We start from the raw sequence: 72089 nt of genomic DNA, 5'->3' as shown, positions 1-72089 counted from the left end.
GCTTTTTGCAGATTTTAAAGTTTTTAGACTAATTCTTGCAGGTTTGTTGTTCCATAGAAAGCTTGATATGGATGAGTCTAATGTTTTGAACCATTTTAATGGCGGTTGTGTGGGAATCATTGAGAAGAGATAATATCTGGAATTTTCTGAAGTTTATTACTACCTTTAGTATTGGTTTCTGAAAAATAATCAACAAAGTAGGATTATTTAAAACAAAAACATTCCTTAATACTAATTTGTTGGTGTGTAAATGGCTGTGGGGTAGCAGACTGTACAGTCTCTGCCTCCAACTCCCTCATACCATCACGCGCCCTCTCACAATCTCGCAGAGGTTTGATTCACCTCAGACAAGCTCTGGTGCTTCCAGCAGCAGCAGCAGCAGCAGCTAACAAGTCTTTGTGAGAGAGGAGAGAGGGGTGGGGGCAAAGTGAGGGGGTTGCAGAGCATCAGACAGTGAGAGAGCTGACAATGTGAGCAGAGAACGAGGGTGCAGAGGGGAGAAGACGTGAATCGGGGACGGAGGCTGAGGTGCTGCACAGTGCTGCCAGCCGCTGCTGAGACGAGCATCATGGCAGAACTGACTGCAGCATCACGACACATGGCGGCGAGCAGCTGCTGCTGAACACGGGTAAAGCAGAGACAGTCAGGAGGACCTCCTGGAAACCGAAAACAGGCTGAAGAAACAGGTCAGTGACCATCCCAGAGAACCGTCAAGGCTTGGAGGGCTTTAATTACGTCACAGGACAGAACTGACTTACATTTGTCAACAGGAATACACATGTCTGTCCCCACTATGTGGACATTTATGGGAAGTGGGAAGTTGCGCATACTTGCAGGCATGTGAGCTGCCTTCTGCATGTGGTTGTGTGGGACTGCTTCACCCTATATGGTGCCCTATTAGTGCCTCCCAAGGGAATGTTTATGTGAAAGAGGCATGCAGCACAGGAAGGCACGCTGGATCTGAGGGATGCTTCAGAGGATCCAAGGTTTTCAGTGTTCCCCCTACCCACAGATGAATGGATCGTCACACATAAAAGACCGACAACTGCAGCCTGAATGTAAGAAAGGCAGGAGTTCGAATCAGTCCGGAGGATTGAAAGGTACAGCATGAAAATAGAGGGGAAAGAGTACAGCAAGAAGCTTTTATAAGACAAAGACTGTCAGAGAGGGAAAGCTTGGCCCAGCATCCAGCTCTGCTGCATATGATGTAATCCTCGACCAGCCAGTAGAATAGATTCTTCTACTTTCAAACTGAAATATCATGACGGATCAGAGGACCGGCAGAAACATCTCACTTTGTGCACAAGTCGCTACTTCTCAGTGTTGCGCTATTTACTAATGTCTCGTGTTGAATGGAGGACTCCAAAAGCACAGGGCTGCCTTTAGAACACATTATAATACTTTTTTCTTTTTTAAAGGGCTTGCAAAGGCAAAAGGAGAATGTGAGAGTTTGTCTTCTGCTTTCTTTAACCACTTTACACAGTATATTTAGGCATATTTTAAATTTTGGTCAAGATTTTTGTCCTGTATTTTCTTTTTTCGTCTATTAACCACAGATATGCTCATTTAAGTGTCTCAATGCCACATTAACCATAGTGAAAAAAACTGGATAAAAATATGGAAAAGACAAAACTTATAAAATAAAACAATGGTTTGTTAAGCAAAGTGAAATGAATCAAGTTCAACCAAAAACATACAAATATAACACTGAGAATAAAAATAAACAGGGGGTTATAAACAAACATTAAAAGAAGTCTGCTATTTAACTTGCTAAATTAAACAATGCAAAGTTAAATTGAAATATACATATATATATATATATATATATATATATATATATATATATATATATATATATATATATATATATATATATATATATATATATATTGTCAAAGTTAGCATAAAACTAGCAAATAAATTGAAGTTATTTGAGTTTAACATGTATTTCAAACCTTTTGACGAAATCCACACATTAATTTTGCAATATAATTTTTTTTTAAATATATTATTATATATTAGAGTTTTTTTGCTCAAATAAGTTATTTTAAGATGCAAAAATATTGACACGAGTGTTCCGGAAAAGCAGCACCCTATTTTCACAGTGTCTAAAATTTTATCCACACATCTTTAGATTGGTGTAACTGTATAATGAAAAAACAGCTATCATACAATTTTAATACAGCAAGTAGTCATTTTACATAAACAATTAACCAATAAATGAGTTATTCTCTCCATAATGTTTCTGAAAGCAAGTTAAACCTTTTTCCTGCCAAAAGTGTTTTTGAGATGACGGAGGCAGGTATTTTAAAAAGGAAATAGAAAAGCCCTTCCACTGCCCCTAGTGGAATCATGATGAATTACAGGGCAGAAAACATTTAAATTTGAAAGAAAAATGTCCTTTTCAAGGGGAATTTTAATCATTCTTATGAGATAAAGGTCTCAGGAATGTATCAAATATGACATGAGTGGTTACATAGGGTTGGTATACTTGTGTTGCCCTGCGAACCATACAGGGTGTATTCCACTTTTGCCTTACAGGAATTTTACTCAATTCGTTCCAATATTTATACTGTAAGTCACATAAACCTACTTTCAGATCCTGTTGTGGATGTATTCAAAAATGTCTACATTTTGTGACAAGTCAAAACAGATGCTAACAGATTTGACCCAAGTCAGACACCCGTCAAATATATGTATGCGCTCAACCTCGTTTGAAAGATGAAAACAAAAGCAAGCATGTTCCAGCTTCAGCTACATTAAAGGGACCTACACTGCCACCTAGTATGTGCTGAAGTACCTCAATGAGATAGAAACAGTACACAAGGATTAGTGTCTGGTCCCTTTAAATGCATGTTCCAGGGATTTGAAATGTAAAGAAGTAGTCCTGCAGTTATGCAGAGAAATCCGGTTATAGTTTTTTACTAAACAAAAAATATGAGTATAATAAAGAGATTTCTATTTTACCTCCATTCAGACTTTTAAACAAATTTATATCACAACAGACTTCCTTTAATTCCAACAAATTATGGCAGTTATCAAGCATAACCCGATGTTCTTATTGTTAATTTGAAAAAAACGATTTAACAGCAAACAGTTATGAACTAGTGAACGTCACATTAATGTGCTCATTTCTATAAAATATCATAATAAGTTGTTACTTCGATGAATGAATACACTTGCATTTTTATTTTTCACTTAAAACTGTGCCAATACTATTTACTAATCATCTTCTCATCCAAATGGACATTAGTCATTACTTATGATTAAGTATAAAGTCTGTTAAGTAGACAAAAAAAATGTCACAATATTTTGCTCGCTTTAGGGAAATTATTAGGCTCCATAACCCCCCAGTCTAAAAAGTCAGATATTTTTAAATGTCAAATTCTATTTTTTTAAAATAGAACCTCCATTTTGGGACTCACAGAACTTCTTCAGTAGATTTGACGTTTGCTTTGGTAAAAATGTTTTGCGTCTGATTCATCACTGAGTCTCGCAGAATCACTCACGAAGAACCAGCTTTTATTTGTGCTGCAGAGTCCGTCTGTGAGTCACTCTGTTCAGTTTATTCCAGTCACAGTTCAGTCAGAAGTGACTTCAGAAAACCAAGGGTCTGGTTCGTTGGGGGGGGGGGGGATATCTCACTGCAATTTGGCTGTTTTTTTGTTGTTATTGTGATGCAAAAAGCATGTGTAAACACAGCCCTGTTTTTTATCTTTATTTTTTTAATTGATTAGGTGTTGCCTGTGGAGAAAATCCAAAGATGAGTGGGATCCTGAAGAGGAAGTTTGATGAAGGACCACAGCCGTATCTTTCCCTGCAGGGATCCGAAGATGACGAGGTTTCTTGCAGCGACAGTGGAAATAGCAGCGATAGTCTCAACAATTCAGTCCCTTCTGGGATTCCGGACTGTAAGAACTCAATTTTACACCACTTTCGTTAGGAAAATGCAGTACTCAATGTTAAAAACTTTATATGGGGGGATTCAATCAATCAATAAAGCAATCAAACAATTTATTTATGCAGCACTTCTCAACCTTTCATCAACATTTTGTAGTTTGGTAGTAGCAGCAGAAAATATTTGGTAAATTTATATTAATTTTTTTAACAAGTGTTGCCTAAAATCTATCACTTCTATGATCCCCAGTGGTTAAAACTTTGCATAAACGCTGTGACTAAGAGTTTAATAGGGATTAAAAAGAAAAACTCAACCAAAGCTACAATCACATCTGGTGGTCCTCAGGGAACAAAACTAAGGCCCACAATATTCTGTCAAGGCTAACATAAAACCAGTAGAAAAGACTTCAAAAGAAAAATTGTAACTTTAAAATTAACCAGTCAGAACACCAATACTAATAACATGTTCCTTTGAACCAGAGTTTTAGTTCCAGTGTTGACATTCTTTTGACTACTGTAACTATTCAACCTAATTCCAGCAGATTCGAAAAGTGTAGAAAAGCATCGGAAAACTAAAATTGCAGCAGCTCTTTGCAGTAGTGAAGGGGTTAAACAACCAAAATCAATTGGCAAAAAACCTGCTTTTCTCTGCGTCAGAATCAGCTGATTCACGTTGATCGCGTCACAGAGTGACAGTACATCAAAGGGTTATTTAAGTGTTAGAGTGTTAAAGGGTAATCTAGTGTTTAAGGGTTAGTTCCTGGATAAGCATGGCATCCAGTGACATCCATTTGCTTGGCACTATAACATGGGAAACATGGTGGTGGGAGCATGATGGTGTGGGAAGAGGAGTTAATCAATAAGCTAATAGTGACAAAAAATTTCCTGACATTTTGGGAAATGATATAAAGATATATTACCCGTCCATTTGTGGGTTAGTTTACAGGTCTTTTAGATGAAAAGTGACCTAAGACAAACATCTCATAAAGATGCTGGAGCCCTGGCATCTCTTAACGCGACAAACATGGAAGAACGAGAGATATTTGGCTACAAAAGACTTTCAAACATCATTTTCAGTTCTGTTATTCATCAGTATTGTTCTTAACGCTTTAGCTCCAGTGTTGAAACTCTTTAAAAAAACCACAACCCTTTAACCGTTTACCAAATTGACGTCATTCATGTGGATTCTGCCTCAGCACAGTGGCCTTGCAGCTTTATGTTAGTAATGTGTTGCATATCGGTGCAAAGCTGATTTGAAAAGCTGCTTTTCTTTCCAACAGAATCTACTGATTCAACTTTTAGTGCATAAGTGGTCAAAGAGCGGGTGCTGTCTTGTCTAGGTGTCGCCGGCGACATCTCCGGTGTTTCAGGCTTAATTGGGTTAATATTTTATCAATAAAAATGTAAGTTTAACAACGTAATCTTCTTCACCTCTGTGTTTTGATCTTAGCTAACCTCCAGCGGCAGTCAAAGCGAATCCGGGGGCGCAATGTGCACTTTGAGAGCGTGACGGTTTACTATTTCAGCCGGCGGCAGGGCTTCATCAGTGTGCCCACGCAGGGGGGCAGCACCCTGGGCATGTCCCCGCGTCACAGTGGGGTGAGGCGCTTTACTCTCAGAGAGTTTGCTCTGGAGCAGAATCGGAGCCACCGGGACATGCTGAGGGACCATCTCAAGAAGGAAAAACTCAACGCCATCAAGCTCAAGGTCAGCGGGACAATCAGTTGACTTTGCAACAACAAGGAATACGCAGACAAAATCCGTGTTGTTTTTGTTGTTTCCAGTTGACAAAGAACGGCACGGTGTCTTCGACCGAGGCGGACACTCTCACGCTCGACGACATCTCAGAGGACGATCTGGACGTGGACAACACAGAGGTGGACGACTACTTCTTCCTCCAACCCCTGACCACCAGGAGGCGCCGCGCTCTTCTGCGCGCCTCCGGGGTGCGCCGCATCGACGTAGATGAGAAGCACGAGCTGCAGGCCCTACGGATGTCCAGGGAGGAGTGTGGGTGTCGCTGTCAGGGGATCTGTGACCCGGAGACGTGCGCTTGCAGCCTGGCCGGCATTAAGTGCCAGGTAAATGGAACAGGGGTGAGGTCCATCTATAATACTAAAGTCTTCTTTATGTCTGTTTGTGCAGCTGAAAGAGACTTGATTTCAGTTCAGGGACTGAGTTTCAACCAACCTGCTGCAAGTCATTGATGTCATCACTTCTTGCTGTGCCTTTTGACAGTCCAGATTTAGCCAAACATCCGTCAGACAGAAGCTCTCAAATTTGAGTTTGTGTTTTTAAGAAATAGCCCAGATAACGAAGCCTCCACCTCCATGACGGATAGTCGGTGAATGTGATTTTTTTCTTTTCTTTTTCGAACAAGTGGCATCCCTTTAGCTTCCGGATTGAAGCTGAGTTAAAAACTAAATTAACATGAGACACGTCAGTTCTACAAGTAACCACTAGGGGCTTTTTACACAAAAAAGGTCATTCACTGCAATGGAACAAAATCCAACTTTAAAACAAAAGTAGCAATTGTTGTTGTTTTTGGTTTACACGTCAAACTGCCATGCTCTACCAGTAACTGGAATATTACCTCCCTAATCTTTTTTTTTAGAAAGGTCAAGGTTTGATGATGTTGCACCCTGGCAAGAAGACAATGACAGTAAAACCAATGAATTGGCTTCAAATCAGCTCAATACAATCCCACGAGGTCATGTGATCTCACCTTTTATCAATTTGATTGTCTTAATTGCCAATATCACATTTCACATTTTTCACTTAAATAAAATATTTTTAAGTGCATTATTTTTTTGTTCTATTTATTCTATAATTTATGTTGTAAAGACTTAAACTTTTAAGTATTTTATTACATTACCTTAAATCTGATGTCTGCCATTTGATTCAACTTCAGTTTTAGCTGAATTTTGGGGTACATCTTTCATCGTGTTTGCTCATATTTTCTATATTTTTTTCATCTTTGTAGAGTATTGTAAAAGTATTCAAATGCAAAAATTGAATACATGGAAAGAAATGGATAACATTGAGAAATACGTAAACATGTTTTTTAACTGTGAGTTTTATGGTTCTGAAGAGCCAAAACCTTTAAAACTCTCTAAACAAAACTAAAATCTAGGCCTACTATGACTGTGAATCTATAATTATGCTTTTCTTTCTATTCTAAAAACCTCATGTGGGAGCTGTCTGTGACTCATCAGGTTTTTTAATGACAAAAATGATGAGTTTCATATTTAAAGGTATGTAAATGTTCTCCAGCCGCAGAATCTCCATGCAGGGATTGAGCTAATGATCTTTTTTTAAGGTTTTTTTGGTGGAAAATGTTAGATTTCTATCAGCCAGAGGGGAGTGATTGTGTTCCAGTCATCACCGTTCATTCTGTTAATAGCTAAATCTGCTATTTCAGATATTTTTAGGCTTAACGGTTTGTTTCAGAATTGATTTTCTGATGGAGGTTCTGTTGGTCTCCAGAGTTTTGGTAGTGTGATTACATTATCAACACCCACTGTTGATTCTGCGTTTTTTTCCTCGAGCAGCTCTGCCTGCCGTACTTGTAACTCTGGTTGTCTGGCCCCTCAGGTGGACCGCATGTCCTTCCCCTGCGGCTGCACCAAAGACGGCTGCAGCAACGGCGCCGGCCGCCTGGAGTTCAACCCGGTCCGCGTGCGCACCCACTTCCTGCACACCATCATGAAGCTGGAGCTGGAGAACAGCCGCGAGGAGCAGTATCAGCATCAGCCGGAGCGGCAGCAGCTCGTAACCAACGGCAACGGTTACCACGGCGACCCCGCCTTGGTTCAGCAGCAGCCGAACATGCAGTCCTCGCTGATGATGCCCAATCCCATCGTGCAGCTGCCCAACGCAGGCGACACCAATTTGCAGCTTGAGGAGGAGGAGGAGGAGGAGGAAGAGGAGGAGGAGGATGACTATGATGAAGAGGAGGATGAGGCGTACGACGATGATGGCAGCAGCGTGTGCAGCGTGCTGTCGGACTGTAGCACACACAGTCTGGAAACCTTCAACCCTGATGAGGGAGAAGAGGATGAGGAGGACGAAGAGGATGATGATGATAATGATGATGATGAAGAGGAGGAAGAGGAGGAGGACTGGGATTGTTTGTTAGATAGCACGGGCCCACCCCCTTACCCCGTCCCCCTCCCATCTGTGCTCAGCTACTCCAACAGCACACTGGTGGGCCTCGGCAGCTCCTTCCACGGCGCCCCCCCTCTACAGCAGTACCGCGCGGGCGACGGCCCGCCGTTCCCCGCCGAAAGCACCCCCGTCCTTCCATCCGTAGAGTCTGCATTTGAGTCTGACATCAAAACGGGACTCCTCCACGCAAACCCAGCTTCACGCGAGGCGAACACTGCCCCCGCTGGAAAGACCGGCCAACTGCCCGGCTCCACAGGGTCTGGATTGTTCAGGAGGGTCCAGAACAATCCAGACCCTCCAGACTCACAAACTGAAGCTGGGGAGCAGACCGAGAAAACCAGGGAGGCCCTGCAGCAAGTAGCACCGTCAGAGAACGTCTGATGACTGTGGCAGGGAAATCTGGAGGATGATACATTTTTGATAAGTGCCCTTCCAAAGACAGAAGAAAAAAGGCTCCAAACACCAATCAAAAGATCATTTTCTGAGATGATTAAGACTTTTCAGTTACATCAATAAACAATAAATGTTTTTCTGAGTCAAGCTGCACAAAGAAGGCCGTGAATGTTGTGACGTCTCCCGCATGCTTTCTGATTACAGCCGGCATCTGTGACGAATCCGAGTGCGATTTCGAGGTGCTCGCGTGGTTGCTTTGTGTTCCCGGTGTGCCGCCGCTCCGCTGTTGCTGCTAAACGCTAACCTGTACTGCATGCGCTCAGCTAGCTGAGGATGTCTCATGGCCTGCACAGTCTGTAAAACTATCAAAAAAGGTCATTGATACTAATGACTATCAATACACGTGTTAATTATAATTCCTACAACCAGGGATTGTTGCCTCTTTCTTTCTGTTTTTTTCTTGATTTTAACCAAAGTCTAACACTTGAAGTTTATTTTATTGAGTGTATCGCAAGTATAATATAGACCATATAGCACAGGAAGTATACTGACTAAATACTTCTTCAGATTAAAATGGAACCTTGTAAGTTTATATAGATTGTACATAAAAGTAAACCTAAAGCATACTAGGGGTTTGTATTGGCAAGAGTCTGGCGATACCTATTGCAATGTGCGATGCAATACATCGCGATTAATCTCAACTGTTACACCTCCTCATGTGGAGCCCACTATAAAGCACTACAATCTGCATTTTTATATGGTGCTGCCAACAACGCGGCACAAAGTTTCAGTTCCGTACCCATCCCAAGCAAAAACTAAGTTGGACATGTCTCATATCAACAAAAACTGCGAGGTTGACTGAACATTTTGCATTCAACACAAGCTGATTCTCGCAAGTTCTTGCTGTCATGGTGCTATATATAGCTGCTCATGGAGGCTCATTGTGCTGTGCTGCCAACTAGAGTCAGACACTGAAAGATGCTCATAAATAATTGAATCAATATCGCCTTGACAGCACGTTTCATCGGCAAATGATAAAGTGATTTTTCTCTATGCCCCTAAAGTATACTGCCCCCCTATCAGTATATATGAATAAGCAGTACAGACCAACAGTTTGGACACACCTTACCATTCATTTGAATGGGAAGGTGTGTCCAAACTTTTAGTCTTTACTGTATATTATATAATATATATTGGTTCAGTTTGTTTGATACCTTTCTTTGGAACAACTATAATTAAACAATCCTATGTGAAGCTCATAATACGAACTCTTCTCCGTACTTGTGCTAAACGGGAGGTATTTCAGCTGTGAGCTGCAGGGCTATGCTGTCAACATTCTTATAGGTGTCTAAAGCTATGCTCACACCGCCCTCGGCAGCACGCGTGCAAGTGGACACTTCTAAGGAGAGTCAATGTAAATGCAAGTTTCAAAACTCCCATGTTCACACGTAGCAATGTACATTTTTATGACTGTTTCCAGGCTTTAACACATGGTCATTGAATGCACGTTAAAAGTTAAACCAGGTCAAACTTAGAAAATTTGAAAAAATAGGGGATTTGGTTATGACGTTCGGATGACGTCCTCTTTAATTCAGGGAAGTGCCAAGCATTTTGAAAATTGATCATGAAGGAGAAATTATTAATTATAATTTGCGCCCGGCTGGAATTATTAAACAACATGGAGGTGTGAAAGAAAAAGCCTGGAGCAAGATTCGTGAGATTTGCACCGCTTCACCCGTCACCAAGCTTCTTCCAACTGTAGGTGGCAGACATGCACTAGTTAACAGTAGAAAAAGAAGAAGAAGAAGAAGAAGAAGAGGCCCCTCCATTCCTTCCAGTGAGACCACCATGGGCTAAATTAGCTTTCAAGATTGTGCAATGTCCAATGTGAAGATTGCATACAGGTGCATTTCTAAAACCTGTCTCAATCCTTTCTTAATCCAATCTCAATGAGTTAATAGATTTGTCCAATTGTTTTTTCATCAAAACAAAAACAAAACCCTGTGGTTAGGGGGGGTCGTAAAGAATACTACCAACGTATTCCCTGCGTGTCGTAAAAGGCGACTAAAAGGGACGGAGCGAGAGGACTGGGAATCCTCTCCCCTGTAACTACATTCCTAATTACGGACAGGGTAGAGTTGGGAAGGGGAGATTACCTCCCCAAACCCTTAAGATTGGGTCGTTGAATGTGCGGGGGTGTAGTACAGACGGAAGCAAAAGAGATCTGATTGGAAGGATGTTTGAAAGGAGGGGAATGAGCGTGTTAGCACTGAGTGAGACAAAGATGAAAGGGAAGGGTGAGTGTGTGTTTGGAAGTGTGAGTGGGAGAATGTCTGGTGTAGAGAGCGGGAGAGCAAGAGAAGGTGTGGCTTTGCTGGTGAGCTGTGAGGTGAGACGATGTGTGGTTGAATGGAAGGAGGTTTCACCAAGACTGATATGGGTGAAAGCGAAATTTCGGAAGGAGCTGTGGGTGTTCGTGAGTGCATATGGTCCTGGCAGTGAGAGGAATGAAGAGGAGAGAGTGACCTTCTGGAACGACTTGGATGAGTGCTTGCAAGGATTTGGAGCAAATGTGAATGTAGTGCTGATGGGAGATCTGAATGCTAGAGTGGGTGATGAGAAAATTGAGGGTGTTGTTGGCGGGCATGGTGTTCCTGGAAAGAATGATAATGGTGAGAGACTGATAGGAATGTGCACTGAAAGAGAGATGGTGATTGGGAATACATGGTTCAGAAAGAAAGAGATCCATAAGTATACGTGGGTGAGGCAGAGTGGTGGAAGAGTGATTGACAAAGCACTGATGGATTATGTGGTGGTTTCAAAGGTTGCATGTAGTAGATTGCTAGATGTAAATGTGAGGAGGGGAGAGTGTGGAGGTATGTCTGATCACTATTTGGTGGAAGGAAGGTTGCGTGTGGGTATGCCATGGGTGAGATCGAGAAAGAGTGGGGAGGCAAGAAAAGTTCTGAGAGTGAGTGTTTTGAAGAACAGAGAGAAAATGTGTGAGTATCAGAAGGAATTAGGTGGCAAGTGGAATATGGTGAAGGAGCAAATGGTTGTTGGAGTGGAGGAAGAATGGCAACAGTTCAAAAGTGCAGTGGTTGGAAGTGCAGAGGAAGTGTGTGGTGTGAGACGTGTTGGGGGTGGTCTAAGAAAGGGAAGTGAATGGTGGTGCGAGGATGTAAGGTTGGCTGTAGCTGAGAAGAGATGTGCGTACGAAGTATGGCTGCAGTGAAAGGACAGGGAGTCATATGAGTGTTATAAGGAGAAGAAAAGGGATGCTAAGAGAGCTGTGCGTGAGACAAGAGTGGCTGCGGACGAAAGGTGGGGCAGACAGTTGACTGATAATTTTCGAGAGAACAAGAAAATGTTTTGGAAGGAGGTGAAGAGGGTGCGAAAGGGAGTGTCGGGGAGGGAGGAGAAAGTGAAAACAGAGGATGGAAGGATGTTGAATGAGGGGAATGCAGTAAGGAAAAGATGGGCAGAGTATTTCGAGAGGCTGCTGAATGTGGAGGAAGATCGGGATGCTGTGATTGGGATGGATGGAAGGGAAAGTAGACTGAATGTATTGGGAGAGTTGAATGAAACGTTGATTACAGGAGAGGAAGTTGAGCAAGCTGTGGGAAAGTTGAAAGTAGGAAAGGCTGCAGGTGTGGATGGGTGTGCTGGGGAATGCCTGAAGTGTGGTGGAGCGATCGTGATTGAGTGGTTAGTGAGATTGTTGAATGTGTGTTTTGCAAATGGGCAGGTGCCGCTTGATTGGATGAGTGCGTGTGTGGTTCCCCTGTACAAGGGTAAGGGTGATAAGTATGAATGTGGTAGTTTTAGGGGTATTAGTCTGTTGAGTGTTGTAGGCAAAGTATATGGGAGAGTGCTGATAAATAGGGTAGTGGAGGGAACTGAGTGTATGATTGGTGAAGAGCAGTGTGGTTTCAGGAGAGGTAGAGGGTGTGTGGATCAGGTGTTTGTTGTGAGACAGGTGTGTGAAAAGTTTTTGGCTAAGGGGAGGGAGGTGTTTTGGGCATTCATGGATTTAGAGAAGGCGTATGATAGGATTGATAGAGAGGCGTTGTGGGTGGTGTTGAGTGTGTATGGTATTGATGGTAGATTGTTGGAAGGTGTGAAGAGTTTCTATAGACACAGTAGAGCGTGTGTGAGAGTGGGAAATAGCATGAGTGAGTGGTTTCCTGTGAGGGTTGGTCTGCGTCAGGGATGCGTGATGTCTCCGTGGTTGTTTAACGTGTATATGGATGGTGTGGTAAAAGAGGTGAATGAAAGGGTGTCGGGTACGGGTGTGAGCATGATAAATACTGACGGCAGCGAATGGAGTGTGAATCAGCTGCTGTTTGCAGATGATACTGCACTAGTGGCTGACTCAGAAGAGAACTTGGGACGTCTGGTTGAGGAGTTTGGAAGGGTGTGCGACAGAAGGAAGTTGAGAGTGAATGTGGAAAAGAGTAAGGTGATGAGGTGTACGAGGTTAAAGGGTGAACGCAGATTGAATGTGGCATTAAATGGGGAGTTGTTGGAAGAGGTAGAGTGTTTTCAGTATTTAGGGTCGTGTGTCTGTGTGGATGGTGGAATGGGGGGAGAGGTAGAGTTTAGAATGAATGAAGTACGAAAGATATGGGGGGGAATGAAGAGAGTGTTTGAATGTAGATCACTGGGAAAGGATGCAAAAAGGAGATTGTATGAGGGTGTGGTGGTGCCTGCAGCGTTATATGGGGCTGAAACATGGAGTCTGAAAGTGGCGGAAAAGAGGAAGCTGAATGTAGTTGAGATGAGATGTTTGAGGAGTATGTGTGGTGTGACGCGTATGGATCGTATGAGAAATGAAGTTATCCGAGAGAGAACTGGTGTGACGCGAGAGTTGGCTGAAAGAGCAGAGCAAAAGGCACTGGGATGGTTTGGACATGTTGAAAGAATGGAAAGGGAGCGATTGGTGAAAAAGGTATATGAATCTGATGTGAGTGGAGTGAGAATGAGAGGAAGACCGCGAATGGGATGGACAGAGGGTGTAAAAAGAGCGCTGAATGCAAGAGGGATGACTGTGGTGCAGGGGAGAGAGGCTGCTCAGGACAGGGATGGGTGGAGAGAGTTTGTGTATGGATGAATGGATGGGTGTGGTAGAGGTCTGGTCTTGGGATGAAGCGGCAAGGGGAAACCAGCCTTGGCTGAGGCCCTGCAGTGGAGGTGCCCACACTGGGCTGTGCAGCTGACCCTGGTGCAGTGTGGTGTGGCTTAGACCAGATCTCAGACCAGTCGCACGCACATACGCACACACGCACTCACGCACTGAAGGAGGAGGGTTTGGGGAAGAGACAGAGGGAGCTAAAATTGTGTGCCTTGTCTAGGCTACCCCACCTTGGTGGGACACAGCCTTGGTAAATAATAATAATAATAATAAAAAACAAAACATTGGGATTTTGAGTAAAAATATTTTTGCTTTTATTTCCACAATTGAGTTTTTTTGTGAGCTGTTGGAACCCAGAAATTAAGAGCAAACCTAGCATTGCTATCTTAAGCCTTAGTCACAACTGGCCTTAGGGGTGGATCGTGGCTGTCTGTCAGGCATGCTGGGAGCGACAGATTATGGAGAACAGAAACAGGAAATTGGACAGTCAAAGCGTAGTTTGTGTTGATGTCATACAGGCATTTATGTATCCTGTGCGCTATGACCCCTCTATGACCCTCTATTGGCCCGAAAACCTGCGGCACCTTTTCAGGTCAACCCACTGTATTGGTGCATGTGACCAAAGCCTACTTTGGCTAACAGGAAAAAAAATAGATCCAAATGATTTCCTTTAACCCTTGTGCTATCCGAGGCACTTAAACATTGGGAGTGGGGTCATCTAGACCAGTGTTTTTCAACCAGTGTGCCGCGGCACACTAGTGTGCCGTGGGAGATGGTCAAGTGTGCCGTGGGAAATTGTCCTCATTAACTGATCTAAAAACATTTCCCATCTCCCGGATTTCAGCTCTGTGTTCATCCAAACAGGCCCTGATAAAACACTGAGGAGTTAGGAATATAAAAGATCGTAAAATACTTTTTCTTTGCGTTTATTTTATTTTATTAAAGACATTTTGATAAGAATGACGTTACCACGCTTCAGCTGCAGCTCCGGCTGTATTTAGGAAAAGTCCCGCCCCTTTACCTGTCTCCACCAATCATTCTTGAAGGCTTAATCACATGTCATCAGTCTGCCCAATCAGAAGTGGTTAAAGTCTTCACTTCCTTGTCTCGATTTAGCTCGTAAAGTCGCTCAGTTCTAACAAAAATACCAGCTAAAGCTCGTCTTTAGCGGTGTAGCTTTCCACAGAATCCGGTATCAGACCGTGGAACAAGTGAACAAAACCATGAAGCTCCGAAAAGCGATCTCCGCCGGCCGTTTTTAGGCACTACATCTCCCATGATGCATTGGGTTGTGAGAGTGACAGCGTAAAAGGAGTTCTGTTGTTAAACGTCTTGAAACAACGAACACACTTCAAACTTTTTTTTAAATCTTCTAACTTAACTTTTATTGCATCTTTTAGAAAAACAGCTGCAGCTTCCAGCTTTTTCTGCAATAATTATCACAAAAATGCATGTGAGATTGTGGAGGGGCTGTAGATCAATACAGACTATGAGTTTCTCCTTTTTTTTCATTTTTGGATGCTGGTGTGCCGCGGGATTTTTTTTAAGCTTAAAGTGTGCCGCGGCTCAGAAAAGGTTGAAAAACACTGATCTAGACCCCATTAGACAGTGCGCTGAACCTTTTTTCTTCAATTATTTGTGATCTTCACTGATGTCCATGGATTACATGAAATCCTCTCCACCTTTATCCACCTGTGTCATGGTAGGGAGAACATGTCAATGGTTATCTTGACCCCATAGGATAGCACAAGGGTTATGGAATGACTAAACAGTGTAGTTGCAAAAGAGCCAAAATCCATTGTACTTCAAAGACATTAATGTTAAAATACCTTAAATAAGATTTTAACCATATATAATCCTGATTTATGGGTTAAAAAATAAACAAAAAAAAAACTCTTTATAGTTAGATAATCGAACTTGAGTTGGGACTTTTACATGACCTAGCTACCACTTTAAGTTCACGATTAAAACAAAATGCAAACAACTGAAAGCACACAAGTCATTACTTCCTGTTTGAGAAGTTAATCGACACAATGATACCAGTAAAAACTAAGTTAATAGCAACTTATACCAGGACCTTGAACATTTTTTCATTTATAGTTTTGTTTCATATTTAATATTTTAGTGTGTTTTATTAAGCCAAATATTCAAGTTTTGTTTTATAGTCATCCTTTGATGAGCTTGAATGTTAAATTCTCTATCTGCTGTAGATAAAATAATCTTTTTAATGCTATTCCCTCTGTTTGATCAGGTGACATTATTATATTGTACACAGTTTTTAGGTTTTTGTTCTGTTTGTATCAGTTTTTTCCCCTCAGTTTTGTATTAAAAAACTAAAAATGTTGATGAGAGCAACTTTAACAGATCAAACATCATTTTGCTATTATCACTTCATAAATAAAGATTTTAATTCAATTTTGAAATAATATGCATAAACTTGAAAAAAGTTCCCAAAAAGTTAAATTTTTCCACCAGCATGGCAAATCATTTCCCCCAAATCATGGATTCTGACAGGCTCTATAAGCCTTTTTTTATGTTATTTTTTTATCTGTAGATATTTTTTAGAGCCTTTTTCCACTTTTAGAAAAATTTGCTTTGAAATATCTATTGGTTGATAGATATGTAAGTATGTTTTTATCTTTAAAAACACGGCATTTTTAGTCAATCCTCTGGTCCTGATGGGATGCTGTTGCAGCGTGCAGCCTCTAGAGGGCAGCAGCGGGCTGAGCAGGGGCAGATGGTTCAGGAGGAGACCCTCCAGTCTGTACTGCTCATGTTTGCATCCATGGTGAGTGACATAAACGCGCCACCAGAGAGAAAGGAGTGAACTCCAGCATCCAACACGTCCAGTACAGTCTGTTCTGCTAATCAGGAACACAAGGCCATCCCTTCATCCCCTCCCCATCCCTTATATAATCTACAGAACAAGGTGTGGTGGGGGAAGGAGGAGGAGGAGGGGGGGTTGTTTATTTTTTTTATTTTTTTACTTTTCTGCCTGCAAGGCATTGTGGGTAGGCAAACTGAGGAACACTGCTGATCAATCACAGGCGGTGGAGCTGTGATGTGGAGGTTGCTAGGCAACAGGAAGAGAGAAGCAAAGTGTTTGGATGGGGGGGGGGTTTCAGAGTGTGGGTTGTCTCAGCTTTTCACCTTTTTCTGTCTGTCTGTCGTCTTTTTTGCGTTTACGCATCTGTGGCAGTCGTGGGGGGTAGCTTATGGAGATGTGGGAAATATGTCACATGATAGATGCAGGAGATCAAGTTTCAAGATCAAATGTGTCAGCGGATGTTGTGCCCAACATCTGTAATAGATAATGTTGCAGAAAAAAAGCATTTTAAGGAACAGAATCTTGGATTTAAATGGCAATTCTACCACTACTTTCACTTGTTTTTAGTTTTGATGCGAATTAAGTGGCAAATAAAAATGCTAAAAAAAATACTTACCCTCTTTAAATTTCACTCAAATTTCACAAATAATATACGCTAAAAATGATTTAATCTTTGTTTCCATCAAAGTAAAGGCTAAACAAACTGACTAATCAAACCTTTTTTCTCCCCAAAATTCTGCAGCTCTGAAAAGTCATATTTTTAAAATGAGTTTAATTGATCTAAAAAAAATATTTCTATGGAAATCAGGCTGTTAAATGAGCAGCCCCTGCAGGTGGGGCCCCCCTTGGTTTTGGCAGCTTAGGTCTGAACGGCTGATGTTGGGCCACTGTATAAATGAGAACCGCACAGAGTGACCCCTACCACCTTCCAAACAGGAAGTGGCTCCAAATCCCCCAAATCCCAAAGACGTCAGAAAAATCATTCTTGCTTATTTTTTTAAAACTTGTTCTTGATGATATTTAATGATAAGTGCTGCTCACTTTTGCATTAACAAGATCATTTGTGTGCAGGAATACTATATGCTTGACATATGTTTGTTTGTATGCATTTATGTCCATGTAAGCTGGTCTGTAAAGTATACTTGTAGACATGTGTATGTGTGTGTAATATCTGGATGAAAGCGCCTGATCGTAGGTTCAATTCCCGACCTATCGGCTTTTGCGTTGAAGTGTCTTAGCACAAGACATTGAAACCCACATAGCTTCTCGTGGTTATACGTTTACACTGCCTTCAGCAACACACGTTCATGCTGCCACTTCTAATGAAAAGTCTATGTAAATGCACATTTCAGGCTTCCATGTTTAAAACTCTCACATTCACAAATACCTACACAAGTTTTCAAGCTCTATGTACAAAATGCGTGCCCAATGTACACACATTTAAAGATAAACTAGGCTGAACTTTGACCAATCAGGGACTTGGATTTGATAGTGACGTATGGAAGGCTTCCCTTTCAATCCACTGAAGTGCCAACCATTTAAAAATAGATCACAGGGGGGAAAATGAATAATTGCAGTTTGTGCCCGGCCGGAATTCTGTGACACCAAGTCGGAATACAGCTGTGAGAAAAAAAAAAAGGCTGGAGAAAAATGAGTGAGATTTGGCTCCAAGGCCCTTCCAACCAATCCAACTGTAGGTGGTGGTCATGCGCTTTTAACCAGTAGAAAAAGAAGCCCCTTCCTGCTTGTTTAGTGTGAACACCACATGTTAAACACCAAGAGCGCGCTTTTAGGACATAGAACTCAAATGACTTGCTTCCTTCTTTTTGTAATTTCCCCCTCTCTTATTCTTGAATCCTCTTTCAACCCTTTTTTGTACCCTATTCCCCCCATCTCAAATATCCCTTTATCCCTCTGTTTTCTCTTCAGTCCGAACTCGAAAGAAATGTCTGCAAATATATGATGTTCAGCCTCCAAAACCAAAGGGGTTTGTACAAATCGCATGTCTAAAGATTTATAACCCCCTTTTGTGACATTAACATCTGTCCAACACAAGAGGCCTTCAGCTCCTATCTGTTTGCTCAGCTGAGGGGAAAAAAAGAAAACTAAAAAACAAAGCAACTAAAAGGTTTTATAGCAGGCAATCTTTAAAAAAATAGGTTAATTGGGGCCAATTACATTAAGTTTATAGTCTTCTAGTTTGATGTTTTCATATATTTTACAAGCTACCTTTTCAGTCATTAATGGAATAAGCAAAAGCTACCATTTGAATTTTTGTGTCTTCTCTTAAGACTCCCTAAAAATCCTAAAATGTTGATTCTATTTCCCCCACAACTGTTTTTTTTTCAATTCATTTTCCACCCAGTGCCTTCGTTAGCTTTCATGTATTCTCAGATTTAAAAAAAGGACTATATATATATATATATATATATATATATGTGTGTGTGTGTGTGTGTGTGTGTGTGTGTGTGTGTGTAATGTTGTCGATGTACATCACTCACTCACCTGCGAATAAATTCAGCCTGCATGCAAAATATGCTTCCAAAAAGAACTTTTATTTTGGAAATTCTAGATTTTTGTGGGTTTTTTGTTTTCTTTCCTGCCACATCTTTGGTTATAACAAAAAAGAGAAGAAAAAAAAAAGTCACTTGTCACATTTTGCAAACCGATACATAGTGAGGCGTAACATGAGCTTGAATCACATTGATGATCCGGTTCCAACTGTAAAGCAGTCACATGTTATACCAGTAGTTACAAAAATAAGAGAAATCTCTTGCACCTTCGAGTAACAAAAAACCAAAGAAAAAAGGAAAAATAGAAAATAAAGAAACATTCACAAAAAAATATGTCCTTTATTCTTTTGGCTTGAAAATCAAATGACCAAATGAGCAGACAGTAGTCACGTCTTGCATGCAGTTCACTGAAACACTACAAGCGCAATGAGATGGCTACTGGTTGTTTCATGGTTTGTATCTACAAAAATGGGGACCGTACTTGTGTTTCCTGTGTTACAATGCAGAAAAAAGAAAGAAAAAAACACTCGTATCTACAGTAAAAATGTTATTTATTATCGGTTTAACTACAAGCAACCCGCTGAGCCCAGTTGCACTGAAACACTCGCTCACATGAGGATGGAAGGATGACATTCTCGCAGTTTTTTGTTCTAGCAAAGGGGGAAAAAGTGGTATCTTCTATTCAATTCAATAGAAAATTCAAGATTTTTCTTTTAGGAAATGATCATTAAAAAAAAACTACACATCTAAAAATGACTTAAAAGCAACCTCAGATGAACTTTAGTCTGACTGGACTATCAATTCAAGTTTGGTAGTTATGTTATAAGGCCAAGCAACATGCAGTTTATCATGCTGCAGTGAGAAAATCATTCAAAAGTGGAAAAACATTCAACACAGCTGACAATCTTAAGAGTGAAAGACACAAAAAAGATCACATTTCGATGTCTACGGGCCTCAGTTAAGATGCTAATGACAGAAAGACAAGACCTCACTAGGTCATTAAAAACAAAAAAGGTCCTTCCATTTTATAGGAATGAAAATACGTAAAATTAATTCAAAAATCAACTCGGAAAAGTCCATTCTAAAATGTTCTACCATGTTTTAACTATGGAAGATAATTTAATATGTTAGTTAGGTTTTTTTTTTTAAGTACATACATTTTTATTTGATTTTCTTTCAGTTATTTAAATAAAAATAAATAAATGAGAAAAAAAAAGATTTTAGATTAGGAAGACGTCCTACCCTACGATTTTTGTGCTTTCTGCATTATTTTCAACAGATGCCCTTATTTTGGGTGTTTAAACAGATGTCAGAAGTTACTTCCTGGGTCAAAGTTCAACTGCTGTCAAGACTCTTTCTCAGCACCTAATTGGTAAGATTATTTTAGCTTTGTAAAAGTGAAAAAACAATGCAGTTGTGTGACTTTTTGATGATTATTTTTTTGTAAAAACATAAAAAAATGTACTTATAAATAAAAGAGTTTTGGGGACGTTTTTAAAATTATGCAAAGCTACTTCCTGTTAGCTTCATGATAGCCTGGACACCTGTGGAAAAATTAGCAGTGAGAAAACTGTCCTTTCTGTCATGCCATTGGCTTGTAATACCAGTGAAATTGAAAAAAAAATTACATATATTAATAGAAATTTTGAATCATATCATTAAATTAAAATAAAGAAAATATTATTATGGACACAGTAAACTTTTTCTCACATTGTTAAGTCATTGCCTCTATGAGTTTTTTCTAAGGTAATATAATATTAAGCTTTTTCTAAAATATTTTCGCTACTTAAAAGAGTAAAACATAAATGTTTGACCAGAACAATCATTCTTACACTTAATCTGTCCTAAGTTACAGCAATTTTTTTAGCACATTTCATTGTGTTTACCCAACTTATTGATAAATTATCATATTTAAATGGAAAAAAATGATCTAAATTTCAAAATGAAGCTTAAAAAACTCTGCTGTATTAAATAGATAAATGTGAGTGTTGTTTATTTTATTTCGTTGCATTCAATTATGTTCTATGTATCGGTTCTTATGCCAATGATGCAAAACTGTACATAACATAAAATAAAAACATAAAGGACTATTTGTTTCTTTCTTTTTTTTTTATATAGCAAAAGGTATTTGTCTTGCATGAGGAAAGACAAATTTGCCTAACTGATTCAGCATATGGACAGAATAACCTGTCAAGCATGGCAGTGGAAGAGCCATGACATGGGCTTGTTACAGAGTGACGCAAACTAGTGTTGACTCTAAACTTACTATGTAACAAACTATACCATAGAAGACAATTAATGGTTAAAAACATTAAAAAAATGAAACATCAGAGCTTAGCTAAAAAAATAAAAAAAATAAAAAATAAACGCAAAAGTTCTTCCCAAGACCTAAAAAAGGGAATGGCTTTAAGTAACTGCTCTACAGGCCACTGAATCCCATACTTCTGCCATCTAGTTTTTCTTTATTTCAACTGAGTAACATTTCATGGTTTGTTCATCTGAGGTTGAACTTATCAAAACATTTTCCTGAACCCCCTATCATTGAAAGAGAATGCACTTTTCTCCCCCTTCCTTTTCCAAATGACTGCAAAGATAAAGAGCCAAACACACTCCCTCAAAAACACACACACGCTGACATGGACGACTGCCACATGTGGTTTTGACACAGCAGTGGGGATAAAAAGTGCTCTTACATCAAATGTAAGTGTGATGCATACTGTGGGCCCAAATAACTATATTATTCACAAACCAAACCACTACATTAAACCACTCGCGTCTCAATTTTAACAACATGAATGGCATACAAACATCTGTGATATTATAACTTTTTATATGTGATATATTATTTTCCAGCTTCAAAGCAGTTAGAAAGACTGACGTGTTTCTTACAAGAGCCGTGGGAGATGTGGAGGGGAGGTGGGACGAACGTCGTGTACGCCGCAATACAGCGGCCGATGACAGCAGAACCCATAGAGATATTTGCTGCTTGACTTTCCGACCAAGAGTTGGATGACAAAATCAAAATCCCTCTAAAAGAGTCTGAGGAAAATGTTGATGTAAACCTTGTTGTCCAGTAGCTTTTAAATAAACTATTTGTTTTTAACAAGATGGCCACAAGCACACCAATGTCTGACTGAAATACCTCTAAATCCAGCTTCCTGTAGTCAAGCTAACACCCGGATGATGTTGGGGTCTCAACAGGATATGACCCAACTGGACCCAAGGCACTCTTGAACGAACTCCAAACTTTTTGCAGTGTTAGAACCCATAAGTGTGAGACGATGTAGAGATTCGCAATAATAAAATGCCCTTTTTAGAAGTAAACTGTTGGAACTGGACATTAAAAAATGAGATGATTAGATTTTCCTTAACAATAATATAATCTAGTGGTTGTACACAAATGTAAACTGTACCAAAAGGTGTCTGGTTTCTTACTTTAATATAATTCAAAACCTTATGCCAATATGGGGTCAACTATCTTAAATCATATTGCTAAATTTACAGACTTCACAAAAAACGTTTTGGTACATGATCCAAATAGGATCATGAAGTTTTTTTCTTCTTATTTTTTTTCGGGTTTTACTTACTTTAATATTAGGTTGTGTAGTGCAATGTACCTTTTTCTAAACTGATGAAAAACAGTCAAAGCAATTGGTCGACTTGTAAAAATATTTTTTTTTTTGTCGATTTGAACATTCAAAATTCAAGGACCTTTCCACTAATATTGTAGTTTTGTTGTTGCAAAAACACTTTCTGGCCTGTCCTTTGCATTACTCTAAAAAATAATTGTGTGGGGCAATATCTCAGCAACGAAGCACATCTAAGCTATAGCAGCTACTACAAGAACTACAGGCTTTCATAAAAGAAAATGGTTTTTTTACAAGACCTCTGAAGATGGCCCTGGTAAACATTACTGAAATTAATTTCCTTTAGGACTAGACAATTTCTTTTTTCTGGTAAACTGTGCAGCAGCTTATGAAGGTCATAAGGATTGCAAAAGATGAATTTTCATCTCTAATAACAGCAGTCTGCCACTGAAAGACACAAGATAACACTGGATACACTAGATAAATAGTGGCATGACGTGCTTGGTGATAAGAAGCTGTCAATGTTTGCAGACTTACTTAGCGAATATTAGCATTAGCTGCAGAAGTCATCAAAGAGCTAGTTAGCTTGTACAGATTTATGTCCAAACATCATAGCTACATTTTTTAGTTACCTAAAAATAGGCTGCTGATGTTTGGATTTTTAATGTCAACTTTCTATAAACTGGAGAGTATTGTGTTTTTCCATTATCTTTAAAAGAGACACTCTTATCAGACCAGCGCTCTTTAGGTTAGCATGGACTCTAATGGAAACAAGAGTGGTTTCAACCTTGTCATCAAAATCTTGGCAAAAAGCATCTAGGAAACATTTTCCGTGATGTCGTTTCAGAACGATTTGAATTGGTCTCATTTCTCTTGCTTGCTTACATTCAGCTTTTTCTTTATTTTTAAGACAGGTGTTTTACTGAAACAGACGCATAGCAGTCCAGATAGAAGCACAATGCACTGATGAGATATCAGTGGGTGCAGATTATCTGTCGGATGCACTTATGCGGAAATGTTTCAGGATACTGCAAGAACCAGCGGGGTTCTAACACCGACCTGGCACGGTACAAGCATCTGGTGGTTTGCAGTTTCCAGCATCGATTCTGTCTGCCCTTGATGGTTGAACAACCGTGAAACAGTAAAAGCAGTAGACAAACCGTCAAATTATAAAGAATAAAATTATATTTCTCATAAAAAAGAAGGCCCGCCCCCAAAAAGGAAAAATAAAAAGATAACTTCTTTTTGTGATACAGCCATTGTTAAATTCAAGACACTGGATTTAGAGTAGCAGCAGCACTAGCTACAAACAACTTAACAGTACACTCAAGTGTGTCAGATAGTTAACAACGACCAAAAAGAAAATCACAAGCGTTTTGGAGAGAGGCTGCTCTATGTTCCACATGTTCTCTGGCAGTGTCTGCTGGATAACTTTCCTCCTTACTCCCCTTGGGAAGATTCCCACGTTTTTGTACGTCCCCATAACGGCAGCCCTGTTTCAGGCCTCCCAGGCAGAGCATTCTTCATCTCTCAACAGTCAACAGGCAAGCACATTTCTCCTATACCCACTCTAGAAGCTGTAAACAAATTTCCCTCATAGCTCGGATGTGTTTTCTTTGTCTTTTTTTAAGAAGTCTATTACTTTTTGTCTGTCAAGTCTTTTCCTTTGTTTTCTTTTTCTCTATTTTCTTTTTCATATTTGTCCTTGTCAGACTTGGTCACGCTGTTGTAGGAGGGCGGGGAAGCCGTAGAAGGCGTCATGTCTGTTTTATCAGATGTGGAGGTCTCGTTAAACTTGCTTATGACCATCACGTCTTTGTCTGGATCTCGCATGCTGTTCTTCAGCTTCTCCTTGTACATGGCAGAGGCCTTTTTCATGGCCTGGCGGATCAGGTAGTGGCGGAAGGCTCTCTGGATGATTATGGCCGACATTTCCTCTTGCTTGCGACGCAGCGTGGTGGTGATGGGTTCGTAAGACACCTTCGATGGGTTGGAAGCCATGAAGCGATCTTCCATCTGCCCTCGTAACACGTCCATCTCACCCCCTTCACCCAAAACTCTCTTGGTGAAAGCAAAAAGGATGTCGAGGCAGTGGATCCGTTCACCACTTACCATTGGCAGATCCATTGAAACCAGCTGAATCATGTTAGGCTTGGGTATCCGCAGTGGTGGGTCTAGAGCATCTGCAAAGTCAGAGAGCTTACAGTACTCCACAAACTGTGTGGCGTCTGGATCAAAGCGTTCCCACACCTCATAAAACATTTCGAAATCATCCTCACTTAGAGGCTCTGCGCTCTCCTCTGTGGCCACACTGAAGTTCTCCAGGATAACAGCAATGTACATGTTGACCACTATGAGAAAGCAAATGATGATGTAGCTGACAAAAAAAAATATGCCGACTGATGGGTTCCCACAGTTGCCTTTGTAGTTGTTGCCTGGGTGCTCCAGTTGGCTGTCACAGTCAGGTTCCCTTTTGTTCAGTATTGGAGCAAGAAGGCCATCCCAACCAGCAGAGGTGGTGATCTGAAACAAGCAGATCATACTGTTCCCGAAGGTCTCAAAATTGAACATGTCGTCGATTCCTGATTCTTTTTTCACGTATGCAAAGTTGGACATCCCAAAGATGGCATAGATGAACATGACCAGGAAAAGAAGAAGGCCTATGTTAAACAGGGCAGGAAGGGACATCATCAAGGCAAAGAGAAGCGTCCGAATGCCCTTGGCGCCTTTAATCAAGCGGAGGATCCGACCAATCCGTGCTAGTCGGATCACTCGAAACAGGGTTGGGGACACAAAGTACTTCTCGATGACTTCGGATAAAAACATACCTGAAAAATACCAAAGAAGTCACATTTAGTCATGTGATCAACTTAGCAAACCGTTTCAAGACTTAGAGGAATTTAGAAGACCCCCTTACCTACAATCGAAAGAATCACCACCACAAAATCAAAGATGTTCCAGCCAATGGTAAAGTAATAGTGCCGCAGAGAGATTATTTTGAGAACACATTCCCCAGTAAAGAGCACAATGAAAACCAGGTTGATCCAGTAGAGGATCTTGTCCATCTCCTTCGTCTGGTCATCTGTCTCAACCATCATAGTCACCATATTAAGGCAAATAAGTATCATAATCACAATGTCAAAGGCCTGTTTTGTGATGCAGTCAAACACACAGCCTTGGAATGCGTTCTGAAAGCAGGACAGAGAACAGAAACATTTAGGTTGCTCTACGCCTCAGTTGCTTATCAGTTAGACCCAGGGCAGGGTGCAGACTTACTGCTGGACGAGGAATAGGTTTTTGTGGTTTCTTGGAACCCAGCTTCTTCATAGCGTTGTAATATTTCTTCTGTTCTTCTGTCATAAAGATGTCCTGACCTCCCAAGTGAAGGAAATACAAAAAACTGGTTACAACCAATTTCATGAATTTTCATTATCTCAAAAGAAAGAATATATAGATAGATATAAGTCAAAATAAGCTGAATAACTAAATTGCATAAGATGGTTATTTGTTTGTCAAGAAAAGAATAAACATTTCTTGTCTCCTGAAAAACTGATACCATTAGGCAGTTGATGCAGCTTATTTTCTATAAATGGTTTAGTTTTTAGCCCTATTTTGCGGAGATCAACTTTGTGAACATCAAGGAGTGGTATAACAGGTGAAGAGGTTGCTTTGATCAATAATGATTCTGTTGCACATGTGTTGTGACAAATTGTTTAAGCTTTATTTACATGGGGAGGCCATGGAGTAGTGTTAGAGCAGTCGACCTCTGATCGGATGATTGCAAAATTGGTTACCGGACTGCCCTCCTATGCGTCAAAGTGTCCTTGGGCAAGACAGTGAGCCCACATTACCTCTGGTGGTTGTAGGTTGGCCCCAGTGATATGCAGCGGAGCCACCAACTGTACTATTTTTTTACTGGGATTTGTTGTTGTTGAATCTTAAATGTAAATGTGTCTTGCACCTCTCGGCCACCGTAATATCCTTAAAAAATAACAAATCAATCCTTTAAACTTTTTATTTTTTTACACAAACACCTGGTTTATAATCTTACTGCTACACATTAATACAAGTATTTGTGCATTTCCTGTATTTGTCTTTTATTTTGAAACCACCATGGTCACTTTGCTGTCTTTAATGGCCCTCACAGATTCGTACGGGAGGCACCAGTCACAGCCTCAGAGCTGTTCAGTGAGCATGTAATGTGTATCTGGAAGAAGTACTGGTGTCAACACTGAACTACCATCTGTGTGCTGCTCTGGCTGCAGGACAGCACCACAGTCATTGATACAGTTTCTAAGACAACTCAGACCAGTTGACGGAGAAACTGTATCAGTCAACTGTAATAGTGGAGGAGGGAAACAGATTTGACACCCCCTCCACTTCGTTCTTTATGTCACCCTCCCCCATCTTCTGGGCGTTCCCAGTTGTTTGCTCTTAGCGGAGTGGAGGGAGTGTTCCCAGACGACATCTGCTGCAACGCTGGTGCATGTGTGAGGCAGGCGGGGTGTTCTCTGTGACTCATGCTCCAGTAGCAATCCTGGGCAGCAACAGGCCCTCACCAAGCAGCAGCTGATCATTACTCTGTTGAGCATCTCTTTTAATCCTGGGGCTCTGGCTGAGAGGGGCACATTTTAGCTTGGTTCTGCGTTTATTTGGCTCGGCATGACAAAATCCTTGCTAAATCAGGAGATGAGCAAAGCTAACAGCAGTACAGCGTTCCGACGTGTATTTGCGTTTCACTATTTTCGTTTCACGTATTTGCATGTTACTCTCCTCCAATTCATCAAAAAAATGTAGTTCAAAATCCTTGTATAGGACTATTGTGCCCAAAGAAGTTGTTGTGGGGCTTAGTTAAACAGGGATGAATAGCACGCCGGCCCGTCAGTTTTAGGACAGTGAATTGGATTGCTGCTATGAATTGTATCAGCAACCACAAATAATAATGAGTCGAATCCTCGTTAAAATTAACCCTTGCACCCCTACTGTTCAGTTTCCACCTAGCATGTCTCTTTAAGGCAGTGTTTTTCAACCTTTTTTGAGCCACGGCACACTTTAACCTTGACAAAAATCCCGCGGCACACCAGTATCCCAAAAAAAAATAAAAAAGCAGAAACTCATAGTCTGTTTTGATCTACAGCCCCCCCCCCCCCCCCCCCGGCAATCTGACTTGCATTTTTGTGATAATTGTGGCAGAAAAAGCAGGAAGTTGCAGATGTTTTTCTAAAAGATGTAATAAAAGTTAAGTTACATACAAGCTGTATGTTTGTTGTGTTTTCAAGACGCTGTCCCTTTAAGCCAATGCATCATGGGAGATGTAGTGTGAAAACTGCGAGAAAACGGCAGAAAGACTCGCGTCTCTGAGCTTCATGGTTTTGTTCACTTGTTCCACGGTCTGATACCGGATTCTGTGGAAAGCTACACCGCTAAAGACGAGCTTTAGCTGGTGTTTTTGTCGGAACTGACTTAGTTATGAGCTAATTTGGAACAAGGAAGTGGAGACTTTAACCACTTCTGATTGGTCAGACTGATGACATGTGATTAAGCCTTCAAGAATGATTAGTGGAGTCGTGGAGACAGTAAAAGCTGCGGGACTTTTCCTACACAGTTATAGCTGCAGCTATTTCGCGTTACCGTCATTCTTATCAAAATGTCTTTAATAGAATCAAATAAACACAAAGAAAAAAGTATTTTATGATCGTTTATATTCCTAACTACTCAGTGTTTTATCAGGACCTGTTTGGATGAACAAAGAGCTGATTTCCTGGAGATGGGAAATGCTTTTAGATCAGTTAATGAGGGCAATTTTCCACGGCACACTTGACCATCTCCCACGGCACACTAGTGTGCCGCGGCACACTGGTTGAAAAACACTGCTTTAAGGTCAAACTATAGGTAAGCTCCTTTGACATTGTTTCACAAATCAAGTTTCCCAGTTGTCTAAAAAATTACCCACTCTAATAATCTATTTAAACACTATAACAAAGTGACTGTCTTGCCATTCTATTTTAGCAGTTTCTATTCCAGGGGTGCCAAAATCCAGGCCTAGAGGGCCGGCCTCCTTCTAGTTTTCTAGAAACCCTACCTAATCTGCTGTTGATTACCTGGATCAGGTGTGTTTAGTCAATAAGGAGCTTCAATGGCAGGTTGGGTGGAAAACATTTAGGACACTGGCCCTTGAGGCCTTGATTTGGACAACCCTGTTCTAGAGTAATCTGAGATTCTACCGAGCACGCATATTTTAGTGTTAGGAGACAGCCGAACATTAAAGATGGAAGGTTGCGACGATGAGTGTTAAAGTTTTTGATGCAGCTTAAACACTTTTGAGGCATGAAGGTCTCATGTTACCAAGACTCTGCCCAAGAATACCAAAATATACCATCTGTTTCCCTTTCCCACTGGTCTGAGAAAATGTGTCAGTGACTGTGGTGTTGCAAAATAAGGCACATGAATTTGAAACAATTCAACATTAACTTCCATGAAGTTATGCGTTAAACAATAATCTTGTTTTACATACATTTTTTAACAGATGTCAGATGCTTTCATCAACATTGGGGTGGGATCATGAAAAATCCTTTGAGGTAAAAAGAAGTACCTCAAAGTTAACAATATATGAGCAAAAGTGCAAATAAAAGAAACTCATCTTCTTCTTTTGCTGGTTAAAGTTGTCGATGATGACACCAATGAAGAGGTTGAGGGTAAAGAAGGAGCCAAAGATGATGAAAATGACGAAGTAGAGGTACATGTACAGGTTCACTTCATACTGAGGCTGATCCTCCAACTAGATGCAGAGAAGAATGGACAAGACACACCAGTTTACATAACTTATTAACACATAAGAACAGTCTAAGGTTAGCAGACATCTAATTCTTAATTATGACTAGTAGTAGTAGTAGTTCCTTAAGCTGTTTTGTTAATCTCTCAGTCCAATTTTCAAGAACGTTTTTTCAATGGAAATTAGTTATAAATCTTCCAACTGCTAACAAAAAATATTTTATCTTACATTGTCACAAATGACTCTGGAGAAGTGACTTACATCTCTAGAGTCAACAGCTGCATACATGATGTCCATCCATCCCTTAAATGTTGCCTGGAAGCAGAAAAAAATAATTTTGATCTTCAAGCAATTTTTAGAAAAGCCTTCTTCCTATTTTCCTTTACTGACAGTCAACTAATACAATTTTTTGTGCAAAAACAACAAAAAACTTGACCATAAATGCAATTACATTTAATTAGCACTCTCTTAATGGAGTTGCAAGATGGCAGCTTATTTGATTCTTTAAAAAAAAAAAAAAACAGACAAAGGTAGAGCATTTGTAGCAGAAAATGTTGCAACCTCCCACTTTCCAGCACCCATATCCTTTCAACTCCACTGGAAGGCATTCTGACCACATCCCAGTGGGATTGAAACATCAATGTCACTCTGTTTCTTGTCCTGGTGCACTTGTTTTTTGCTAGTTTAGTAGTTGCTTGTTTTCAGTGTCTCTTGATTGAATAATTGGCCAGAAGTTTTTATCCTTCTGTCAGATTTCAGTATTATTACAATTTAATTTGTCAATGATTCTCTAAAGCCATGGATTAATATCACATTCGTGGTACCATGTGTTACTGCAACTCACCACTTGCAACAAAGCGAGATAACCGGCTCCCACATTGTCAAAGTTGATTTTAACATTTTTCCAGCGAGCACTATCGTTGACCAGCAGCAGGCACTGTGACTTGTTGTTGACGATGTCGATGGGGAACATTTCCTCTGTAGTGGTGTTGATACAGTGGTAGTATTTTCCGGCAAACAAATTTACACCCATGATGCTGAAGATGAGCCAGAAAATGAGGCAGACCAGGAGCACGTTCATGATGGAGGGGATGGCTCCCAGTAGGGCATTCACCACCACCTGGACAGGTTCAACAAAGAGGAATTCAACAGGACTGTGCATGTCAGCATGCTTAATACCGTTACATTATTTAACTCTAAAACGTTTACATGTATTTCTAAAATCCTGATGCTTTTAGGATATCTGTTTTATCACTTCGCCCATGCCTTAATCAAGAATTATAGGAGGCCTTCATGACATACATGTCTACAGAGATCATTTAACATGACAGTTGGGAAGAAGGTGGATAGGTGAAAAGGTTCAGATTCGATAGGTAAAAAAAGCAAAACAGAAAAAAACCTTAGAGAGGCGGGATGAAGTCACAATATTTTGTTTGACTGCAAATGGAAAAAAAGACACATAAAAGAAAAAAATTACAGATCAAAGGAACAACACAAGCAACATCAGAAAACAAAGCTTGATAACATCTATAAACAGTAATGCATTGGCACAATATGAAGAAAGTCATGCAGAGAGAAAAGCAGAGTTGAATTACAAGGAGAAGATAGCATTACAGAAAGTCAACTAGCAGACCTAGATTCATTTCAAATAACTATAGGCAAATTAAACAATTCAATGCTGACTTTCATGAAGTTATGCGTTAAAGTAGGATTTTTAAAAAGTAAGCAGAGTAAGGAAGCACTGACATTTTTCTTTTTGTTTTCAATGAATTTTTCTCTCAACAGTCACACATTGTTTCCTCAGTGCAGAGGACTACCCTTAGATATAACATGTTTGTCACTGATAAGCTAACAATAAATAAAAAACTTTATCCTTATTGGAATAATTTGAAATGCACAAATAATTTAATATAAATCATCACTATGTTACAAATCATAAAAACTACAAAAAAAATTACCGGCGAGGAGCGGAACAATAAGATCCAAGAACTACAACGAGGCTATGCTGCACAGCAGATGTTTACAAAAAATGGCTTAATCCAGTGAAGCTGTGACAGAAGCTAGCTACGTTGAGGCTTTGTAAATTGCCCGGCGTAGCAAGCCCTTAAGTGACGGGGAGTTTGTAAAAAGAATGTAGGCTGAAAGTTGCTGACATTGTTTGTCTACAGCAAAAAAAAAACTTTGAAGAATTAAGTCTATCAAATGATACAATTACTAGACGAGTAGAAGATCTGGGCAGCAACCTCCGACAGCATCTGGTTAACTGCACAAATGACACTTGGTCATTAAAGTTATCAAAAACAACTTTTTCTGTTTATGCATTTTTTTCACCAAAATTGGCCCCCAGTCTAAAATCGAGTTCTTGATTTGGCCCTCCGCTAAAAAAAACTTTGAGAACCCCTAGTTTGAATAGAAGGCTGCCACTGCTTTAGCTCTTCATGTATTTAGCTTTAGGACTTAACCTATGCGTAGGGATAAGATAAAAGCCTCTAAAGAGCCACTCTAATCTATTTTAAAAGTGTTCCCAGTCATCTATAACTATGATTGTGCCACTTTTAGCCAAAATTAGTTGTGGGCGGGACCGCCCCCCTACCCCTCTGCATTGTTTGTGCCCCACCCAGCATATTTCCTTTGTCCCAAATACAATCTTTAATCAAACTGTGTTTTCTCTCTTCTCCTTATTCACAACGATGTGAATAAAGAAATACTCTTAAGACCTGCTTAATCTTCTTTACAAATGTCTTCCGTCATCAGAAAAATGCCATGACAACATGTTAAAATCACCCAAAACACAATTTTCATCGGTGTGGGTCTTTAAAACAACAATACATTTTTCTTAACTTTTTTAGCTTCGCTTAATATTTATTGTTAGTAAACAGAATATTTCCTCCTTCTTTCTTAGTTGAGGTTTTAGCCTGTCCACAGATATTTGCAGTTCACAACCCTGATGTTCTTACCCTCATGCCCTCAAACCGAGACAGGGCCCTGAGGGGCCGGAGAGCTCGTAGTGTCCGCAGAGATTTGATGGCGCTGAGCTCAGAGTAACCCAGGGCATTTGCCACAAGGCTGACCAAGGACACCTGAAAGGTATTTATATCATAGAAGGAGTGAAACAAAATCATGTATGTTTACTATTAGCCAAACAGTTTCACAAAAAGTTAAATAAATAGCAAAAAAAAAGTATATTCTCTAAAAAGTTTTTTATTCTAACAACTTTAAAACAGAAATATCAATAAGACTGTTTTTCTTTGAACACTCACATCTACAATGAGGAAGTCCAGCCAACACCAAGCATTGGTAAAGTACTTAACAAATCCATACGCCACCCACTTCAACAGCATTTCCAATATGAAGACATATGTGAAGACTTTGTCTGCATACTCCAGCACTGTTTTTATGGTTCGTCTTTGCTCAATATAGACATCCTCAAATGCCTGCAAAGGATGCAAAAACAAAACAAGTAAAAAAATTCAACAATTTGCTAGAGAAATTGTCAAAAACAGCACACAGTAAGGTCTCTAGCACCTACTTACCAGAGCTCCACTACTAAGCAGAATCATGAAGATAATGAAAGATTCGAACCAGTTGTGCTCCACTATGATGAAGCAGGTTTTCCTGAGTGTCCACCAGCTCTTAAAATTGTTTGCTTCCTCATCGATCTGGCAGCACTGAAATCGGCTTACACAGCCTGTACACATGAACAAAACAGGAATGAGCAACGCCCCCCTTAAAATGAAGAAACATAACTCTGAGACAAATTTATTATTTCTTGACACATTTTTGCAGTCACCTATTTTTCTACTGAAAACAAGTCTTGGACACTAATGCCACGTTCACACCAGCCTCAGCAATGTGTGTTCAAGCAAAGTCTATGTAAATGTGCATAAATGCGTGTTTTGGGCTTAGGGGTTCAAAACTCTTGCGTTCATGCAATGCTACGCAGTATTTTAGGTTCATTTTCAGGCTCTATATACAGAAAACGCAGCCATTGATTGTATGTTGAAAATTAAACCAGTTGAACTCTGACTAATCAGGGACTTGACTTTGATATGGGTTGTGTCGTTTGTGTCTGGCCGAAATTGAATAACACCAAGTATTTCATATATCAGAATAGAGCTGTTAAAGAAAAAGACTGGAGCAAGATTCGCAAGATTTGCACTGCTTCAACATTTCACACCAAGCCTATTCCAACTGTGAATAGATCTGCTAGTATTGACTAGCGACAGTCTAGTTTGAACACAGTATGCTAAAAGCGCATTTAAGAACCAGCGTTCAGCGCGTTCTTGAATGGGCATCAGTTGCCTGGTACCTTGAGTGGTAAGGTGAAAGGCTACCATCCAGGAATCCAGGGTTTGATTCCCAGAGGGGAATGAACAATGGCAACAATCAATGCAATTAACATCATTCCTTGGGCAACCCTTAACGCAACTGCCTACTAGCATGAATGTGCATGAATGATCTCGGTCATGGTCAGAGGGGCCGCAGTCGCGAACTGGCAGCAACTGTCTGCTGTCAGTCTGCCACAGTCTGTTGTGGGTACAACAGTAGCTTACCGTCACCAAGTATAAGTAAGGAGTGAAAGAATAATTTACACTGTAAGCACTTTGAGCAGCTGGAAAAGCACAGATAAATCCAATGCATTATTATTATTTTGAAATGACACTGCATCTCTCTTTGACCATCTATTTATGTACCACACGTGTCAAAGCTGAGAGGCGCATCTGGCCCGTCGAATAATTATATCTGGTCTGCCAGATCATTTTAAATTATTAATATAAATGGCCTGGCAATATCTCGCAGTAGTGTTTTACTTTAGTAAGGAGGATGAGATATTTATTCCATGTTGTGATTATTATGAACTGAACTGAGAACAGCTTAAGATGGATTTTTGACAATGTTGTCAACTCCTTAGTGAGAAAAGTATCAGCTCACACAAAATTGGTCATTGGTGCCATCACTTAATTGGCATATTATTTGGATTAAGTTTTTTGCGGAATATAGTATACCATTATATAAGACACATTAAAATAAGTAAGAACCTTTTAACAATATTTAGTTCTACAGAAAAAAATGGTTGATTTCCAAAAAAAACACTATCTTCTTCGTCACTCCTGCCAAGAATAATCCATTTCAGTTGCACACTATGACTTTGGTGTAAGGTGTATGTCCCCATAATTTGGAAATGTAGCTGGCCGCAAAGGTGAAAAAAACCATATGGGTGTCAAGTTAAGTACAGAACCATCTGATGAAGGATTTGAATCCATGATTCATGTGATGTGTAGATCACAGTTCGCCCACTGCAGCTGCTGGGGCAGTTGACTGTCAGACTGACCGTTCGAGACTACTTTGGGGGGGTGTGCGAAGCCTCACAGCACTACCTTTTCCTGTTCTGCGATAACAGAAATAGCTAAGTAATATGTTCTCACATTTCTGTTTTAACACCAAAAAAGTTTCCAGTGACTCCAGAAGGAGTTTCCAGATTTGTCTTTAATTGCTATTACGATAATAAGTTTGTCCAGGGGATTCAGAACGTTGCAAAATGTAGCAAAAACAACATCTGGGAGCATCTTACTTTACATCAGGTCTTTCAAACACTTCTACCTTCATTATTCCATCTACTTTTTTCAACATCCAATAACCCTTACCTTCTGTAAAGCAGGCCTCTGGGTCCAACGACTCCTCTGGCTCCAACTCCACTGAATCAACCCCATCTCCTGGGGGTCTGATATCAACTGTGCTCCCCTCTGAAGAACTCAGAGGCTGGGGTTCCACATCAAGCTTCTGCATTTGCAAAAAGGAAGATGGAAAAAAAAACACAGTTACATGGCAATACATGATGGGACAGTGACTTGATGAAGCCAACCTTCTGAGCTGGTTATCACTGTAAGTCCCCATTCGCATGTATGCCACAACTGCAACCCTTATAGTGGGGATTTGGCAGAAAAATAGCTCACAGAGTTGGGCTCTTAAAGTCATGACATCATCACATGCAGCATCGATCAAATGTACCTACAGGCTTTGCTATTAGTGTTAACTGATGGCTCCAATCAAATTACAGAGTTTGGTTGAAATGCACTGTGGATACATTTGATGTGACCTCAGTTTGAGGAAGAGTGCATGCAGTATTCCAGTGCATCATCAATTCAAGCCTGAAATAGTTCCAAGCAGAACGTGTGCTGTGGTGTTTTCATGTTCACTGAGAAGCAAGTCCAAATTGTCATTTAATCCATTTCTAAAAATATATCTCTTTTTCCATAAACTCTTTCCCAACCTTCAAAACTTCCACCCCATTCCTTTTTTTCTCAGTGTCATGAAAACACATCATTTCCATTCCTTGAAAGCAGTGTACAAGCTCCCTCTGTTTGCGTTGAGGTATATTGATAACCACATTAGCTTACCAGCAAAAACCAGTACTGCGCACTGTTTATAAGACAGCATGTGGTCTGGCATTGTTTTGACCCATTCATACCTCAATTTGCACCCATGCACACCCAAAGAACATACAGGTCTAAAAATAGGACTTTAAAGGTACAAAGGTTGTTATTGATGTTTAGTTCATTGGTGTTTGTGTTGAATTTTTCAACTCCAACACTTTTAAAAGCCTAACATTGCCTTTTAAATAGATATTATAAAGTCATCTGCATATTGTGAGACGATTTGGTAATGGTTTGCTTGATATTTGGATTTTTTTTTTTTAGAAGGGGCACGCAAACAGGGTATTTGATTCATCCGTCTAGTGTGTGAAGCATCATTGGAACATGTCATCCTAGACAGTGCAGCAGCCCTGATTGCCGTGGGACCCAGCTAATACGGCATGGGAATGATGGAAGCATGCTGCTTACAAGTTCATCGTCTTATGGAAGCTCATTATCCTTCGAATCTTAGTCTTCTTCAACAGAGGCAGTTATATTTGACTTTTTCTGGGTCTGGGACATTAGGCCTGAATCTTAGCCTAACATTTTGTTTTTTATATGGCAACTGAGATTCTAGTGACAACTTCAGTCTCATTTGAACTGTAGATGATAGTTGCAGTGGAACAAAAGTGGATAACACAAGAATGAAAGCAAACAAAGTCATTTTTGAATAATACAGATAATACATCTGTAACGCTTCAACAGGGTCAAAGTAAAACAATTACTTGTTAATGATTTTCACTTTGCTAATTTAATACGTGTTATCTGTTTTGCAACCCTGCAAAAATCAACATTTATCCATTCATGCGTTAAAGTAATCACCTTAGATTCAATGCAAAAAAATCTTTCATCATTCCACTAGTAACACAAAAAATATGACCAAGTTTTTCATGTGCATGGGCTATGAACAAGACAAATGAATTTTGGCAAACTGTAGCAAAATTCATTCCTCCATTCCTTCTTTTGTTTTTGTATTTTCCTTCACCTCCTCGATCTTTATCTTTTTTTACTCTCAAGCTTTGGGGAATGTTTGATGTAAATCAAAACCATTCAAAAACCAAGCAATGGATTCAAAAGGAAAGACCATGTTGGATGAGTTTGTCTTTCAATGGGGGAAAAAAACAATGGTGTTGGTCATTCCTAATGGTTTGTATCTGCAATACAGCCTGATGCTTGGGGGTAAATTATGAAAGGGAAAAAAGGAATTAAGGAAAAACTATTGGGTTACAGCATTGGACTGTGGTACTGCATAGGGTAAAGGGAATGGTATAAAGCAAAGAGGGTGGACAGACCAGGCAAAAAACGAAAAATGGGCAATCCGTTGGAGGTATGAGGAAAAAATATGTTGTAATCTGTAAATGGCAAAGGCAGTCCTCATGTTTAGTGCTATGGTTCAATAAAGTGATCTTACAATTCTTACTGAAAACCTTGAGAGCGCCTGTGAAACAGCTGCAATACAAATGGGGGGGTTAAACAAAGTAAGTCACACACTACAAAGGCAACCTGACCTAAATTCACGTCACAATCGGGGAGACTAGTTAGCCTCACAGAACGACTTAACTCTTAGATTATTTTTGAAAAGAAAAATGAATAAACCCTAAAAATGGCAAACAACATACAACAAACATTTATTCTAACATTTTATGACATCAAACTACATGACAAAAGTCTTATTCACCAACCCCTGGTTTTTTAAGAGTAAAGATCAGCAGTGACGAGAGAGGAGCAGAGCATTATCCATATATAGAGAATGTGGTGTTAGGGCCAGAAATAGTCTCCTGGGTTGTTTTGAATCAGAGGGAATTGGCACCACACCCACGGTGGCAGGTTGATGTCACCATGGAATGCTCTGTTAGACTGACAACACCAAACTGCACACCAAGCATTTGCTGAGGCAGCATACAGTAATATATGCAAATGAGGGTTTGACAGTGTTTTTATTTAAAGACCCACTCCAATTTTGAGGATTTTTGGAGGATTTGAGTATTTTGTTGTTGTTGTCTCTTGATGTAGCATGGTAATACTAGCATGTGGAGTTCATTATTGTAGTTTTAAGTGCCTTTGCTTAGAATGTTGAAACATCACTAATAGTTTCCGTCTTGTGAACTAGCTAACCGTGGCTAAAGCACTACAGTGTTTCCCAGCGTATTCGCGTTTCACTATTTCCGGTTTCACGTATTGGTCCTCTGGTCAAACACAAAAACTCAGCTCAAGACTCTTGAATAAGATTTTTGCATCCGGGAGAGGAGGGGAGCGGAGACGAAGAGCACGCTGGCCTGTTGACGTTCTTGCTGGCTGCTAAGGGATTTTCCCAGCTATTATCACCAGTTCCTGAATCGCTATAACCAAAGTTTGTGCTCCTCCATGGAGAAATGACTTAGAAGTGGCCGGAAAATATTGTGATACGCCGAGAAAGATAATCGCAGAGATTACTATCCTGATCAATGAATGATGGCTGTAACAGGCCTCTACTGGAAGAAGATGCCCTCTCGCACTTAACTGATGAAGGATGAAGCATGGGCTCCTGGCTTTAAGAGACAGAGAGACACTCGTAATGTGCGTTGTAAAGTACGCTACGGTACAGTCAATTGCTTTGAACAAAAAAAAAAACTCTTTATGTTAAGATTCTCTGAATTCCTGTATCCGGCATATTTGCAGGTGTCTTTGGTCCTTAACTCCCGCAAATAGGAGGGGAATACTGTATAGCATAACAGTGAAGCTACACATCACATTATTATTTGGGAATGGATGGCCTTGATTGGGTCAAATAAGAACATGTGGGAGTTTGTAACACAAATAATTTTTTAAAACAAAAAACAGCTTAATGTTCCAAATTTGATTGTAAACTGGTATTTGAAACTCTGAAAACACACCAAGTTCCTTAAATTATCATGAATGTTACTTTAAATAGGAAGGGGGAATTTAAAACTTTCACTACAAAACCATTTTCAGTAAATCTGCTAATCTTTTATATTAAATAATGGATATTTCCGACAAGTCAACTGCTTAGGTGTACATGATCTAGCAGACTTAACAATATATACTAATGGAAACACAGAATATAAACCTGTTGGAGACAAAAGCAGATCTGAGTCACAATGCATCATGGCTTTTTTTCTCCTGCCAACAGCTTTAGAGCTGAGAAAAAGAAAAAAAAAAAGAATATTCCTTCAAAAGCACAGCGTGATTCAAGTACAAATGACTCAGCAGGAAGGTTCTTTTCAATCTGATCGACTGTCTGAAAAGGCCAATCTTTGCGAGCCTCGTTACATACACACCGATTTGTGTTGGGTGTTGATCAAAAACGCATATGAGAAGGATAACCAAGTGTACATAAATCGCAATTCATCTTACCTCTTTGCTGCCCTCCACATCAGATGAGTCGCTGCTGAAATCCTCTGTATTTAAGTTCTCAAAGTCTGACTCGCCCACTGCGATCGGCACAGTGACCGTGAGGCTTGGGTTGTGAATGAAGGACATGTAGTCACATTCCTCCACTGGGTACTTCCCAGGAGTGTCCCCACCAACACTAACCACCAGGCCTCCTCCTGGCCTCCCATTCCCTTCCATCATGTACACTCCAGTCCCGTCTTTGGTGATCTCTAGTGAGGTGTGGTTAGAAATGCAGTTGCCTTTGCCGTTGCTGTGCAGCTCATCCAGAGGTTTGCTCTCCTCCACCAAGCCCGAGCCTTTACCACCGCCACAAAAACACAGGCTCCGCAGCAACTGCCGCACCTTTTTTTTGACAAACGCAATTCCCCTCTGAATGCGGCCTACAGCGATCTGCAGGTTGTTCATCTCACTGTCCTCGTCTGTTGCAGCCAGGTTATCAGCACTGAATGAGCTCAGGAGGAGAGCCAAGAACAGGTTCAGAACCTAAGAGAACAACACATTAAGCAGGAAACTTCAGAACCTTTGGAACTTGATTTTTGTGAAAACTTGATGAATAATTCAATTCCCTTACAAAAAGAAACATCATCCCAAGTAGTTGCCATTATCTTAATAGTTCATTTTTGAGACTACAACCTATTTAATTTAGAACTAGTTACGGTGAATAACTGGTGGCTTGTTTCATCTGATAGATACACTGTCTAATTCTTTTGTCTGCTTTTGGCAGCTGCAAAATCTTTACCATCTTTTCAAACAAAGAAAACTGTATTTGGCACCTCATCTAAAAATACACAACAACATGCTGCCAAGTAAAGACTTGTAATGATGTGAAAAACGTGTAATGGCTCAACACCAAAGTGAACCTCTAGACCTAAAATTCTTGTTGCATGGAAAACATTATATAAGTCATTGCTTTTTTAGGGATAATTCCTGAGTTCTCTTGTTTTTTAGATAAGGATATCAAGCAATAGAGCCCCCTTACACATTGTTTCAGTGGATAGTTTATACATGAAGAAACAAGATTAATATCCTACCACAAGGTTTCCAATGACCATGACCATCATGAAGACGATCAGACACATCGTCTGTCCAGCCACCTCCATGCAGTCCCACATTGTCTCTATCCACTCTCCACACAGCACCCGGAACACAATGAGAAAGGAGTGGAAGAAGTCGTGCATGTGCCAGCGCGGAAGCTCGCAGTCTTGGGATATTTTGCATTTGAACTCTTTGTAGCTCTTGCCAAACAGTTGCATGCCCACCACAGCAAAGATGAACACAATTATAGCCAAGACGAGAGTCAGGTTGCCCAGAGCGCCAACAGAGTTTCCGATGATCTTGATGAGCATGTTCAGAGTGGGCCATGACTTGGCCAGCTTGAAAACCCTTAGCTGTTTAGAGAAAAACAAAACCAGGTCAAAGGGTCATTTAACCAAACCATAAAACACAAAAAGTACTATAACATGATCAATTGATTTAGTGTGAGGAAGAATTTGATGGTAATGGTCAGAGAAAACAGGTGCTTTCTCCTTTGACTCTAGAATATTTTGGTATGCATATACCTTCTTTGTCAACTCATTGTTTGAAAGTGGGTGACTTACAACAAAATTAAATTATCACCTTTGGTTTTGCCATAAATGATGATGGAAGTCTTAACCATCACCTTCCATTCTTGATGTTTGACAACAAGCAAAGAGTTACTGCTTTTTATGTATGTCCTTACAAAAAACGTAGTTCAACATTTTTTGGGGGTTCCCAAAAGCATTTTTCCAAACCAAAAGATTGTGTCTCATTGATCTATGAAAGCTCTTGAAAATCGGTTGTCTCCAAAATCTCAAAAAGATCAACTACGTTTGTAATTTACATTTGTGAATTGCTACTGAGTTGCTGGAATTTGAGTATCCATCTATCTATCATCTACTGCTTATCCGGTGGTTTGGGTTGGGGGGACAATAGTCTTAATAGTAATACCTGGACCTCTTGTGTGGTCCAGCTATTGCTAGTAATACTAGTGTATTTGACTAAAAAAAACAATCTGTCTGTTTTACTAAAAAAAAGCCATGTTTACCCAGTTAAATGTCAACATGGTGATAACATTTCTATTGCTTACCTTCATGTCATATGTACAGAGAAAACTACCATGATAAAATTACTGAAGTGCTTGTATTTTGAGTAGTCGTTGCTAAAGATGAGAAAAATTACGAGCTTTTTAAGGTAGATATTTACCAATCGAAAGGACCTGAGCACTGACAGGCCTTCTACATTTGCCAAGCCCAATTCCATAAGACTGAGGCTGACAATAATGCCATCGAAGATGTTCCAGCCCTGCTGGAAGTAGTAGTAAGGATCCAGAGCAATAATTTTGAGGCACATCTCTGCTGTGAAGATGCCAGTGAACACCTGTGGAAGAGGAAGAGCACAACTGTAGCCAAAAATACTGTAAGAGCTGCATTCTAATGTTTAGCAGGGCACTGTGAGCACTTGCCAGGTTTCCGACTGACAGCACATTGTCAAACTCATTGGTCATGGGGTAATGCTCCATCGCCATGAACAGGGTGTTGAGGACAATGCAAATTGTGATGGTCAGATCCACAAATGGGTCCATGACCACCGTGCTGACCACCTCCTTGATCTTTAACCATGCAGGACAGCAATCCCAGATCAGACACTTGTTTGCAAATCTATACCAGCAAGGTGGGCATTTCTGTCTCGACTCCTCCAGCTCTGAAAGAGAAGATACAGCTCCTTTAAATCCAGTTTTACAATCCCAGTACTCCTTTTTATAATGGCTTTATGAAACTTTAAAAGGTTAAAAGCATAACAATAATAAGGAAATGAAAAAAAATTGTATTCCGAGGTCACCACACCTTCCATGGTGTTAGTAAGGATGCTAGCCACGCTCAAGGCTCTCTGTCGGGCTCCAGGTTCGTTTAAATAGTCCATAGACGGCTGATGAAAACCTGATCTTCGCTTTTTCAATTCTGTATCTGTTGTTGTCCCCTAGGGAAAAAGAATTTAAAATAAATTACAGAAGCTGTTGTCTAATGTTTACCTAATATAGACTGTTTTATTTTACTGGAGACCTCTAGGAAATAAAGGAATTTACTTGTTGAGAATGAAAATAGTTTTAAAAAATCCCCTTAAACCTCTGAAAGTAGCAAATTAAAGAATTATCAGATACAATTTTTTAGTTTTTTGTTACCATAGAAATAAAAAAATAAAAATACAAAGCACAAAACAGTTATGTCACCTCAGGTTGCAGAAGACCTACAGGAGAAGTTGTGACAGACGTTCCGCCGACCAGTGACACCACCCCGTTGCAGTCTACGGTGCAGTGCATCTTGCCGTTGGCAGGTAACATGATCCGCGGTGCCCCGAGGCTGGTCTGGCTGACAACACTGCAACGGCGTTCGGTGCGGCGTGGCAAGAACAAGGAGCCCCGACGACTGTCGCCTTCCTCGAACGTGCTGTGCTCGTCGTCTGCGAAGTCGTTCTCTGAGCCCATATCCCGCGCTCTTCCACGGAAGCTGAAGAGGCTGGCCCGACTGTTCCTCCGAGGTGAGAAGATGGAGCCACGGACACTTAGTAGTGACTGAAAAACAGAGTTAAAAATTAGGGGCCAAACAGGCCGTTTGTGTAAACTATTAGTGAAGAATTCACATCAAAAACTGAAGCAAAGATATACTTAAACTACTGGGACCATAGATTCTAGAACTATAATAACTCGTTCTACCAACTGACTTGTGGGGTACCACAAGGATCCATATTAGGAACTTTGTTGTTGGAATTAGTAAATATTTGTAAAATACTTCCACAAATTGTAGGTTAACTATGAGACGTTCATATCAACTATTTTTAGTATTTCTCTATATATTCAACAGATGACCTGTGAAAACTAAACTGTTTTTTTCAACCTTAATAGATTACTACCAACTGACTTGATGGGTACCACAAGGATCTATATTAGGAACCTTGTTGGAATTAGTGAATATTTGTAAAAAATACTTCCACAACTAGTAGGGTAACTCTAGGTCTTCCATATCAGTCAAGCATTTTTTGAATAATCTGTTAGAAGTTAGAATAAAAACTTCATTGATCCCTAGCAGGGATCTAGATTAGAAGCAATTCTAATGTCTAGCATCTAGGAATATTAAAAGATAAATGCATTTAATGATAAAACTGAAGTTTTGGCATTATCACTTTTAAATCTGGCAACATAAATTCACTATAAAAAACAGTTAGTTAATAAAATCAAATTTCCACAAATGCTGCTAATTAAAAACACACATTTATGATTTTATAATGGATCTAAAGAGAATGAAGATGCTGTGATCTGCAAAGCTTCTGATGAGCTTTTCTGCAGCAGTATTTGGTTTGGTTTTATTTGCAATGCCGCATGTAGTTTTGCATGTCCTGTGCAGGCTTTTTCCAGGAAGTCCAGTGTTTGCACACGCTCAGTGCTGCTGCCCACTGGCAACCACAATTTGACTGTTAGCCACAAGGCTGGTTTGTGTTGGTCATTTTTCGGCACCCTTGTGTTTATGAAGAACCAGTGAGAATCAAGGTAACATTCCTCACATCAACCATTTAAGAATCTGAGAGCCAGGTTTTTCAGCATTGGGTAAATTAAAATGTTTTATGGGCGTTCCATATTTTACTTTGTTCACTGATTCAACCACATTGAGGTTTTGAGCAATGACCTCTGATTCATTTTCATGACTTCAGATACAAAGATCATCAATTTTTCAGGTGTAAAACAAAATTTAGTCACTTACTGACAATAACATTTTTTTGATTTTCTGTGTCTACAGTGAGTAATTAATGACAACAAAAATTTGTTTTTGGTGTTTGAGAAAATTAAACATGCATTCATGCATCCATGCACATCTTTGTTTTCCTCATTTGAGCCATGATCTGACTCAGAACTGTATAGCTAGATAGCTCCAATATTGCTCACCATTTTAGTTGCACTGATAATGTTAGTTTGGGGTTGTGACGGACTGCAAGCTAGCAGGAGAGAGTGTAAACAGACGAATGATGGGAAATGGGGGCAGGATTACTGTACCCACACCTCAGAAGTGAATTTCTAATAAATTACTGTCACTCTGCTGAAACTATATCCTAGAAAACCACACAAGGTCATGATTTTTGGCAAAAAACAAAATAATCCTGATTAAAAGACCACAGGAAACACTTTTAAAAGATATAAAAAATGATTGGAGAGCCATATTATCCCAGAAAAGGCTGTTGTTTTTATAAAACTCTGCTTGATAATAATTCATGTATTTATATTTCTGTAATAACTTATGATTGGGCATCTATGCCTGTTTCTTTTAATAAACCAGGGTGAGGACCTGCTAATGTCATGACTGTTTTGCTAAACAACAGAGATTTTTACATGTGGGAAAGCTTGTAAACAAACCCACGAAAATGAGTTTTTTCTTTTGCTAGGTTTGAGTTATTTATGTGACCTGCTTGATTCCAAAGCAAACTTGGTGTTTACACTAATGTACCTGGTTTGGGGATGAGCATCTTTTCTCATAAGACAGCCTGTTGGCATCAATGGAGAAGCGGAAGGTGGACCTCTTGATGCTGTCCTCAGACTTTGACTTGTGGAACTTGTCGCGGCCCTCCCTCTCCTCCTCCTCCTCCCTCTGCTTCCTCTTCTTCCGCCTGTTGCGGCGCTCCTTGGCACTCTTGGAGCTCAGCTTTGACGTCCCCGAGGAGGACTCGGAGGTGGGGTCCCCTCTACCGCTGTACTCGCCGCTCTCGGTGGCTGCTGCCGCGGCAACCTGCCAGCCAATTGGAGAACAGACACGGTTGTCATGGCGACCTCGTTGCCTGTCTCAGAGGGCTTTCTCACCGAACGACGTGGAGGACAGAGGGAAAGAGAAAGAGCCTTGGCAGCCAAATCAGCCTCAGACACCTAAAAATGAACCCCTGAGTGTGTTCATCCAAAACAAAGCACTTTTGAAGCTTTTATAGCTCTCTGTGAGGATGATGTAAACATAATACAACTGCAAATCAGCAGATCGAGCTAAAAATGTAACCACGAAACACATTTTACATTATGAAAAATCAGTTATTTTTTTCCCTATCTAAAGGTACACACTATATAGCATGTCGATCTAAAGATTTAGGAGTCTCTCATGCATATCTGAATGTGCATAATCCTAATAAGACTGATAAAGCAATGGAATAAAGCAGCAGAAGAGCAAGAGCGAATAAAAGGAAAATGTCAGTTTCAAAAGCAGTTTCTTTCTGCAATTTTTGCTATAGCAAATACCTTTAAACACAAACAAACATTGGCCTCAATCTAGCCTTTTTTGTTTTTAATTTTGTGCCATTTTTGCATTTGGTATTATTCACCACCATAGCAACACATACAACACACACAGAAAAAGGTTTTAGCAGTTTAAAAAGTTACATTTTCTACAAAAATATAACACAGGAACCCCACAAAGAAAGAAATATAGCTTCAGGGATAAAGATAAGTTGTGAGGTGAAGTTCAATTTAGATTTAAAAAAATGTTTTGGACTAAAATAGTTCTCTAAAGACCCACTCCAGCCATTTTATTAGGCACACCTGTCCAACTGCTCGTTAACGCAAATTTTTAATCAGCCAATCACATGGCAGCAACTCATTGCATTTAGGCAAGACAATCTGGCGCAACCAGCAAAAATGGAGGTTATCCAGCAGCTCATTTATTTCTGCTTAGCTTTTGTTACTCTGTATATACAAATTATTTAATGTTGTTTGAGATAAGATTGCAGGCGGCAAAGTGAAATACAGCCACTTTCTTGGAGCTTTCTTTTGTCATACTGAGGTTCAGCCAATCAACGGGTTTCAACAGTAGCTCCGCCCTAACTGGTCCGTTCAGTTTTTCTATGGACCTACAACTAACGGTCATCCAAAAAGAGTACAGTTCGGTCTGGCTTTATGGGTCCATTTTATAATGGAAACGCTCAAAATACCGGACTGGACTCCATAACGCTCAGTGGAAACGAGGCTTTAAGGTCCCTTAATACCAGTTCAGCATGGTTGCAATGCCACAGTCTACCTGAGAGTTGTTGCTGACCATGCTGACCATGTCCATTACTTTATGACCACAGTATACCCATCTTTTGATGGCTACTCCCAACAGTATAACCTGGCATGTCATGAAGGTGAAATCATCTCAGACTCGTCTCAGAGTTTCTTCAACATTTCCTCAAATGGCCTCCACAGTCACCAGATCTCAACCCAATAGAAAACCTTTGGGATATGGTGGAACGGGAGATTGACATCATGGATGTTCAGTCAACAAATCTGTAGCCAACTGCGTGATGCTATCATGTCAATATTTCCAGTAACTTATTGAATCGATGCTACCAAGAACTAAGGCAGTTCTGAAGGCAAAATGTGTCCAACTCGGCACTAGCAAGGTAGACCTAATAAAGTGGCCAGTGAGTGCATATAGATAAAAATAAGCTCAAAACTGCATTTCTGAGTATGTCTGTACTATAATAGTTGTGAATCAGGAACATTTGAAAAAAAAATGCAGTTGGAAAGAGATGGTATTTGGGATGTAAAAACTAATATAGCAATCCACAAGCCACCTGCCCCACTACATTCAGACAAATATATCCTTGGACTTTTTTTTTTCTCATCTGAGTTGGCATCTAGCTCAAAACTGTGCGGCTGGATAGCTCTGATATTGCTCGCTACCTTTGCTGAACTGCCAATGTTAGGTTGGGGTAGTGAGGATTTGTAAACTAGCAGGACAGAGTGTAAACAGATGGATAATGGGAAGGGGGGATATTGTCTGCCATAAAATCCCTTGAGGTTCAGCACCAAATATAAACAAAGACAAATGTCTTGCCTGCGCCTCTTCCTGCTGCCTCTTCAGCTGCTCCAGCATGGCCTGAAACTCCTCCTCCTTCTGCTGAGCCTCCTCAATGGTCGCCTGGTTTTGTTCGTCGTAAGCCATGGCTACCACAGCCAGAATCAGGTTGACAAGGTAGAAAGAGCCCAGGAATATCACCAGTACAAAGAAAATCATGTAGGGCTTCCCCGCTGCTCGTAAAGTCTGTCCAAAGCCAACCAGGAGAAGGTTTTTAGGTTTAGGTCAAGGCGATGGTAAAATAAAGTCTGCGCAGTGGTGTACCAACCTGTTGGTAGAGGTTTTCCCAGAAGTCTTGGGTCATTAGCCGGAAAAGGGAGAGAAAAGCCCAGCTGAAGGTGTCGAAACTCGTGTAGCCATAGTCTGGATTACGACCCCCTTTGATGCAGTCAAAGCCTTCTGGACAAAGTCTTTAAATAAAACAAAAAATAACACTTAGGGCTTGACAATGACACAAAAACACACAGACATCAAAGTACAACATCATCTCAGACTTGACCAGCTTCAGGCAGTTGCAGGCACTGGCATTGTAAAAAACTAAGAAAGTATGGATCATGTGGAAGGGCTACTTGTAGAATTTTGGGAAGTTAGTGGAGCCAGTGAAATTTCCCATGTAACCACCTGGTGGCTTATTACAAAATCGAGACAATCACAAATTATTTTATTGTAAAAATGCCCAACTTTGTAGAAGAAAAAAGTTACAATTTCATTACCAAGATAACTTAAGAAGGGCAATATCTTGTGAATGTTTTTTGAGATATTTTTAACCAAAGTGCACCAAAATGACCTGAATGAGCTTCTCCCAATTTTGGCTCACAAGTTTTTGGAAAGGTAGGAGTTAAAGGAAGTTACATCAGAGAAATATATTGACAGCAATGAAGTTAAAGTCTACACAAACCAACATAACCACAAGCTTTGTCTGTTTCCCACATGGATGTTGGCCCACATGGAGTCATATTACACATCTCAGAGAAGCTATAAAGGAAAGTAGTGGAGGGGCTATTATTTTTGGCTACAAATAAGAGATCTATCCCTAAAATCCTCTAATTTCAAAACCATTTCAAGAACATTTTAAAAGATATGAAAAACCCCAACAAAAAATGATCCTTTAACAGAACAATAATCTGAAGTGCAGTGAAAGAGCCACTTCAGGATGTCTGAAGAAGACAGAATAAGATGCTTCAGTGAATAAATATGTCCTTTAGAAGTGTTTTCCACCGTTAAGGTCACATTTTTCTTTCACATTTTGTAATTAGCAGTACTACACCTTGTGCATAGTTGCGTAAGCCCAAGAAAGGTGCCTAAATGGAAGTGGAATCTTTCAAATTAGGTTTTAATTATCGACAAAATCAAATTTCTCCCACACGAATTCAGTGGGGAAAGCCTATTTGAAAGGAAAATCACATCAAATTACAGCTATAGAAAAGACAGTCCACATGGTTTCTATTGTGCCTTAGCTTGGTGATGCGTCCCGACACTAATTGCGTATGCTCAGCGTTGCAGTTCTTTTAATTGGACATATAAATAAAGCATGTCAGGCCTTACCCTGCACCACTGCCATTTCCACAGAGTAAAGCATCCCTTCGGCCAGGGAGGTAATAGTAATTACCTGAAAGGAGGAGAGATAGATGGATAAACATTCAGGACAGGAATGATTTGGATCTTGTTGATGCTTCTTATTTGTTAGAGATTGGCAAAGTTAATGTCTCTGCCTATCAGAATACAAATTGGTGCACAGAATGAGTATGTGTTAAAGGCTAATCTAATCTCCTTTATAGTAGTGATCTCTACAAGAATTCGAAGAGTAAGGGTTTGAAAAATGTAATGTTGTCTCCAACTAAGCTTTATTAATGCATATAAAAACTTTGTAAAAAATAAAAAAAAACTATTCATAGTATCAACAGGAAGCAATGGTGAAGCATTTTGAGCTGTTGTAAGTTTTCATGTTTTAGTTTTTAAAACAGTTTGAAACAATTGAAATAAATGTTCCGTGTCATAGAACCTCCCTGAACAATGCAGTAAACTGGCAGACTATCCAGAGTTTACCTCCCTTTTGCCCAACAGTGGCTGGGTAGGCTCCAGCGTCCCCTTGATTCCAATCGGGGATAGGTTGGTTTGGAAAATGTATTTAGACGTGGTAACTGATTGGCTTTTGAGGAATAAATGACCCTCATACATTTAGCTTACATAGAATGTCATCAGCGGTTGTTTTACAACAATGGTCTAAACAGTTAATTTATTACTATTTTCTTAACAAAAGCCAAGGTTTGGTGATATGTTGTCGTCATCATAAATGATGATAACAAAAAATCGCCACCAGGGTAGTGTAGGTATGGTTACCTACACCAATAGGTAACCATACCTACCATCTGTCTCTTGAGCTTAAAGTTTTCAATAACTGTGAATGGCGAGTCCTAGTCTTGGACAAGGTCATTTATGACGCATTGGCACCAGCAAGGGCAGCTAGACTCTCAGAGCTTCAGGATAACAGTGACGCTTTTCTAGGCTTTTCTCCCCCCATCTTGTTGCCAGTGTTTATGCTCTTGGCGTTCAGTGACTCATGCTTCTCTCACACTTGAGGGTGCTTATGCCCTACAGATGGGCTGCAAGGGAATGATGAGGTTGAGCTAAGGGTTAAAAGAAGAACGCTTTGTTGCTGAAGCGATTACGCGACACATTTGCCCCATTTTCCCAGCAGGCAGCCTCTGTTCGGAGGCATTTCCCTCTCTGAGTATCAACAGAAATAACATCTGACTTCACTCGAATGCAACAACCCATATCCTGTCTGCGTGGAATAGTTAACATATGAGTAACTTGACCCAGGTTTACCCCGACTATGATTTCACGCCTCTTACTTTCATCGTTGATGTACTCCGTCCAGTTGAAGGTGGAGTTCTCCATGTTGAAGCTGCCGTTGTAGTACATGGTGTCGTTTAAGTTGGCGCTGCTGTTGGTGGCGTTAGTGGGCCTGCGCACACACTTCTGCCTCAGGTTGCCCATAAAGAGCTGCAGGCCGATCAGGGCGAAGACGCTGAGGCAGAACACGGTGAGAATCATCACGTCTGACAGCTTCTTCACAGACTGGATCAGAGCTCCAACGATGGTCTTCAACCCTATCAAAGGGTGAGTGGGGGGGGGGGGGGGGGGGGAGTGGAACATTGGGTAGTGCTTACTGTCTGTTAAGTACAGCCTGTGCCAATAAAAGTTCACAGTAGCAGGTAGTCATGTTGCTGTATGATGATCAGACTCTCTCATCATACGGGAACCAAACTGATACAACCACTACTAGACATGGATTCTGCAGAAAACATGTCATTTTTCCTGACTGTCAATCATTTAGCCTTTGGATACCTGGAAAATGTCATTCATTTTACACATTTATTTATTTTTTGGTTTTGGTGTACCACTTAAGAAAAATTTGATATAGATAAGGATTGATTTGATTTGCAAAACTCTGAAACTTCTATTTTTTTACAGTAAGAGAAAAATGGAAGATGTGTGCAAACCTTTCAGGAGGAAGTTCATTTTAGGTGGGCGGAGCAATCCAGTATTTTTGCTCAATTTCACATGTAATTTATTCAATCCAGGACTGTTTTAAAGATTTCCTTTATTCTGTCAAGCCTAAGCATCTTTCTTAAATCATTTTTACATTTGGTCTCTCACAACTTACCTCTGATTTAAAGTTGTGTCCTGACATACAGGGATTTCCTCAAAATCTTAAAATCTTTTATAGGTATTTTGATTCTGACATTAAGTTTGAATCAGATTGCAAAATAATTTTTTTTTTAAAAAAGCTCTTTTAGGCTTTTAGCTTTTTCGGTGGTCCTAAAGTGCAAATTACCGGTACATAAACAAATTACAATGAAAAATATCTTCTTATTTTATGCCTTTTTTAACATTTTAATTTTACCAAATTTTTCCAAAACATTTCTTTTTTTTAATTTTAATTTTTGGGAATTTTTTTGGGATTTTTAAAATTAAATCTTTTTTTATTTTTAATTGTTTTTCTTTTGTAATTGTCATTGTGAGCTTGAATATTTTTTTGCATTGCGATTTGTTGATGTAATTTACACGTCAGGGTCACTGTAGCTTTGACAGTCAGACTAACATCAAGAGATGACAAAACTAATATGGCCAGTTGGAAACATAACAGTTTAAAGGCACTTTTTATATTTGTAATTTTTTTTCCAATTATGGTAAACATACAGTTCAATTAGTTCGATTTTTCTTTTTTAACTAAAAGTTGCAGTTTGTGTTATGATGATTTCATGGCTAAGTATCACAAACAACGTCTACCAGGTGATAACTTCTGAGTTTTAAATCCAAAGCTAGTGAAAAAAACATGTTTTTAACAAAATATGAAAAATTCACATAACTTTTTATAACCTTTTCATGTAAACATAACAATCTGTGATGCATTTTGTAAAATGAATGTTTTTTTTTTACTTGTGAGATTAGCATCTGACATTTAACACAGTGTCTGAACATTCAAATTTTGCTAGTTTTCAATCACTTCTAGCTGGTGTGAATGGTTGCTGTGAATTTTCATATCATCTGAACCCACCGCCCTGTACATATTCCCATAGGAGACACACAACATTGAACACAACATGCACAAAACCACAAGGCAGGGAGGAGTCTCACACACCAAAGAGCTCGCCACAAGACGGCTTTTGCAATTTCTCATGCAAAAAAAGGAAATAAAAACAAAGCGAATAGTGCACAAAATCTACCCGTGAGGTTCGCAAGGCAAGAATAGGTTTCAGCCAAAAAAGAATTCTGCCTTAGAGGATAGCATCTAAAAGCCCAGAATTCTGTCAATCTCTGCAGATTGGAGCCAGATTCCAGCTTTTACTGGCCTTCGGGGCGAAGGCAGCATGAGGGGGCAGCGACAAGCGTCGTCAGGCTAAGCTACAGTGAGATGGGCTGTAAAGGGGGCAGGCGGCAGCGTGGGGAGCATTTGAATGTTATGCTACGTACACATCGGGCATGTGATACACATTCAAGAATGTGCCAAACGGGCATTCTTGAACGCACTTTCAACACTTTGTGTTCACCCTGGACTGTTACTACCCGATACTAGCACATGTACTTAGTTGGAAGAGGCTTGGTGCAAATCTTGCAAATCTTTTGCAGCCTATCCCGATATATGAAAGACTTGGCGTCAAATCCTTTCTGATTAATTTCTTCTTCGTGATCAATTTTGAAACGGTTAGAACTTCCATATTTTGAAAAGGACGCTACGCATAGATCCCTACCAAACCCAAGTCCCTGATTGGTCAACGTCCAACTGGTTCATCCTTGCATTCAATGGCCATGCGTTTTGTATGTAGAGGCCGAAAATGGACTTCAAAACTTGCGTGTGAAAGCGAGAGAAGCCTGAAATGCGTATATGTGCATTTATACATAGACTTTTCATTGGAAATGGTCCCTCGAATGCGCGTTTTCCTAGCCCAGTGAACGTAGCATTAGTGAAATGCCAGTTAGCTGTTAGCATTCCAATTCTCCTACAGGCCCTGATGGATCTCTCACCTGGGATGACTGATATTGTTTTCAGAGCTCGCAGAACCCTGAAGGTTCGCAGTGCTGAGACATTGCCCAGGTCCACAAACTCTGTGACATATCTGTAAGGGAAAGGAGTGAGGGGGAGGCGGGAAAGAGGGGGAGGACACGCGCACGCACACACGAACCAGGCACGCACACACGTGACGAGACGAAGAGGAGGGTCATGGGACGGGAAGGGAAGGAGGGAACGGCAAACAGTCACGCACAGAGGACAGATGGCAGGAGTGCAGCAGGCGCGGTGGCCTTACCTGGAATTACTGAGATAGTTTTCAAAGCTCGCAATACTCTGAATGTGCGCAGAGCTGAAACATTGCCTAGGTTTACAAACTCTGTTATATACCTGCAGGATTAAATGCACAGTTACTACAAAGCATTGGACATCCGCCTCTCACACAGCCATCAGAACGGAGAGGAGGCTCTTACACAAGAATATGAAGTCATTGTTACAGAAAAACCCGCAGACGCTGCAGGTGACGTTAAGTCTTTGAGGCGTAAAGCAAAAATAGGTTAAGGTACTCAGTGCTTTGGAGGGAGGGTTAAACTTCCATTACAGTAGAAAACAGTTCAAACTTCCAGAAATGCTCTTAAAACATACTTCAGAATACTCCCTTCCCTTCCTCCTCCGACTTGCAGTGGGATTTCCTAAAATGCAGGCCATCAAACGGGTTTGCCCATTTGTTTGTCTGCCTACAGCCCGTATCCACCCGTAAGGGCGGTTGCGATTAATGCTTTATCTGTGGTTCAGTGCAGCGCGCTTTGCAGGATACTTACGCCATGAGAATAACACTGAAATCCAGCCAGTTCCAAGGGTCCTGCAGGAACGTGAACTTCCCCAGACAAAAGCCCCTGGCAAGGATCTTTATAAGGGACTCGAAGGTGTAAATCCCTGTGAATGTGTACCTGCAAACAAGGTTAGAGACACAGGAAATGAGAGGACCTGCTGGGCGAAATATCGACTTTGCAATGATGCAATCACAGCATCTCTTTTATCCGAATCTCTGCCTTGATGGCAACACCAGAAATCTCCTTTGCTTGACTGGATTGTTCCTTTATTTCCAAATATTTGTTAAACTTTTTTCTCCTTCTGGGTTTGAAGAAACCCAGGCAGGGTTCATTTTACCAGTGCCTGCTTTTATTGCTGAGTAGTGAGAGCTCATGGAATGATATTACATTTCTGAGGCATCAACACTCACATCTAATCCCTCATGCTTATTATCCGTAGTTTTAGGACACGTAAAAAGTTAAATTTAACTTCTCCTTATGACAAGGAGAAGCCACAACTGTTAAAACAATACACTCTATCTTTTATGTTCAGTTTTCTGAATGAGATACACACGTCCTATTTCAGCCATCTGGTACTACCAGGTTTTGTTGCATAGTTTGTTTTTTGTCTTATTGTTTACTTTATATGTGGAAATCCTGTATCATCCATGCTCAACAAGAAAACATCTGTGCTACTTCAAAATTGATTGTGCTTTTGTAGAAAATCTATGAAACCCTGATTAACCCCATACCATGACTCCACCTCCGCAGGCTGCCCAGCAACAGAGCTGTTCAATATTTAGATCAAACAATAAAAGTAAATTTTGTAGCCAAAACCCGAGTTTTAATGTTGTTGCTTTCAACATATCGGAAACATCTGAAACGTGACTTTTGCACTAACATTAAAGTATGATGACGAAGGGTTTAATGAGGCTAGAAGTCAACCAGAAAACAGTTAGAGGGATTCAAAACATAACCGAAGCTCAAACTCTCTTTATTGTTTTAAGCCCTCTAACGTCTGAGTTGAAGTGCATTTGTAAAAAGGGAATGAAATAGGTCAATTCCCAAAGTAACCACTAGGAGGCTTGTAACACAATCTTAAACATAAAATAAAACCATAACGTTTGTAGAAGTAACTCTGCACAGGCCTACTCTACCTACCCACATGACCTGAGGAAGATTGGAAGAAAGAAGGTCGGTTTATTTCACATTAAAGTGATGGATTTTCCAACAACACCCCTAGTGGTTACACTGGGAAGTGCATTGGCTCTGCAAACTCTTGGTATTAGAGGAGCCTCAAACAGCAAGAGGACTTGTTGTTCTGCATTTTTCAACAAATCTACAAAATTGCTTTTCTTCTAAAGACTAGTGTTTACTGAGGTCACATCTGGACATAGTAGCAGCAACAATAAAACATAAGAACTGGTTTCATTTTGGCTTTATGGGAACCAACCGATCACATGACCACACCTTTAGTGTATAGATTTTCCAGTCACTTTTTCTGACCAAACCCTCATGACTTCATGTTTGAAAAAGTCCTTCCTTCGCTTTAACCCTTCAACACGGTAGCTTAACACGCCCTTTGAATTACCGTAACTCCTCAATCGTTGCACAACGCAATTTCAACAGATTCTGAAGAGAAGAAACGCAGCTTTGTGCTGATATGTAACACATTACTGTAGAAAAGTGTTTATCAGTCAACATAAACCAGCTGACGTTAAGAAAAGCAGCTTTTCGTGGATACTTTATCAATGCTAAACGCTACTAATGCTACTAACGGTAAACGCTACAAGGTGCTACTATTACTATTAACGCTACTAAAGCTTCACTTTACTAACGAAAAGTGTTGCATAACACCGCAAAGTCACTTTTTTTCCGCACCAGAATCTGTTGAAATTACATTTATTGCGTAGATGTTTGAAGTACTACGGTAGGTCAAAGCGCGAGTGTCATTTTGCCATCACCGGCAACAGCTCAGATGTTAAACTGTTAAGGATTATTTGACAGAAAAAAAACAAATCTGCATACTCACTCTACATTCTTGGCCCAGTCCGGGGGAGAACTTAGCGTCATAAAAGCACAGTTGGTCAAGATGGTGAACATGATCAATATGCTGAACATCGTAGAAACAACAAGTCAAGGAAAGCAGTGAAACCCTTTGAAATCTATTCTTGTTTATAAAGCGTGTCTTATACCCTCTGTGGTCTATAATTCAGGCTAAATGCATTCAAACTCTGAAAGGATATGAGTGCACCAAAACTCTAATAGCTATCCTTCGCAGAGGGTTGAAGGGAGTTAGGATGTACAAGGCAGAAGTGGCATTGAAACGGAAGATCGCCTTCCCACGATTCAACACTATGAAGGTCTGAAAGAAACACACAGAGACCGAATCAAAATGCTTCATTCTCAAAAAGAACAATCAAACATTTCCCACAAATCCGTTACACTATTTTTAGAGCATCGGTGCTCTGCAGCAGCGACCACAAGGTCAGAGCTTGTCTGAGTCCAGGTCTGTGGTTGTTATAGCAATGACGCCCGTTGAGCTCAAGGCAGCACGTCTTTGACACCTCTGTTCAGCTGGCACAGCAGCTCAAATTAGCATTTAGCACCTCTGTTGACCTGCACTTTAAGTAGTCTTCCTGCACCAAAGCTGAACCGGCTTTGTTGCATCTTTTGAAGGCGTTGGTAAGGCATGAATCAATGTTTACATATAAAACAGCTGGGTTTTTTTTCATGCTATATACAATAATAAAGAATGGGATTATTTTAACTACTAAAATACTCCAAACATACTTTTCAACTTCTTATAGAAATGCTCATTCTCATAAATCTTTTGAGCATTGGCCTATTAAACCACATGGGATCTTTGTTTATTAAATGCCAGAAAAAAAAGAAAAAAATGACTCCGTTTGTTGGTTTCAATGACATCTTCTGTAAATATTGGACCAAATGGAGCAGAGAAGATGTGTGATAATAGAGGTTTGGGACAGATGGTCTGTGACTGGCCCCCTAAAACCCATGGTCCATTCAGGTGTCTGTGCTGTGGGAGCTTTGGGATGTGCGAGGGACTAGCAGCAGACGCTGCTAGTTAGGGAGATTAAGAATAACGTGATTCATGCTAAAGCGGGTTGGCTAGTTGCTTTCTTAAAAGACAAGCACTGTCAATCTGATAAAAATTGAAACAAAGTCACTAAATTATCAGATTGGAGCCTTGTTACACTCAGAACTAACATCTTTTAAAACAAAACAAAAAACTAGCAATAGGTGACACACGCCAACTTAAACGGGGTTGATCAAATCAGTCGGAATAGCTTTCATGGAATTTAGTGTTTTGATTTGAAATGGTTTATTTCCAGCAATCAAAGCAAGTGTAAAGAAGTTTCTGACACATTTTAAGGCAGGTATAATCCATCCACTTTTGTGTGTGGCCTTTGATTTTGTTGGGACATTTTCAAAACACAAACAGGAATACAGGAACCAACACTAACGCAGGCCAATATTTATTCTTTAAAGGGCAATTTTTCTCTTTGAATTGGTGGACATTCATTGTTCTTGTCGTCTAGTGTTATACAAGCGTTGATAGCTCCTTGGTGCTCCTACTGTTCTTCAGATCAATAGTGTTGATTGCAGATTGGTCTTTTTCTTTCTCCTTCTAGCACTGCAGCCACACAAAACCTTTAGGTTCAGAACCTAGACTTGTATTTTGGATATAACTTAAGTTCCTCTTCGATCATCGTTTGATCTAAATTCTAAATATTCCCAGTGGTCTTTCAATAATTATGATGCTGTTCCTGTGTTGTTTTCTATGACATAGCTTAAATTTCTTTATTATAAGAAAATGCCACAAGAACATGTTAGAAACCCCATTTTCATTGGAGTGGGTCCTCAAAAATGAACTCTACTTGGTTTTGTTACAGCATAAACTGATGGTTCTGCTTTCATTTGTGGTTAAAGCCCTTTGTTGTTCTTACATACATGAGATTATAATGAAATCAGGTTTTTTTTAAACCCATGGTGTCGGTGTTCCAGGTAAGGTTTCATGCGCTCTCCTTAAAAGCTTTTTCAGGTAATTAAATTAGCTTTTGAAATGGTACATGAAAGTGCAGCTCTGTGATTGAATTTACAGATAGATTTAGAAATAGATAGTAGTGATGGGTAGTGATGGTGAAATGCCAGCACCATCGGGGCCTCATCCCGGCTTAATAAAAGGTGAATTCCACACACACCTTCTGATTGCTGTAAAAGGGGTCAATGTCCTCCAGCGGGGTTGACACCATGTGCGGAGGGATGTCCCCGTAGATGAAGGGCAGGGATTTCCCCGCCTCCAGGTCGCTGTTGGGCCTGGGCCCGTTTTCATCGTCGCTGTCGCGCTCCGTCCGTGGTCTCTTGGCCTTCTCCTCGGCGATGCGCCTCTCGATGGCGGCCAGCGACTCGGGGACGAAGGGACGGAAGCTGTCAGGTCCGGGCGGTACAAGCAGCTGTGCCATCTTGTCATCCTGCTCCGTCAGAGGGCAGCGAGGGGCTCAGCTGGGGAGGGGAGCTGCAGCAAGAGGATAAAAAGATGGAAATCAGAACTCTGGGCCTGAAAATAGCCTTTCCCCAGAGGACAATAAGATCTCTGTAGATTGTTTGATTTCCCTACAATCCTAATGGAAGAGGCATGTGTAACTAGCTTCTCTGGATTTATTGATGCAAACGTAGACTTAAAAAAATCCATTGTGGCTGTATTAGGGACAGTTTTGAGAGTTGGAATTTGTCAAAACCTCTTGATCTCACTAAGTGACGCCAACGGAAACTGACTCTGAAGCTACATTAACCCTGGCCTCGCAAATGCTCAATCAAGCGGCCACTTCGAATGAACGGTATATAAAAAAGCGTGTACGTGCGCATTTCAAGCTTCCGTGTCCACAACTCTTGAATTCACGTGTCGCATGGCAAGTTTTTACTAGCATTTTCAGGCTCTATGATAGCCTCTATAACGCATGGCCATTGAACGCGCATTCAAATTTAAACCAGGTCAAATTTTGCTCAATGAGGGGCTCGGATTTGGTAGTGATGTATGGATGACCTCATCGTCAATTTACAGAAGTTAGTAAATTGCAGTTTGTGCCCAGCCAAAATTCTGTTAGCACAAATCTTTCATATATCGTAATAAAACTGTGAAAGAAAAAGCCTGGAGCAAGATTCACAAGGTTTGCACCGCTTTGACGTTTTCAACCAAGTCTCTTCCACCTTTAGGTGGCGCACATCACAGCAGGACAAGAAGGAAAGAACTATCCCCTCCCTGCTTGTCCAGTGTGAACACCCCGGGTTCAAGAACTTGAGTTTAGCGCGACCTTGAATTCACGTCACATGCCCAGGATCACACTAGCTTAAGGGTCAACAGTCTGCGTAGACATCAGTCTTAACCACTTTCATCAGCTCTTCCAGGAGCACCAAGACCATTTGAAAGAGGATAAAAGACAGTCTTTTTCCAGCCAGTCCTTAGTGGATTATCTCACATACTTTCACCAGATGGGAGTAGGTACTCTCAGCTGTTTGCATTTACAGTCTCATACTTGGGTTACTGTCAGTAGTTCCTACTTATTGGTCAAGGTTTGTCTTCAAATAGTACATCAACTTAGAGGATCTGAGCATCTTTCATCCCCAATTTTCCCTCATTAGATTTTCCATTTGCTGAACCTGAATCAATGGACGCAATTGTAACTATTATGCTGTGCCTGCATCATTTCTTTTAAGGCACGTCAAATTCGCTTCTCAATGATAGTCCAAAAATGGATTTATAAACTAGACACTTTTAGTCCAACGGGAAAAAATATGATCTTTTTATTATTGTCTTGATGCAAAGAAGAAAACATTTTTGTAAAGTTCAGGAAAAGAACTATCAGATTCTCCATATTTGTTTTAGACTCCACCCATTGTTCACATCATTAATGCGACACTACCTAATCAGAGTTCTTGATTGGTTGATGCGATGCGAATTCTTTGCCAAAAGTTCACATTTTAAACTCTGGAAGCATCGCGACGCAATGCCCATAACACGCTGACGCCTGACGCTAGACCATCCTGCCGCAGGGTACATTGACTTAAAACTGGACACCCCTTCAATATGAAAGTAGCTTTACAGCTAAGCCTCACCAAACAAAGCAAGAGTAACCGCCAGGTACAGGGTACTGAAAGAGCCGGGTCTGCCCCATCCTTTTTACCCTTTTGACGTGCCCTTGAGCAAGCCCCTTGACCCTAGTTTCTCAGGTGTTGCTGCTCAGTACTCAAAGGTAAATGTATGGATCTTCTGGTGTAGTTGGCAATAAGAAATGGATAGATTTGAATACAAACAAAGGCTGAAAATGAAAATATTTTTAAAGTGACAAATATTTGCTGTCAAATGTCACGCTTGTTTAGTCAAAATAACGTGACTTGATGTACTGCTCTCTCTGCCCGTATGTCCGTGGAGCATGGAAAGGTGTGCATGCGGGGCAAAGGCTGCCGGCATATGCTGAAGCAGTTTGGGGGGAGGGTTGCATGCAAAGTGGCTCAGAGAGGCAGGGTTCATTTACATTTTCACACATTCGTGCATGCTTTATAGGGCAGGATGGGAGGGGCGGCAGGGGTGTATCAAAGGCGCCAATCGCCAGAGAACAACTCTCTGGAACGGCTGAGCAGACATAAGTCTTTGGAGGTTTCATCAATGATGCATGATCCCATTCTTTTGTTTCAAATGCCAGCTTCTCTACAGTGTTGTGGCTGATGGGGAAAGAAAAAAATGTCGCAGGCCAGACCCTGCAATGTATGGCCGTCACAGATCCGTGAAAAGTGTTTTATTTTGCGTGATAACTTGCGATTACGTCACGTTAAAACTCCTAGAGTATATGTGGATGTGTCTAAAGCACAGCAAGAAAGATGAAAACGGTGGCTAGAGTGCATGTTTGCATGCTAATGGCTCAGTGACTAATACCAATTTGAGTGGCTTTCTGTGTAACACAATAGAGTGACGGCTGCAGTTTTATAACTGATGACCAGTAGGACTCAAAGGAGAATCATAACATGAAAAATGAGCATTTTTCATCAATACTTGGAGACAAAATTAAGATTGTAGGTTTCAAAAAGCAACATATGACCTCGTAGCAGATTTTTCCTAATCTGTTTACCGCCGAAATTAGCTCCTGCAGAGTCATAGGAACTGCTGTCTTTTCAGGGTTTAATCGTTTTAACTGACTCAAATTACAAAGACGTGAACAGGTGCAGCAGGCAGCGATTGGCATCAGCTCCTGCCTCATTCAGCAGCAGGTTTCTAGCATCCCAGCCGTCCCGCAGGAAAGGCTAGAGGGCGCACAAACAAGGACTCCCTAAAAAAGCCTCTAGTGAGCCATTAGCTACATCTCCCTGGTGTTCAACCACCTCACAGGTGGGGTCCTGTCCCCGGTGGGACGCTGCAAACAGAAGCCTCTCCTTCAGCTGGCTTCCAAAAGCCATGTCACTTTGATTTTTATAGATTTTTCTTTACATATGAATGAGATTATCGGGAATTGTCTGTTTAAAAGGCAGAAGAAAAGCAGCAAAGACTTTGAAGCCGGCTGACATTTAGCCAACGCTGGAAAGCTGGAGGACATAATCGAGACAAAGATACAAATAAATTGGTTCGGGGCTTCATGTCTAAACCAAATTTCATGTAATTTATATCTTTTTGGATCTTAAAAAATTAAAAGGGATAGGCATCATGTCCAAAATACTAATTTGATTTGATTTTAGTGCACGTGATCATGATATGATTTGATATGATTTGATCCCAAATCAATACAAATTGATAGACTTTTGCTTTGCTTACGTTTCCTCTCAAAACCAGATCTGCTTGGTTATGAAAACCCACTTTTGTTCGAACTTCTGATATAAGGTACACATAAAATGATGAATTCTTGTATCATAGACTAACATAAAGCAGTAAGGCCACTAAAAAAATACCCAGAAAAAAGTACATTTGTGGTTTTGAGCACAATCTGATTTTAATACTTAAGAAGACTGTTTTATTTTTAAATCCTGAAACATACTGCACAGTTATCTTGGAAATATAACTGAATTTAAAAATGATAACTACGAAAATACATATATTTTTTGTTTCTTGACTTTTTGGGAGCAACCAAACAGCAGATGGAACATAAATATTCATTCCAAAGCATTTATCTCTTTTTTTACGTTTTTATTCAAATTTAATTGAAAACGTTTTTTTCTATGTAGGGCTACACGATATGAGAAAAGCGCACGATTTGCCATTTTAGTGATCAATATTGCGATACAACTTGCGATACATTAAGAAATAGCAAAACACTTAAATACATCCTTTTCATTTCACTGCAACAGTTTAATTTAAATAAGCGTCAACATAACTTAAATTATACTCCAAATGACCCTCGTCTAGATAGGAGGCAAACATCTAACATAAAAGTCTCCATCTGATTGGTCAACAACGTGAAAAGCTACATCTGATTGGTCAAATGCATACATGGATTTATTTGGTTCGTTAAATACTTTAAGCAGCCATTAGATTGTTTTAGCACATTGTCGCGATAAAGAAAAAATTTGCGATTTATTGTGCAGGCCTGTTTCTATTTTAATGTATATTTGCAGGCTAAGCAGAACATATATAATTCAGTGGTTTGACGTTATATGATTTGTTTTAATGATATTTTGCACTAAATAAATTAGAATGTAATGAACAAACTTAGTTGTGAATGGGTACCTTAAAAATAAACCAACTTAAATAAGGAAAACTGACGCTCAGGGGCGGAGCTACATGGGGCCAAGGGTGGCAGTTACCCCTCCACCAAAAAGCATGTAAAGATTCGTATCATTATTGATGGAGATTAAGAAATCATCAATACAAGGTTCTCTAAGTGCACAGCTAAAATAATATTTCAGTATTAATAACATTAATAACATTCATTTGCAATGGCCTTTTGCTTTGCTGTTCTAATTTGCCTCCCTTCCAAAATCTTCTTCCAAACTGCCATCCCCGTTATAAAATGTTCTACCTGCGTCACTGTGGCCACACTGATAGACAAACTGGAAAACATGACAAAAAAGTAAAAGAGAGAAAGAATAAAAGCTGCACTTAAAATGAGTGGAAAAGCAGCTAAAGGTCAAATAAAAGCTGGGAAAGACCAATTTCATAGCATTTTTGAAGTTGAGTCAAAAAGACCCATTTGCCCTCATTTGAGCTGGCATAATTTCACACAGCAAACAAGGAAAGCAGACTAAACCGCCTGCAAATGTCAGCAAGCTAAAGCGGCTGCCTGTTTGGGGGTCGAAACGAGTATATTAATATAAATAAATAAAAGTTAGGAGATAATCTATCTGTACTTCTTTTGTCGCAACAGTGTCACATTGAGTTCTTTAGTATTTTTATTCACTTCCTGTTTTGCCCTGCAGAAGAGTCCATTTGCATTCACACCGTAGGTAAAGCGGGCCAGAGTTCACATAGACCAGAGTTTGCTTGATTGACTTAAAACCAAGTCTTCACACTTCACAAAAAAGGAAGCAGGGGAATGTGAAGAAACGAACTGACGTGAACCAAACTGCTCAATGTCAAAACATCTTGAAATATTACAAACAAAAAAAACCTAAGGAGAAGCTTTCTTGTATTTCAAAAAAAGAGAAAATAATGTGGCTGCTGGGGGAAGATCTGACGGCCTGGACCCTCATCCACATCTGTTGCCATCCCTGCAGTCGCATGTAACACGACACAACCTCATCTGCAAAAGCAGAAGCGGCCAGAGCCAGAGGCGCCTCCATCCTCCACCACCTCAGGAATGCCGAGGCTTGGAGAAGCCTGAGCGCCGCTGTCCGTGGTGCTGAAAGGGGGCGCAGCTGCCTCCAAAAGCAAACAAGTGGAAGCCTCCCATGTATCAGACATTTTGAAAAAACGCAGCTTCAAATATAAAAGCTGCTGAGCATCAATTATACCCCCCCTCCCCCCAATCCTCCTCCAGTGCCTTCAGGGTGACCTCAAAGTGCTTTGAGGGCGTTTTCCACCTCTGCTGGGGCTAAAAACACACAGGGGATGAAACCCACCAGGAGCGTCTTGTTTTTCCCCCCACGTCAGAAAATCAACCTAAACATTGAAGGTGGCGCTTTAGGAGACTGAGGCGCAGCTCTTGCTGTCGCCATGTTGGTGTAGGCGACGAGAAGAAGCCCCAGAACCGACACCAGAACCGTCCCAGGAGCCAGGATCAATGATGGCTGTCTGTGTTTGGGTCCAGACGCACAAACACCCTCACCCCCCTCCTGGTAGCGACTTAAATACCCCAATTCTGATATTTAACAATCAAGTCCAAACATTGAACGATCTGGATTATCCCTTTTGCGCGACAAAACGGGTCCGAACGGGTCTGGGCGTGCCCTCTTCCGACGCCTTCCTGCTGCTGGTGCGCCAAAAATACACCTAGAGCTTGTCAGTCGGCGCAAAACCCTCATTAAATCTCGGTTTTGTAGGTGATTCAAATATTCAATTCCCTTGGAATAACACACTTACGCACTTCAAAAGGGTCCTGAACCGGAAAAAAGCGCAATTCCGTTCCAAAAACACGGTGTCTTGTTGATGGAGACCAAATTGTTCCAATCGTGTTTTGAATAGTCTCGACGTGTATTTCTCCAAACCAGACGGCAAAGCATGATCCAGATGAGACTAAAAACGCGCGTATTTGATTTGACAGCGCACAGAAATGGAAAGGATCTGTATAGTGTTTGTCACGCAGCAAAAACACATTTTAACATTACGATAACGACGAATGTCTGTCTGAAAGCAAATATCAACGCATTTTTTTTTCAATTATTTCTACATTGGGCTCAATTATTAGAAATAAAAGGCTTCTTACCACCGTTACGGTGCCCAGCAGGTGTGGACCCTGAAGGTAGATCCCATGTCCAAAAATAACAATAATTCCTTTAGAATTCTGGAAAAAAGCAACGACCAGTTCCACTTAGCAACGACTTGCTTCCCCCCCACCCCTTCTTTGAGAAATCCCTCCCCAGGCTGAATGGACGGGCTTCTAATGGGCGCTGCTTTGATTTTTTTTTTTTTTTTTCTGCGCGCGCCTGACGCGGAGAAATCCGTCCGCGCGCCGCACGTTGGATGAGCTTTGGTCTGGGAGACAAACGGCGTCACAAAATGGCCCGAATAACCAGGAAGCATCAAAAGAGCAACCTGTTGTTCGTCACTGAAACACCTGGACTTCACCTGATACCCCCTCCCTTCACCCTCCTTCCGGCTGTTTTCAGCCAACCCCTTCATTCTCCATCCGTCTACATTTAGTTTTTGTTTATTATAGTCTTTAAAGTCTTTACAAACGTCTAATCTTCATTTTTGATTGGTTTATCATCAAAATATCAATTATTTTAACATGTTCCGCTCAGTTTTTTTTATGTATAATCATTTATTTAATCCTTTTATTTATTTTTTCTTTAATAGAATATTTTTATTCGTCCATCTTTTTCCAAAAAAGGGGGTGAATGAACAGTTTTCCGGCACGTGCTTGCCCACGTTGACACCCAAATGTTCCATGGAGGCGACACCTCCTGTGCTCTTGCTGGGAATTTCTACCACCTGCTGGACAAGAAGCCGAACTGCAGCCAGATTTTGTTACGTAATGGAAGTTTATTCTGGAAAGTTGGAGATGAACGTTGTCGAAGTGGTCATAGATATGATACTAGACTAAAGTTTGTTTTAAAAAAAAACGTGTTGCAAGCTACAACCATGACACTGCCACCGCCATACTTTGTACTAGACAATTTACCTTAGAGACACACAGATTAAAGTAATGTTTTTGTGTTTTTAATGTGTTCCTGTGGCATTTTTCTGAGGATGGATGACATATAGAAAGAAATTTAAGATTAAAATTGCATTTCTGAGTTTTTCTTTTTTCAAATCAGTGTGAATCAGGATGAGACGGAAAAAAATATGTTTAAAAAGAGCATATTTGTAACAGAAAATACATCACAAGCTCTTTGCTCCGCTCCTTTCTGATGCATCCACTTGTAGATGACTAGAACCATGTACGTCTTCATTTTCCTCATCCGTGCTGGAATCTCACTCAAAACTGTACATCAGGATAGCTCCAACTGCCACAACTCAGAGGCAAATTTCTAATGAACCCATGCTGCTCTGCAGAAACTGTCAGAAAATGACAGAGGTATTTTTTTATAACGGCTAAAAACGGCGGGATTCAAATTGAAAGACCACCGAGGACGCTTTGACAAAAGATCCATAGGTGATGGGACTGGGTCTTTTCCCCTATAATGCTTCCATGTATTCACTTTTCTTGGGCAAATAGGGGTGGTATAACATTTCAGATGTCGTGTTCACTTTATTTTCCGACCAAACGAGGACACTTTTTATGATCTGATATGTGAAACCACAGTGTTGACTCAAGAGAAGCGGTTATTTCTATGGGACAATAACTGCCTTTATGTGAACAATTATTGCCAGAACAGACAGTCATAGCGCTGATGAGGACATTCAGCTCAGCCCTGTGTCATATGAAAAGGAAGGCAAACACTTTCTGGCAAATATGAAACCCATCTCTTGCTGTCAGCTCTGGCTGACACACCCTCGTGCTCGGTGGAGCGCGTTGGTCTCACATGGCTGCAAGGAGTTTCACTTCATCATCGAACTGACAACTCCTCTGAACATGTTGACCAGCCGGCCCAAAACATAGTTACAGTACTTGGCAGAGTGTCAAATGGAAAGTAACGCACTTACAAAGGCAGTTCGGCGTCACTAGATGTTATTACTTGTTTTCTACACCTGTCTGACAGTTATTTCTCTCTAAAGGGGCGACGCAGGCTGAGTGAAAAGAGGCGATAAAGGCACACAGTTGGACTTTTATCAGTGAAACATTAAGATTTTTCTGCACTTTATTTGTCAGGAGTCTTGCACTTTTTGATGACTGAAAAATTTTTAAATATTTCCAATCCATTTAAACAACCTTTATGAAAGAATCAGGTTCTCATTTTTCTCAATGACACCCATTTTCAAATGTGTTTTCTGTTGGGTGTGGTCACTTTGTTGGATCAAAGAAAACTTTGTACCTCCCAAACACCCATTTATTAACATTGTTAAGGTGGCTTTCCTTTCTAATGCAGACTCCAGTATGTAATGTCCGATATTTCTACCATCTGTGAATAGTTGCAGGGGTAGACTCTGAAGGCCACATTGCTGATTTAGCAACATCTGATTGAATAGACTTAAAGGTGAAACCTCACATTGATGGATTACTCAACCTTCTCAACCTATTCTCTAAATCTTTACATTACATGAATCATAAGAATTCCCAGACATTGTGTAATTTATTTGATCTATTTAAACCTTTGAAATAGACCCTTATTTTTATTGATTATTTTTTAAGGTTTATTTGTTTTCATTATTTTTTTTTCTGTCTACCTTTATCACGGCATTAATATTGTTGTCAATGACAGAAATGCAGTGTTTGGTTGTTGAATATTTGCTTCAATAAAAAAAAAAAAAAAAAATTGAATAGAATCTCTCGATCCAGGTATGTCGTAGTGAATTGGTTGAGGAGACTCGCTGTCCCCTTGGGGCCTGGAATCATCTTTCTGCCTATTATTCAAACCTACTGGCCAATCGGTCAACCGCAAAGGAAACAAATACAATTACTTACCTTCAGGGCCACCAACGCAATGGACCAACCAAACAAGAATGTTTAATAAACCAAAATATATACTTTAATTTACAAAAAAACACCAAACAGTAAAAAATAAAAAAAAGATTCTGCAAATTATCCAACCATCAAAACTCAATTTGAGTTAACACCAACAACCCAATATATAAACAAGAAAGATAAATCTTACCTCACTCACACCACTGACATACACACTGAAACAATGAATGGAATTAATAATCAGACAATCAACCAATAGCAATAAAATGCCAAATTATCAGAGGGAAGTGGACGTAAGCAAAGTACCGGTTTGAGATATGAAAAACCAAAAAACCTGCAACCTGGACGAAAAACTTTACATCACTTGAGTTTATTACGATCTAAAATTGTTTAAAAAGCTTGTTTTTCCTAAAAAAAGCATGAAACAACAACTGGGAGTAACATTCATCATAGGATTTCTGATGAGCAGGAGAGTTTCTACATCATTTCTAACAGATCCACATAAAGCAGCTCTGTTCACAGTTCAGTTTCGTCACCCCTTCGTGACTTTGCTGTGGGCTTCATTAGAGGCTGGGTGGTGGATTCTGACTCCTCGTACAGACAGAGTGGTTGTAGGTCGGAGGAGGGGCTAAGCTGCATTGGTCGATTTGAGTTGACGCCCCACATGAGGCAGGTTCCCTGGCTGGCGTCTGCGAGATGCCGATGCTGCCGTGAATCTGTACCAACACTGACACTTCACACAAAACTGTGTGCCCATCACTGCGAAAAAAGCAGGACTTCCTGAGGTCACACTACCTCAGATGAGTGGTGGAAGAAAGAAAATGATCTAATCTTGGAGCTCTTTCTTTTCAACAAGAAAAAAATCAATATCTCTGTCTGAGAATCATCTTGATTTCACTAATGATCAAAGTGCAGGCATGTGGAAACAGTCCTCTCCTCTTCGGAGCTCAAATGGGCATCATCGATGCCCATTTCACAACATGCTCTGTGACAATACAGACCAACAGCCTGGACGGGATGACTAAAGAGTCTCTGCGTTCATCTCTTAGTCATCAAAAGGGTTCATTAAGGCGGACAGTCACACAGTGATCTGTTTACTGCAGCCAGTTCCCTCTGAAACCTACTGAGTCTCCACTGACAGACTTCACAATGAGATTACAAGATTACAGAAGGTGTGGACATGTGTTCCCCTCGCTTGCTTTGATTGAACTCCCACTTAACTGTTCGCCTACTGTATGCAGATGAATAAAGAGCTTTTTGTTGCTCCAGCATAGAGCTGTCCGTCAATCCATCCATGTATCTATCCATCCACATATCCATCCATCGACATATCCATCTATGCAACCATTAATGTATCCATCCATGTATCCATCCATGTATCCATCCATGTATCCATCAGTTCGACCGTCCGTCCGTCCAGCCATCTATCCATCCATCTGTCCACTTTTCTGAGATTGAATCTTCCAGCTCTTTCAAGGAGACACAGGGGCATTCCTGGCCCACCATTTTCAAACCACCACTGCTGGTGGCTCCTCCCAATATGGAAAAATAGTGACTGCTCAGTCTTTTTGTCAACTACTAAGAGTTTGCACATAGTGAAGAACATGATAAAGAAAAATCGAATAGAATTCCCATGTCTGAAAGTTAACTGAAAATCTTTTACCACCATCTCCTGCAGTTTAGCCATGACACCGACGTTCATATCCCACTAGAAGTTCTCTTGTTCTTAAGAGTTTTTTTCTTGAGAATTGGCATGAAGGAATGAAGGCTGCAACACAATCCTTTGAGCGCAGACTAACTGCTTTCAGATAAAGCCATACGACAGACTACAGCCAGATCAGCAACAGTTTAACCCAATCCCATTGAGTGGATTATGTGGATTTAAAGCTCCATGCACACTTTGCTTTATGTGGTTTTTGCATTATGAGTTGCAGTTGGAGCTCTCGCTACGCTGGCTGACAACTTCATGCCCATACACCCACCTCACATGACACACCAACAAGACGCAGAAATGCAGACATGCAGACATGTAGGGGGACGGTCATGTGACAGGGCAGGGCCTTATAGGTGTGGCAAGCTAAACAGATTACAGCGCTGCCTTCCCGTCTTTCCTCCTCCTCTGTCTGTCTCCTCCTGCCCCTTGAATCCAGAGAAGACAGCTGAAGCAGAATGGGACGGCGGTGTGGACACAGGTAGGGCTTGTTGTGTTTGTGCATGCATGCATGACTTTTTCAAAGGGGAAGTGTGCGGTGGAGAGGCAGGACCAGTAATCTCCCTGACTTTAGAAATGGAGTAAGCTCATTTGGAGCAGAGCATTAGAGCAGGAACAACATGGCCGAAGAAGGTCTGGATGTTACAATGTGTTTGCCTGTGATTTCAATGATAGTTTTGTCATTTATTGTAGAGACATTGATCTTTTTTTATTGTTTTCTGTAAGCAGGCTGAAGAAGTTCTCGAAGTACACACTAGAACAGAGGATTTATTTCCCTGTTTTAGAATTGATATATGATTTTCGAATTTATGAAGATGTGGGCCTCGGTACTTTTAAATTAAATTACTATAAAGACTTATACAAAGTAATTTTACAAATCACAGGCTGGGTCTCTGTTAGAAAATATGACTTCTTGGTTTTAAATTATTATTAAAAGATGGTTTACATCTCAGTGCACTTTGGACATTGTACTGCCTTTTACCACTATCTACTACTATTTAGGCTATATGAATGGTTTTCCTTCATTGTTTCCACGTAGTTTAGATTCCACATTTCTGAAACTCCTAAGTCAAATTATAATTCAATTTTATTTCAATTCAATTTTATTTATTTGTATAGCCCAAAATTACAACAACAGTCGTCTCGATGGGCTTCGAAGTAAAACATGAAATCAAAAGGATCACGAATACAAAGAGTTCAATAGAAAAATACTAAAATGAACTAACAAACTGACTAAGCTATACTGGCATCCCTGCCCTTAGACCCCCCTTCGCCGTAAGGAAAAACTCCCAAAAAACCGGATTCCGGAAAAAACGAAGAAACCTCAGGGGTGCCCACATGAAGGAGGGATCCTCCCCCAGGACGGACAGGCGATTTACCAGAACTCTTAGAGAAGAATTAACTTATCTAAATCTACAACTACATATATAAAAGTCCAGCAGACGAGCTTCATCCAGCCGTGGTTGTGGGGACAGTCAAAGGCGCGAGTCGAGCCGGAGACAGGAACCACAGCCAGGTGTAGGAGCAGGAGCAGAAACGAGGTACTCGGTCAGGTACAGAGCAGAGACGAGCCAGAGATGAGCCAGAGGCAGGATCCACAGCCAGGTGTAGGAGCAGGAGCAAAGGCGAGGTAAACGGTCAGGAACTGGAGCACGGATGAGCCAACTGGAGTCTGGAAGCACTCCCACTCCCCAGGAGGGGAGAGGAAAAGAGGGACAATACATGAATCGCACTGCACCAAACAGAGGCATGGAGAACTAAATGATAAATTATGATCAAGAATAGAGGAGAGGAAGGGTAGAAGTAAAAAAGGAAAGAGGACAGAACCCCAGTGTACCATAGTTACCCCAGCTTCAACTTCTAGCAGCCTTTTAAAAGAAATAGTTATTATTAAGTTTAATTTAAACAAACTAACATTAAGTTAAATAATCTCTGAATACTAACTAGTCTGACAATAAGCCTGTCCAAAGAGGAATGTTTTCAGTCTAGCTTTGAATGTAGAAACTGAGTCGGCCTCTCTTATATGAGCTGGGAGTTTATTCCATAAGACAGGGGCTTGGTGGCTAAACGCTCTACCTCCAACCGTACTTTTACTAATTCTAGGAACCACAAGCAGTCCTGCATTTTGCGAGCGAAGTGTTCTGATTGGTTGGTAAGGGACTATGAGGTCCTTAATATAGGACGGGGCCATTCCATGTAAGGCCTTATAGGTTAACAGGAGGATCTTGAACTTGATTCTAGAATCAACTGGGAGCCAATGGAGCGAAACTAACACAGGAGTGATGTGATCTCTTCTGCTGGTTCCAGCTAACAATCTAGCAGCTGCGTTCTGAACAAGCTGGAGACTTCTTAAGGAACTCTTAGGACACGCTGCTAACAAGGAGTTACAGTAATCCAGCCTCGACGTAACAAATGCATGGATGAGTTTTTCAGCATCACTCTTAGAAAGTATATTTCTGATCTTAGCAATATTCCGCAGGTGAAAAAAGGCAGTTCTACACGTCTGAGATATGTGAGTCTTGAATGATAAGTCCTGGTCAAGTAAAACCCCAAGGTTTCTAACTGTGGAATTGGGGGCTATACTTATACCATCCAGGGAGACTATCTGAGCAGACAGAGCATCTCTGAGGTTTTTAGGACCAAGTATAATGACCTCAGTTTTTTCTGGGTTCAAGAGGAGGTAATTAATTGTCATCCAGGTCTTGATGTCACTGATGCAGGCGTTCAGTTTCTCTATCTGGTCATTCTGGTCAGGCTTCATGGATAAATACAACTGCGTATCGTCGGCATAACAATGAAAATTAATGCTGTGTTTCCTGATTATGTTTCTTAGGGGTAACATATAAAGCGTAAACAGGATCGGTCCCAAGACTGAGCCCTGTGGGACTCCATAGTTGACTCGAGTGCACTGAGAGGAATGGCCATTTACATTAACGAACTGATACCTATCAGACAGATAGGATTTAAACCACTGGAGAGCAGATCCTCTGATCCCTATGTCCTGCTCTAATCTATGGAGTAAAATACCGTGGTCGATAGTGTCAAAGGCTGCACTGAGGTCCAACAGGACCAGAATAGAAAGTAGTCCCTTTTCTGAGGCCAATAACAAGTCATTAGAGACTCTAACTAGTGCAGTTTCCGTACTGTGGTGAGGTCTAAACCCCGACTGAAAGTCTTCAAAGTGGCTGTTGTCCTGTAGGTGGCAGTAAAGCTGCTTAACTACAACTCTTTCTAGGATTTTAGAAATAAAGGGCAGGTTTGATATCGGTCTATAGTTGGCCAAGATGCTAGGATCCAAACTGGGCTTTTTCAGAAGAGGTTTAACAACTGCATATTTAAAAGACTGTGGCACGTAACCCGTTTCCAGAGAGGCATTTATCATTGTTAATATGGGATCATTAATTA

At 40.5% G+C, this 72089-nt stretch overlaps 2 protein-coding genes across 5 annotated transcripts; one reads left to right on the top strand and one right to left on the bottom strand.

Annotated features, from left to right (window-relative positions):
* Positions 1–407: 407 nt before the first annotated feature.
* LOC101170078 (cysteine/serine-rich nuclear protein 3) lies at positions 408–8889 on the top strand. 2 transcript variants are annotated; one of them, XM_020710341.2, is made up of 5 exons: positions 408–686; positions 3738–3911; positions 5348–5604; positions 5682–5993; positions 7492–8889. In XM_020710341.2, exons 2-5 carry the CDS (start codon positions 3764–3766, stop codon positions 8443–8445), a joined length of 1671 nt encoding a protein of 556 aa, XP_020566000.1. In that variant the 5' UTR covers positions 408–686; positions 3738–3763; the 3' UTR covers positions 8446–8889. The 2 variants fall into 2 exon arrangements, with proteins under 2 accessions (XP_020566000.1, XP_011482506.1); XM_011484204.3 differs by having other exon boundaries at positions 411–686; positions 5682–5978.
* A 10361-nt stretch (positions 8890–19250) lies between these two features.
* LOC101169841 (sodium channel protein type 2 subunit alpha) lies at positions 19251–64677 on the bottom strand. Of its 3 annotated transcripts, none has more exons than XM_011484188.3 (27): positions 64172–64677; positions 57530–57843; positions 55550–55668; positions 55336–55425; positions 53313–53441; positions 52790–52881; positions 49832–50089; positions 48522–48585; positions 47245–47386; positions 46956–47162; positions 44607–44885; positions 42344–42685; positions 41961–42093; positions 41579–41817; positions 41320–41493; positions 40128–40484; positions 39058–39579; positions 34936–35071; positions 32824–32978; positions 32551–32724; positions 32248–32370; positions 30135–30410; positions 29552–29605; positions 29159–29296; positions 25795–25899; positions 25436–25706; positions 19251–25346 (listed from the first exon to the last, which is right to left on the bottom strand). In XM_011484188.3, the coding sequence occupies exons 2-27, from the start codon at positions 57788–57790 to the stop codon at positions 24157–24159; spliced, it is 6030 nt and encodes a 2009-aa protein (XP_011482490.1). In that variant the 5' UTR covers positions 57791–57843; positions 64172–64677; the 3' UTR covers positions 19251–24156. The 3 variants fall into 3 exon arrangements, with proteins under 3 accessions (XP_011482490.1, XP_004066709.1, XP_011482498.1); XM_004066661.4 differs by lacking the exon at positions 52790–52881 and adding an exon at positions 52509–52600; XM_011484196.3 differs by lacking the exon at positions 52790–52881 and adding an exon at positions 52509–52600 and having other exon boundaries at positions 42365–42685.
* Positions 64678–72089: the final 7412 nt, after the last annotated feature.

This window comes from Oryzias latipes, chromosome 2 (assembly GCF_002234675.1).
Source record: "Oryzias latipes chromosome 2, ASM223467v1".
In the NCBI taxonomy this organism is placed as follows: domain Eukaryota; kingdom Metazoa; phylum Chordata; class Actinopteri; order Beloniformes; family Adrianichthyidae; genus Oryzias; species Oryzias latipes.
Note: the sequence above shows the minus strand (reverse complement) of the source record. Positions and strands in the feature narration are given on the sequence as shown.

What these genes read in the sequence shown, in the direction of transcription:
- LOC101170078 (XM_020710341.2), top strand. Translation starts at nt 3,764, where the DNA reads ATGAGTGGGATCCTGAAGAGGAAGTTTGATGAAGGACCACAGCCGTAT. An exon ending in CCCTTCTGGGATTCCGGACT is followed by an intron (nt 3,912 to 5,347) that starts GTAAGAACTCAA and finishes TTTTGATCTTAG; the next exon opens with CTAACCTCCAGCGGCAGTCA. An exon ending in TCAACGCCATCAAGCTCAAG is followed by an intron (nt 5,605 to 5,681) that starts GTCAGCGGGACA and finishes TGTTGTTTCCAG; the next exon opens with TTGACAAAGAACGGCACGGT.
- LOC101169841 (XM_011484188.3), bottom strand. Translation starts at nt 57,790, where the DNA reads ATGGCACAGCTGCTTGTACCGCCCGGACCTGACAGCTTCCGTCCCTTC. An exon ending in TAGGTCTTCTGCAACCTGAG is followed by an intron (nt 42,094 to 42,343) that starts GTGACATAACTG and finishes CTTTTTCCCTAG; the next exon opens with GGGACAACAACAGATACAGA. An exon ending in ATCTCGCTTTGTTGCAAGTG is followed by an intron (nt 29,606 to 30,134) that starts GTGAGTTGCAGT and finishes TTCTGCTTCCAG; the next exon opens with GCAACATTTAAGGGATGGAT.